The sequence below is a fragment of the Onychomys torridus genome, chromosome 7 (assembly GCF_903995425.1).
Source record: "Onychomys torridus chromosome 7, mOncTor1.1, whole genome shotgun sequence".
Taxonomy (NCBI): Eukaryota; Metazoa; Chordata; class Mammalia; order Rodentia; family Cricetidae; genus Onychomys; species Onychomys torridus.
The window spans coordinates 67,441,926-67,514,014 of record NC_050449.1 but is presented as its reverse complement, the minus strand read 5'-3'; positions in this window follow the sequence as shown (position 1 = coordinate 67,514,014).

Below are 72,089 nucleotides of genomic sequence, written 5' to 3'. Positions count from 1 at the left end.
GAAGCAGGGAGAGATGAAGGCTGGTTCTCAGTTTTCTCCTTCTCATCCAGTTCAGAGACTTGGGCCATGAGTTGGTGCCATCAACATTTATGGTGAGTGGTACCACCTCAGTGATTCCAGGCTAGAGACCCCTTACAGGTAAGCCCTGAAGTTTGTCTCCTAGATCCAGTCAAGACTATAGTCACAATTAAACCATCAAGGGGTAGAAAGATGGCTTGGTGAATAAAGACTGTCAGTCCTGGTGATCTGAGTTCCATCCTTGGGACCACATGGTAGAAAGAGAGAATGGCCTCTCAACAAGTTGTCCTCTGACCTCCCCACACACACCTTTGCATGTGGGTGCAAGTACCCCCACAACCTGCACACAACATGACTACAGGTGTTAATATCATGTAAGGATAACTTCTCTAATTACTGATATTTTTATGATAAATTGAGTCTATACAGTGCAGGCTGGCCTTGGACTCAATATGTAACATAGGCTGTGAATTAGTTCTTTACAGTGTTTTCTGTTTTATTTTCCTAAATTTATCTTGACTATCTTGCAGAAGAAAATTATACTCATGGTTGGATATTGTTTCCAGACTTTCAAACTTCACAGACTAGTGATATTAAAAAGAAAATGAATAATTGGGGTTGTTTGGGGGTGTTTAGCATTTCCTGTTGCCAGTGAGACTATTAAACCAAACAAACAAATTTGCAACTATTATTTCATAAACAAAAGGGAAGAGAGCCATAAACACACTGGAGAAGTCTATAGACAAATAGTCCATAACACAGAGGCTCACATTCATACAGCTTGTTTGATTTCATTTTCCATGTGATGAACTTCCAAGTAGGCCAACTCAAGTAGGCACCCAGGAAACACAGTTCTCAGTCCTTATCCATGCCTCGCCCTTATCTCGCTGGCCAGATTCTTGGCTCTGACACCGGCTTTTGCTGTCTTTCTATTATTTAATCCTTCTCAGTCCATGCCTGGCTCTGGTGACCAAGGTTTGCTGTAAAGGTTGAAGGCTGCATCTGTCCATCTTTGCTGTTCCATAGTAATTGGCCCATGAACCTTACCTACAAATCCTCACTGTGGCTGTGATGGATCCAATATTGATAGAGGACATATACACATTTTTCTCCACCTGATTTCAGAGCTGTTGGTTCTAGTGACATCCTGTACCTTTTGCTTTCTGGATGTCAATGTGCCCTTGTTGCTGCCAGCATTTAAATAAGAATGCACTATTCAGCAGTATAATACAGTCATCTAAATCTCTGAAGTGGTGTATGAAGGAATAGCTCATGCTTTTATTTATTTTTAAGTATGTGAATGTTTGGACTCCATATATGTCAATGCACCACACTTGCCTATTGTCCATAAAGGCCAGAAGTGGGTGTTGAATGCTCAGGAACTGGATCTACAAACAGTTGTGAGCTGTCACGTAGGTGCTAGAAATCAAACCTGGGTCCTCTGGAAAAGCGTTCTTAATGACTTAGCCATCTCTACAGTCCCTAGATGAAAATTTTAACATAAATAATTGGTGGGCTGGTAAAGTGAGATCCCACAAAAGACTATTTAATAATTTGTTAAGGGGTGCAGTGGAAATACAGACTCACGAATACAGAACAGGGCTCTACTGCTAATCTCGCTGTAGTTGTCCTGTTGTTCTACCCAGGGGCAATGAAGACCAAATACATGCCAAGCTCTCCACCACTTGCTTTTCCTGGACCACCCAGGAGAGAGCAGGACCCCTCTCCCTCAGTCAAGTGTGCAAACAAGACCACACCCTAGGGCTTGTTAGCTTGAAGCCATCAACTGAACAGAGCAAATTCCCACAACAGGTTGGGGGAGCAGCTTAAGATCTCCATTTCCAGTAATGGCCCTTCCAGTATGCAGAGCTAACTAACTGTAAGGCTTCCAAGAGTATCTGCTTCCTTGGCCACTTCCTTGGTCACTTTTATCATATTTTTTTTTATGTGTGTGTATGTATGTGTGTGTATAGGTTGGAGAACAACTTTTTGGAAATAGATTTCCTTCCATCATGTGGGTTTCGGGGAGTCACACTCAGGTTATCAGGCTTGGCAGCAAATGCCATTACCTGTTGAGTCATCCCACCAGACCTGAGGGTCATTTATTATTTTTTAATTATTTTTATATGTATGGGTATTTTGCCTACATGTATGTCAGTGCACCATGTATGCACCTGGTGCTCATGGAGGCCAGAAGATGGTGCTGGGGTCCCCGGAGCTGGATTTACAGATGATTGTGAGCCAACATGTGAGTGATAGGAACCAAACCTGGATCCTCTGCAGGAACAGCCAGGGCTCTTAACCACGGGGCCATCTTTCCAGGCCTGAGGTTGATTATGTTCTTCTTGCTACAGCGCCTCATATACCATGTTCTTAAAGTGTTTAAAAAACTGAGCCCAGGCAGCTGATTCTCATGAATCATGTAGGGAACCCACTCCTGTTAAGACATGGATTCTATGCTCAAATAATAGCCCATGATTTGTTGCAGAAGTCAGTTCTTTCTACGTAATTATCACACACTTGAATTTCTGAAGCCACATGTGGGTCTTCAGGTTGATGAGAGCAACAGTCATAACTATCAGTATGCATGTGGAGACACTGAAAATTAGGAGGAAAGGGGACAATTTAGAGCTCCTCCTTCAATCTGTATATTTCTGTTAACATTTGCATAGTACATTTAACTTGGTAATTTTTGATCCTCCATCTTTGCATGAGTGTGTTTATGCATGATGCATGTGGATGTGTGGTCTTGGTGCAGAGATCTGGGGACAATCCTGTGGAGTCAGTTGTCCTTCCACAGCTCCAGTGGGTTCTTTGGATTGAAGCTGTGTGTCACCAGGCTCTGGAGCAAGTCCCTTTAGCTGCTGAGTCATCTTTCTGTGCCCCTGTACATTTAGTTTTTAAGTGATTATGTGTCAGTGTTACACCTTAAAATAAATGCATGGAAGGACTGCCTGTTGGAGACCTGCTGTCAGGGCAAACTGCCATTAAATCTTATTATTTTGTTACAGCTGTCAAAAGACATAAACCCACTCAAGCATGTTTCATTATTCAACGTATGATTTTCTACAAGGATATGATTGGAAAATCTGTTGCTTTAAAATATGTAACAGTAGCTGAAGGACACATCAAACATAAAAGGACTCAACTTAAAAAAATTCCCTTGTTATTTTGCTTTCCACATGTTTATTGGATTTTTTTCCCATCATAGTAAAAAAATAACAACCCGGAGTTGAAATGTAGTTCAGTGGTAGAGTACTTGCTTGGCATGCAAAGGGCTTTATGTTACATCCCCATGACACACACACACACACACACACACACACACACACACACACACACACGTGATGTGATGTGAGTGTTGTCTGTATTGGTGGAAGTATTAAGGCAACTCCACATAGTTAAAAGGGAGGTTTATTTTGTGAGATAACTTATAAGTAAAGGGATAGGTTACAGGGTCTGGGAAAGGTATAGTTCAGTCCTGTGGTGTTCTCTGAAGAACCCTGCTCAGTCTACATCCAGCGTCCAGGTTCCAGGAACCAAGAGAGCTGGCACATCTGGATCTCGGGTCTTAAGGGCTCCTGTCTTGGCCCTGCCTTGTAGGCCTGACAGTTCCTGGAAGCCTCAATGGGAGTAATACTTCCCAGGCAATGCTGGAACAGCTACCCACTACACTTGCTTGGCATGCAAAGGGCTTTGTGTTCCATCCCCATTTTACACACACACACACACACACACACACACACACACACACACTCACATGCACACGCACGCACTCACACACGTACATACACATGATGTGAGTGTTGTCTGTTTTTAATAAAGAGTGTTTCTTGGCATGGATCTCTAAGAAGCAGAGTCTTGGGTGAAGAGTAGAATGTCACTACTTGGAGAGGTGTAGACATATGCTGTCACTATGCTTGAAAAAGTAGAAGAAGAACACAGACAAGAGACACGGGGAGCAGACAGGCCCAGCAGGCTGCTTGCAGGCATGTGGCTTGACATCTGGAGGATCTTCAGGGGTTGTGAGAGGAGTCATACCTCCAAGTCATCCACAGAGAAGTGCTAAAATGGAGAAAGATTCCTGCCATTCTCCCTTGTTTCTTATTAGTCACAGTTCACCTAGGCTGACTTCCCATGTTTCCATCATCCCCGATGTCCTCTCTCTTAGCTTAGACCTTGCCTGGCATATTGGTATTGGCTTTGTACAGAGTTACACATGTTCAAAACTCAAACATGCAGTTGAACCAGGCATAGTCAAATGCTTTAATGGCAAAACTTCTTCCTTACAGTTGTGGTGGCTAGCACCCACCAGTCCAAGGCAGAGCCCGCCTAGCTTTGGCTAAGAGCTCTATTTTCACCTTGCAGGGGAACCACTTTATTTCTTCTTAATATAAAATCATTAATTCCTTCCTGATGACTTTGTCCTTATGACCTCATCTTAGGCCTAATTATTAAAGATCCGAATTTCAAATACCACTACATTGGGGATTAGAGTATGAAATTTGAAACAACCTTGTTCCTTCCCTAGATTCACATCCTTCTTGCATGTGAAATATATCAATTCCTTTCCAATAGTCTCCCATATTATAATTCAATCTAATATCAAGTCTAAAGCCTAAAGTATTGCCAGTGGCAGTGATGCATGGCTATAGTCTTAGTACCCAAGAGGCTGAGGCAGGAGAAGCATGAGTTTGACTAGCTTAGGCCACACAGCAAGACTGTATCTTACAGGGGAAAAAATCCAAAGTAGGCTCATATAAAACCAAGTCAGACATGGATAAAAGCGGAGGTACAAATCCCACAGAAGCAAAAGTGCAGTCTTGCTGAGAACCTGTGAAACCAGACAAGTGCCCCAAATACAGTCATCAGATCTGAGAGAGAGATTCCCAAGCCACGCTGGGGAATCAGAGACAACTCAGCCTAAGAAGGTCCAAAACCTGGATAGGCAAATTCCAGTAGACTTAAGGCTCCAGAACCTCCCTGCTGGCTCCATGCTCTGCCACCTGGCAGCCCTCAGGTAGTTGTCTCCCTTCAAAGTCACTGCACAGTGTTCTGTCCTTTTACTCACTATTATAAAGGATGAAATAGAAATGACACATGCTGCCAGTTGTATAGATTAATACAATCTGGAGAGCAGCTTGGCAATGCAAATTAAAAGCCATAAAATACCGCATGTCCTTTGGGTATTTTGAGGGCTGACTGTTCGTCAAAATGCTGTAGCCACAGGTGCACAGGTAATTCAGCAGAAGGGTGTGAATTCTGATTTGGATATTATAATGAAGGAGCTGAGATGCTGAAGGTCAGAAATCAGAGATTTATGTTATCAGTCAATAAATTGGAATGCAGCCAAAAGGAGTGGGAATACCAGCTTGGACACCTCAATAGCCCATGAAAAGTTCAAGGTATATTAAGGGAACAGAGCAAGTTACCAAACCATGGATGCCAATAAGCTTCAACTACCCAGACCAGAGCATCATCTTCTCTGGGTCTAAAGTTTCTTTGGAGGCCAGAAGGGCTGGACAACTCTGCCCATCGATAAGACCTTGCTCAGTGATCGACAGAGTGCATGTACAAGCACCCAAGGGCATTCACTCCTCCATTGAGATAATTTTGAGGTCCAATTTTGGTACTGGCTCTCACTGGGAGTACCTCCAGCTACCTATTGTGAACATTTCCCCAGGACTTTCCATTTTTAGCTGCCTTCCTGTTTATGTACATCTTCTCTATCCCCAAGCTGTGACTTCTGACATCATCACCTAATTAAATTTGAATCTTAATGCATTTGAATCTTCTCAAGTCTCATACTCTTTCTAGAAAATTCAACTTAGCACACTGATTCAAACAGAATCTCATTTAATCGTAATGTTTCTATTCATGGGAAATTGATGAAAATGGACATACTGAATTAACTATGTCTATTTCTACTGGGAATGGTTGTTACAGTTGATTATTTTCTTCCTCTTTGCTTACATTATATTAATTACCTTTAATGAGAAGTCAACTCAAGTGTTTTCCCCATCGTTCCCTTTCAAGCCCATCCTTCTCTCGGTTTCTTTGAAGGAAAGGCACTTGACATGACTTCCATGATTCATGTTCCAAAACCATATTGCATAATTATGTAATGACTCTCAGCGAAAGGAATATTAAAGGAAATACAAGCCCAGGGCAGTTCCTATCTCATGTTATTTTCAGTTTAAACTCCAATATTCTTTCTGCCTTGGCTGCATTCTTAAATATTTCAGACCTAAGAAATTTAGTTTTTTTTTTTAAGCCAGTAAAATATTGGCCTGAAGAAACCAATAGTGTCCCTAGACTCCCACATAGATTTCTTTGAAGAAATTCCTTTAAAATAATTAAGGGTATAGAAAGATGGCTCAGTGGTTAAGAGCACTGACTGCTTTTGCAGAGGACCCAGGTCTCATTTCCAGTGCTCACATGGTGTCTCTGCACTGTCTGTTAATCCAGTTCCAGGTAATCCTACACACTCTTCCCACCTCTGTTGGCACTGCATGAGAACAGACATGTTTGGGGACAAATGGGTGGCATGGATGTGCAGAGTGATCTAGTCGGATCACCTTTTGTCATCATTCTTTGATGGAGACTTGGAGGCTGAGTTCTTGTCAGCCTTATGTTGGGTGACAGCAAAGCTGTGCTAGGTCCCTCCACTCATGGCTGCCTGTGCAGGTCTGAAAGAAAGGCTGCTGTAACAAAATGCCACAGCCTGGCTGCCTTAGGAGAATGCACCTGTTTTCTCATGGCTCTGGAAGTTGAAAACTTCCTAAGTTGAGGGCTGTGCAGGGTAGATTTCCCCAAGCACCATCCTGTGTCTTTCTGATGGCCACCTTCTCACAGTATCTGCCAGGCCCTTGTTCTGTGTAAACCCTGTTCTCCCGTGATGTCTCCTGTTCTTGTTGCGCACCAACCAATGTTTCATTAGAACTTTACCCTAAAGACCTCAATTGAACCCAATCACCTTCTTAAATATTTAAAAAATTGTGCCTTCCCCCCTGCCACCCGTGTGTGTGTGTGTGTGTGTGTGTGTGTGTGTGTGTGTGTGTGTGTATGAATGAAATGCCTGAAGAGGCCAGAGGAAGGTGTTGGATCCCCTGGAGCTGGAATTACAGGCAGTCGAGAGCTGTCATACATGGATGCTGGGAACTGGTTCCTCTGCAAGAGAGTATTTGCTTTTAAGCACTGAACCATCTCTTCCATCCCTCAATCGCTTTCTAAAGACCATCTCCTTAAAGAGTTATGTGCACAAATACTGGGACTTCACATGAATTTGGAGGAGGGTAGTTCATCCCCTGAATACCATAAATTAGAAAGTGGAAATGTCCTGCAGGCTGAAGTGATGAGAGCCACTGGACACCATAACTTAACGATCAAGAAGATCTATTTGAATCTCGGGGCTTCTTTTTCTTCATAGATCTTTGACAATATTGACCTAAAGTTAGGTTCTAGTTGTGCTTATTTTCTTTTGAATTATAAATACTGAAGCTTACTAAAATATCCCATCTCAAAAAAAAGTCCCATCTATTGGGGAAATTATTAAGGCCACTCCACGTAGTTAAAAGGGAGGTTTATTTTGTGGGGTAACTTACAAATGAAGGGATAGGTTGTAGGGTCTGGCAAAGGTATGGCGCAGTCTGGCGGTGTTCTCTGGAGAACTCTGCTCGGTCTACTTCCTGTGTCCAGCATCCCAGAACCAAGAGAGACCTCTCCTCTCGATCCTGGGTCTTCTGCTTCCTCCCTCAGCCCTGCCTTGTGGGTGTGACCATTACCGAAGCCTCAATGGGGGTTGGAACTTCCAGCCCAATGCTGGGATGGCTATCCACTACACCCATCTGAAAGTAAGTTGACTTTGAAACAATCACATACAACATTGGCTGCTGAGTATTAGGCCAGAATAAAATTGTCAGTAAACATCCATAGGAGAAATTATGATCCTAGGATTCAAAAATTAGAAATCAGTACATAAAAAGGTAATTTTTAAAAAGAAGAAGATGAGAAAGCATTTTTTGTTTGTTTGCTTGTTTGTTCATTTATTCATTTGCAAGGTCTTTGTAGCCCAGGCTGGCCTTATTCACCGTGTGGTTGAAAATGATCTTGGAAGCCTGATCCTTCTGTGTCCACCTCCCACATGGGGATTATTGACCTGGGTCACCATGCCTAGAGGAAAAGAAATTAAAAGATACTTCTAATAACTCAAGTTAAAGAAACATGTAAATCTGTGTATAGACTGGAGTAGTAAAGGAAAAATGTCAATTCCATTAGTACAGAAATTAATTTTTAAAGATTCATTTATTTATTTAAAATATTGATTTACTTTATATGCATGCCTTAGTTACGATTTCTATGGTTGTGGTGAAGCATCAGGACCAATGTCAAGTTGAGGAGGAAAGGGTTCATTTCATTTTTCTCTTGCAGTCTGTCATCCAAGGAAGTTAGGGCAGGATCTCAAGGCAGGAACCTGGAGGCAGGAACTGGTGTAGGCCATGGAGGGGTGCTGCTTACTCTCTTGGCTCCCTCAAGCTGCTTTCTTATACCATCCAGGGCCACCACACACAGTTAGCTGAGCCCTCCCCCATCAGTCATCAATCCAGAAAATGCTCCACAGGGTTGCCCTCGGGCCAATCTGGTGGGAGCATTTTCTCATTTGAGGTTCCCTCTTTCCAAATGACTAGCCTGTGTCAACTAGACGTAAAACTGGCCAGTACAGTGTATGAAAGTTTACCTGAGTATATGTCTATGCACTATATGCATGTAGTGCACATGGTGGCCAGGAGAGGGCATCCGATCCCCTGAAGTTATGGACTGTTGTGAGTTGCCATCAGGGTGCTGGGAATTGAATGTGGTTCCTCTAAAAGAGCAGTCAGTGCTCTAAACTCCTGAAGAAACTGTAGAAGCCACCAAATTACTTTGATAAATCATCATAAATGCAGGCAATAGACACAATCTATAGAAGTTAGTATAAAACTAATGTTTATTAGTTCTAATTCTATCAAGGATTTTTTGGTTTGGATTGTGTGTAAAACACGTTCAATAGTAGAAAGTTGGACATGAAGTTCCACAGCTTTCATCCCCCATGGCAATGCTAACTCTGGAAAAGTTCACTGAATTGTGTAGACAGGGAGTCTTCATTTTGGTGTGTGTGTGTGTGTTTTTTTTTTTTTTTTAATCAGTTTGCAAGGCTTTATAAATAAAGTTTATACAATTAAAAAAGTAAAGAATATTTAAATTGCGTGACATTAAATACTCATTTTTTTTCAAAAGAAGATGACTGAAAGTACATGCTATCCATCTCACTTTAGAAGTCTGATAAATTGCAAAACTAAAGAGATAAAAACATAAATGAAAGTAGGAATTAGTAAAACAGGATAAGGATAGTGTCTCCAAAGCTGTTACTCTGAAAAGTATTCCACAGATGACAATGAAATTGCACACTGTCACTGACAGTCCACTAATTGTATGATTATATCTGTAAGTTTTAAAAGGTAGGTAAAATAGCTTTCCTGAAAAGGTGATTTGCATTGATGAATAGTCAAAGCATTCTGTTCCCTGCTTCACTTATGACCCACAAGCAGTAAACACAAATATCTGGGCCATAAATTCAAAGCAAACAAAGATATACACAAAAATATAAGCTATTGGTATGAACTGGTTTTAGCAATTTAGCCAATTCACACAAATTGTCAGTTCAGTCATTAATAAAGTGGCATGGTACTAGTTCTGAGTACTTCAGAAGAAATGCAAAGCAATAAACAACACAAGGAAATTTCATATCTGTCTTGATATATACAGTAGGAAGCTGAAGCCACAATAAAATACAATGTTTCCCGTGATGTAAAAAATTTACAACATTTTGTTTTGATGAAAATTCTTCTTTGCAAAAGACCATCTTATCTCCATATTCTGACTTTCCTCTTGCTCCTTACCTTCTCTATGGATCACTGAAAGCCACCTTATTTCCAATTCTTCATTGATTTTGCTGCCTGGAGCCATTCGCTAAAAAAAATCAATGGCTTTCTCTTTCAGGTGTGAAATGCTGAGTAATTGAAAGGATGCGTCAGGCTTGGGAGAGAATGCTGGTCTTGTGGACGGGCTATTTTTCTTAACTATCTCAGATGTCAACCTGACTTGCCACTGTGAGGGTCAATCTTCCTGTCTGGCTGGATCCTTCAGATCCTATTTCCTGCAGAGCACCCTTCTAAGGCAGCGGCTCTCAACCTTCCTAATGTTGTGACCCTTTGATACAGTTCCTCATGGTGTAGTGACTCCCAGCCATACAATTATTTTTGTTGCTACTTCATAACTGAAATTTTGCTACTGTTAAGAATCATAATGTAAGTATGTGATAGGCAGCACATTGAAATGAGACCTCTGTGAGAAGGTCATTTGACCTCCCCAAAGGGGTTGTGACCCACATGTTGAGAACCACTATTCCAAGGTATACTCTTGATCTTCATGATTATATTTCAAAGCTTTATTACATCCCTTTGCCAAAGAGTAGAAAAATATCCATGGTGCTACTCTCTCTTCTAGAGAAGTGTCTTCTGACCCCTGCACCTATTTCCAGATAGACAGAGGACATTGTCATATGCTATGGGCTCATGGAATGAGAAGGAAATAGATTCAGTCCTTGGGCAAGTCAATAGAAAATACTGCCAAGGGTCATTTGGAATGTTGTCTGTGCAGCTTTATAAGAAACACAAGATCTAATTTAAAGCAAGGAAATGTATGGACTGATCTAGCTGAATACCTGCTCTGGGTTGTCTTTCTTAGACCAGAGGGTGAATGCTGGACTGTGGTTCCTGTCACAAGGGTAAAAAGAGGGGCACCATGGGACCTGACATCTTTGCAGCTTGTCCAAAACAGAATCTTTCCTTTTGTGTACCCCTTAATGTGCACGGCTTTCCTACATGGGAAAATGTTACATATGCAGAAAACCACATGCCTATTCTTGTTTAAACATAGGGAGTTTAAATTTTGCTTTAGGCCAATCCTTGAAGAGATGTAAAAAACTGACATGATGTGAATGACAGAAACCCCATCATTGGGAGCGTAGGGATGCCATTGACAGCTTTATAGAGAGTTCCTACTAGGAAAAACCTGTTTTAAAAACAAGAGTTATATGGATGAGGGCTGGAGAGACAACTAAATAGTTACAGAACTTATTGTTCTTACAAAGGACCCAGGTTCGATTCCCAGCACTCACAACCTGCCCTGTGACCATAGTTCAGAAAATCTAATGTCCTTTCTGACCTCCATGGGCACCAGGCAGGCAGGTAGTACACAAGCATACAGGCAGACAAAACACCCATACACATAAAATAAAATTAATAGATCAATAAAAATTTAAAACAATAGTTATAAAAATGAAAAGCAAGCTAATAATCTACTATTTGGGGAAAGAAAGAGACAGAAATTCAGGATTAGGGTCTATCAAGGCTGGCTAATTAATGGCCTGCAGTTAAGAAGATGACCACATGGGGGCAGCACTCAGCTGTGGTCAGTGCCACTTGCTTCAAAAGTAACTAATTCATGCTACATAAGGCAAGTGTTTGTACACCACCAGTACATGGGTTTCCATTTTTTTTTCCAGGAAGTTTCATGACTGAAAGAAAATCATTAATATTTCTCTCTGTAGTGTCATGTCGATAAGAAAAGGAATACATCGAAATTCCCCTTGAGCTTAATCATTTCCCATCAATATTAGAAGATAAATATTCTCTCCCCTTCATAATATTTAGGGGTTTGTGTAGTTTTTTTCTGAATGTCTTATTCATACAATATCTCTAGTTTTATGAAGATAAAACTGTTTGGATATTTTTTATTACCTTTGTATGTATTATCCTTGTATTTTTTCCCCCTAAATACTTTTACTTTACAAAAATTGGGACAGTTTTAAGCTTAGAACTTCATGAGTTGTGGGCTGGAGAAATGGTTCAGGGGTTAAGAGCTAGCACTGCTCTTTTAGAGGGCCCTAGTTCAGTTCCCAGCATAGACCTCAGGCACCTTACAACCACCTGTAACTGCAGCCCATGGGATCAGACGCCCTCGTCTGGCCTCACATGCACAAATCTGCACATACCTGTAAATAAAAATAAATCTTAAACACTTCATGAATGGGTTGTGAGTTACCAAGTCTCACCCACCAAAAATACATTTTGTTTTCTTTTCTCCCTCCAGCAATGTCTACCTTTATACAATAGTAACATATGGGTGATTCTTCACAATGCATTTTCAGTTTTGTATTTTTCTACTTTCCGTTGGTTCAGGTAGAGAGGTACTGGGCATGTGGCTCGGGGTCAAGTGCCACTCAGAAGTTGAAAGCAAGAAGCAGAGAGCCCTTAGACAGCCAGGCCTGCCTTCCAGGGACTGCTCATCCCTGGCTATAAAAGCAACACATTTCTATTATTCCATGCCTACAATTTGAGCTTTCTGGGACAGCAGGAACTTGTCCTGGCGGAAGCTCCTGCTATATTCTGGGCAGGAATCCAACACTTTCTGTACTTTATCACATGGGATCTGCACAAACCCTCTATGAAAGGCAGATCTGATACTTATTTCCATTAGATAATGACTTACAACAAAAGAGGGTTAATATGCAGCCAAGGTCACACAAGAGAGGCCTGCTGTGGAGATATATTGCGTACCCTAAGAAAATTTGCCTGAAAGATCAAAGAAGCAGAGCAAGCCACAACCACCACTTCTTCCCTCACCAGCTCCTCTTGCGCAAGGGCTTCAGCTGAAAACGCCTTTAGCTCCTGTCTCCTTAGGCCTTACATACCTTTCTCCACCCTGCCGTCACTTCCTGGGATTAAAGGCGTGTGTGCTTCCCAGTACTGGGATTAAAGGTGTGTGCCACCACTGCCTGGCTCTGTTTTCTTCCTTAATGTTTGTTTCTGTTGTTCTCTACAGACACATAATGCAAATGGTCTTTATGTAGTCCCAGTTCAATTGAAAATTAAAGCTGGCTTTGGAGTTGGAGTGTGGCTGTCTCCTTCAATAAACCCAAGCATGCTTCTTAAAAGAAAATGCAAAATCTCTGTATCATGTCAGAAGAGCCACCTGATATGGGACAGAAGAAAAGCCAAAATTAAGGGACTATTCTATTGCTATTAATCTCATGATCCTTTGATTTTATTTTGACTCTTTAAACCTTTTTTTCCCCTTGAGACAGGGTTTCTCTGTGTAGCTTTGCACCTTTCCTGAAACTCACTCTGTAGCCCAGGCTGGCCTAGAACTCACAAAGATCCGTCTGCCTCTGCCTCCCTAGTACTGGGATTAAAGGCATGCGCCACCACCACCCAGCTTAAAACTTTTCTTAAGGTATAAATTTTATATCACAATTTATAAGATTAACATATAGATATTAAACTCTTATCATGATATTAATGGTTATAGAGAGTACAAACAAATTCTAGAAAAAAGACTTCATCTAGCTTCCTGTACATGATTTCGGGTTTGAGTCTCCATCAGTTTTCTGCAGTGAACCATGACCACACCTAATAGTGACTTGACGTCTCCAAAAAGATGATGGGACCCCACAATGATAATGCCACCAAACTGACAAACACCACCCAAAGACTGGCTTTGGACTACAAACTGCTCAGGACAATATCAAGATGGCTAGCTGAGATGCTATAGCCCCACAGACTACTCCAATCAGAACTTGGCCATAATCCTACATTTTCTTTGTGTTCTTGTAAGACTACCAGGGCACCCAATCAGCAGGAAGTATCCTAGAAAATTATGCCACATTCCCAGAAAATGGATTATGGATGTTTGTCTTTGTTTAGGGGTTGGTTGATGGTTACAGTCAATTTCTTTCTAAAAGAGAATATAGATAAAAGGTAGATTGTTGAATTCACTCTGAAAAGAAAAAAGGGAAAATATGGATATGATAAGATAAAAAGGTAGATTATTGAATCTAATTTTAAAAAACAACCACTAGTTTAAATACTTTACATTGGGTTGGATTTTTATATATTTTATACAAATTTTGTATATTGATACAAAGTTGAGATTACTTTCGTTGGAACATACTGTACATATACTTCTAATCTTGTTCAAGGTATTGAACCTATATAGTTCATTTAACAATGTAATGCAAATTACTAGTCCTTGAAAGTTATTATTATCAACTATTTAGGATATAAAGAAATGCAGGTTAGTGGTTAGTCATTACAATCAAACTTTTAGTCATGTTAGGTATGTTAGGTATGTTAGAGATATATTTTATTTTATTTATTTATTTTTGGTTTTTCAAGACAGGGTTTCTCTGTGTAGCTTTGAGCTTTTCCTGGAACTCACTTTGTAGACCAGGCTGGCCTCAAACTCACAGAGATCTGCCTGTCTCTGCCTCCCAAGTGCTGGGATTAAAGGCGTGCGCCACCAACGTCCAGCCCAAGATATATTTTAGAAAGACAGGTCATCTTCAAACATTTCAGAGATCTACAGAATATGACATTTAAGATATTTTAATGACCTAGATTCTTTTTATGACTATGAGACATGTCTGCTCCTGGCAGCACCAATCTACTTCAGAGAAGATGATGGGCATCAAAGAAACTCCATATGGAGTTTACTTTCTTTGTGGCAAAGTTAGCCATTGGGTAAGAAAGAGCCCTTGCCTTGACTGCTGACAGTATGGTGTCCAATAGATAAGCAGGACACAAAAGAAAGGACTGCTGAATTTTTCCAAGACAAAGTAGGACAGGACAGCCCTTCAGAAAATCCCACTTCACAGAAAAGTCTATCAGATATGCTAAACCTGTAGGCTGAATATGGATGTCCCAACATTGCAGAGGAACCTTGAGTGACTGTCCAGGCAACCAGCTGTTTCTGTCATTTCTCACATTTTTTGGAAGTTGCTTGCCTGCACTTCCTGTTTACTTAGGTAATATTATTTCCTTCTCAGGCCTCTGAGGGAGTTGAAGACTAGATAGTTATCGTTTTCCTTGTTAACAAATTCAGAAAAGAAACTCACTAAAGTTGTATAAGGTATATAAATTTGAAAGACATCAAAAGATAGTTTTTGGTTGGTAATACAAGTTAGGATAGAAAATGAATTAGGTACAACACTTTGAACTCACCAAAATATGATAAATAATATAGTATTTTCTCTGACTCTGTCAAATGTTGATGGACTAGACATTGTTAATGTAATTCTTGACTGTATATATTGTATATAGTTATAGTACTTTTTTTCTAGCTGGGGATCGAACCCAGGGCCTTGTGCTTGCTAGGCAAGTGCTCTACCACTGAGCTAAATCCCCAACCCTATTGTACTTATTATATATAGTTTTTCTTATATTAGTTATTACCTTCTTTTTTTATTTTAGACAAAAAGGGAAATGTGGTAATATATTGTGTACCCTAATAAAACTTGCCTGAAGATCAGTAGACAGAACAAGTCACTATATTAAACATACATGATAGGCAGTGGTGGCACATACCCTTAATCCCAGTGCTCAGGAGGCAAAGATCTGTCTGGATCTCTGTGAGTTCAAAGCTACCCTGGACTACATGAGATTGGCTCAGTCTAGGAGAGAGAATAGAGCCAGGCAATGGTGGCACACACTTTTAATCCCAAGAAGTGATGGCTGGGCAGAGACAGGTATATAAGGCATGAGGAGACAGGAACTAAAGGCTTTTTCAGCTGAAGCCCTGTCAGCAAGAGCTCTTTCATGCGGAGGAGCTGGTGAGGTAAGAGGTGGTTGCTGTGGCTTGCTCTGCTTCTCTGATCTTTCATCCCATTACCAGGCTCTGGGTATTTTATGATAAGACCTTTAGAAATTTGTGTCACACCCCACATTACTTTTGACCATAGTATTGAAGACTGTTTTCCCTGACACTGATGCTCCAAGCTGTCCACTATGTTCTATTCTAATTCTCATTTGTATTTAGCACTAAAATTATCTCCCCCACAAATACAATTGCTCTGTTTTTCCTTTGACTTCCTTTTTCAAATCCTTTTACACAAACATTTATTTATTTATGATGAGCCCTATTGTCTTTTCTTTCTCTTCATTTTTCTCCCTCCTCCTCTGTCAATCTGTTTCATGACCTCCAGGCTCCTGCGGCACTAACTGAGCTTCCATTCTCTCCCTATATTCTTATTGTTCTTTGCTTTGGATGTTGGTGGGAAGTTTTCTCATTTCCCAGTTACACCTGGCTAACCTACCCTCCTCCTCCAGATTCTGCTTACCTCCAGCTTCTGGACTGTGTTCTCTGACCCTCTAAATCTAGGCTGGCTGATCACCCCTCTGTTCATTTATGGATCATTCTCCATTCTTATCTTTGGCATGTTCCTTACAACAGCGAGCGACTTGACCTACTAAAATAACAATGGGTCTCTTGAGCAGAGATGGTCTGCTTCATGTGTTTCAGCTGTAGTGGTGATGGACTTCAGAGTATGTCTTCAAGAGATGTTTTGTCAATGAGAAAATAAATGAATGAGATGGAGAGGAGGGCTCCTTAGGCCAGAGCCTGGCCTTGGTTCACCTCTAAAATTATGGATTCCTGAAAATGAAAGAATTGATTTATCCCGACTTCTTTAAGCTTCCCTAGCATGCCTGTTCACCAAGGACAGAGTGGTTCATGCCAACACAGCATGGCGGCAACAGACTATTATGGAGGGAGTTGCTTGTGTCTGCACTCTTGAGCTTTCAAGTACGCAATATGCTCCTTCCCCTAGGATATCAGTTTCCATAAGAAACAGGTCCTTTTGCAGCTGGTTGCTATAAGTAGGGACTTGGGGGGGGGGGTGGGGTGCTTACAGTGAATAGATACACGGAGTAGGTGAGCTCATAGACTTCTAATGTAGGCAAATTTACAGAGTGTGTGTTAGAATGAGTTGGGGCAACTTCTAAGAGATTGGGGGAACCTGGCTCATTGCTCATGTCTTCATACTGAAAGCCAAGTTCCCAAGACCTCCTTGCATCTCCTTGCCTCTGAGCTCAGTGTGGATGGGCAGGCATCGTAGCAGTAACAGTGTTTGGGAAGAAGACCTTGGCCAGGGAGCAGGGAGTCTTCAATAAGTTATAAGGGGGAAACAAGGGGAATCATGCCAATCTCTCTGAACCTGTTTTTAAAGTGACTTTGCTTCACAGATATTTTAAAATTCTTTGTTAAACCAACATAGAAAGTAATGGATTCCATTATGGAAATTTCATGCATATATGCCATCATGCCTTTAAATATATCTTTCCCTTCTGTGGAATGGGCCGGAGGAGCATTTGCCCATGGCAAGGAGGATGTGGGCTTAAGAACTTCAAAGTGGGTTAGTGTTCTCCTTCATTCTTGCTTCCTAGATACAGATGGCTGTCAAGATCTTTAAATCCTTCATGTAAAGCTCTCTTCTGTCTGTCCCTATATTCTATTTCAATAGTCATCACTCTGGTGTGAGCCTCTGTGAGCATGAGTCATCAAACTTACAGTGACAACTTCCTCTCCAATCTCCATGGCTTTAGGCTCAGCATCATCTAACCTCCCCTGCACAGTACAACATTGCAACCATCTCTGTTGAGGTGGCCCCAAATTCCTCATCCTTCCCTGTCCTTCAGGTTATCCATTGGGTTATAATAGGTAGAGATTCTCAGTATAGACTCAGTTTTCCTTCCTCACATTGTCTCGTGCTGTTTCTCTAAGTCAACTGTTCCTGTGTTCCTGTGGCTGTGTCAGGGGGCACATGGAAAATCTTTTTTCTCTGATCATTTTCTTCATCAGGTCAGAATCTTAAATGACAGCCTTGTCAGCCTTTTGGCCTTTGGCTTTCTTGAGATTCTTCAAGCATCTCATCTAGTTTTAATCTCTACTCTCCTCCCTTCCTCTCTGCAGGTCTCAAAAACTTTCTGGCTTCTTGTAGGCATGGTGGTCGATGTTGCCTGGTGTCTCCTCCTCTGGCTCTGGATGCTTTGGTGTGTTGAGGAGGAGGAGGAACAGAGTCTGGTTTCTCTTCCCCTGGTGGCCTCTATTGTTATCTTCTCTTGGAGGTGGTGGTCTGTGTCTCTCTGTGTATCATCAGCTGATCAATTGTTAATAATTGTCTCTGAAGTACAAGCTCCCAAGTGGTGGTTCTGAAGAAGGTGTATGAGGCATGTGGTGCACAAGGGAGAGATGTGAGGTCCTGGAGTGTTCTATGGAGGGATACAGGATCCCTGGGTGCCCTCTGGAGGTTCTTACATGGACCCATTCTGGACTTCTTTCTTAGCTGGTTAATCTTCCAATAAATCCCACTCATTGCTGCTATAATGTCACTTCCTGTCACCTTCAAGATGGATCAGGCTATCTCTTCCAGAATGTCCACCTGACTGGAGGAACCTCAGGGACATGAGACTCACTGTGGCAGTCTTGGGAACTGACCCAGACTGCTTAGGCCCGTCCTCCCTTTGTCCTTTGACCCTGCTTTAAGACATTCCCAAGGCAACAACACTCAGTTTGCATCTGCACCCCTCTAACCATGGTTTGGAGCATCTTTTATCTTGGTGTCTTTGCGTTGAAGTTGAGACCTTTGTGCCCTGAGTTACTTTGTTGAAGGAGCCCTCATTTGCCATGAGTTGGCGCGGACACACACTCCTCCATGGAATGAAAAGTGAACAGAATTCCCACAATGGCGTGTGTTTCTGACGTGTCCCATGTTTCTCTGGGACAGAGTGATGGTTGCAGGGCAGATGGGAGGCTAACTCACAGCTTTCCAATGACTGCCTGACCTTCCAAGTCTGTGCTGTCATCAGATGTTGTCTTTTAGCTTTAAATTTTAGTTTTCACATCGGTGAAATGGGAAAAATCCAACCTGGCATTCTTAAACATTCTAGAACAGCATATTTTTATAATTAAAAACAGCAGTCAGATTTTAGTATGCACTTAGAAGTGAGGTACCATACAGAGCACCTGACTATGTTTTGATCTGACCTTCTCATTAGCCACTGAGTTGTACCTTGTTGATGTCGGCCTCATTTTATAAGTGAAGGTGACTAAGGCTAGATAAGCTACAAGCTGTCCCAAGGCCATGACACACATGACTTCTACATGTGCACTCTCAACCACCGTGGAAGATAGTTTTCTCCCTCAAATAAACCACATAGTATATTTGTATCCACCATGTTAAAAATTGGTCTTCAGAGTTTGTCTAATTAGATATGTCTATCCCATACACGAGAGAACTTTTGCCTACAAAACAACTGGTAAATTCCAAAGTGTTATTCTCAGAACTTTCCAGAAATGTGCCTCCTACAATTGTATATATCCAAAGCCTACACAATCTACTTCCAGTCTCCTTCCGTCCAAACCTTGGTCTCATGTCTGCCTGAAGCTTATACCAATTGCTGCTAATACAGCTGCTCAGCACCTCCAAGTTCCCTATCTTGGTGTTTCTTTTATTACCTTGTGACTAATGAAAAAGGCAACATCACATGCATTGATACCCCTCATCTATCCTAAGTGCCCAGAGTTACACTTGCAGGTATTTTTTCATGTGGCATGTCAACTCTGTTTAGGAGATGAGCAACTGTTCTTGCTATCCTTTCATTTGCAAGAAGGTGTCCCGTGGAATGGATGGAAAGAGAGGAGGTCAGAATAGAATATAGACTCTGGAGAGGTTTTACAGTGCTCTCCCCACCCAATAGGGAATCTGTGTGTGGCGAAGTGAGCACTTTGGATGAAGGAGAATTTTGGTCGGGTCTGAGAACTGGAATAGCCTGAGACAGCTGTGTTATAGAGACAGAGGAAACTAGAAGGCAAATCAATACTGTCACAGAACAAGAAGGCCACTTCATTTCCAAAGAAGTTCATTTGGATTGCAGCAATTTTGCAGTTGTTTCCTCAAAGGGCTGAAGAAATGGCCCAGCACTCTCTAAACTGCATGCTTGGTGGCCAGAAGTGATTCTGTATGTGCTTCCAAGCACAACCTCCTGCTGCCATTCTGGTGACCGAGTGAAAAGTTCAGCTCAAGAACCTTCCTGGGAGGCCCACTTGGAGCTCTCATGCAACACAACTCCAGTCTATGGTCAGGACAACCCACACTGCTCCCGAAGGGAGAGGATTGCTAACAGGAACTAACCATGGTGTTTTCCTGCTCTCATTGAAAGCAAGCTGCCACCTCCACCTCCTCTTGCCCCCCTTTCTCCTGACCCCCTCCTCCTCCTGACCCCCATCCTCTTACTCCTGTCCCCCCTTCTCCTTCTCCCCCTCTTTCTTTTTCAAAGACATCATCACAAAGAGAGTCTGAGATAATGGTTCTGCTGAGATGTGGCAGCAGATCCAGGACTTTGCTTGGTGCCCTCTCCAATGCCGCACTTACACATCACCTGCAGGATACCCAAGTGAGCTTTAGGACAACAGTGGTTCCTGTAGCTTGTGATAATCTCAGCAAGGAAATAGAAAACCACATAGGAAGGGCCAGTGAGACGGGTCAGAAGGTAAAGGTGATTGTGGCCAGCCTAGTGATTTAACTTTGACCCCTGAGATCCATGTGGTGGATGGAGAGAACTGACTCCCACAAGTCATCCTCTGAGCTACTGTGCACTAATGCAGTATATGTACACCCATACACATACACATACTCGTGCAAAACAACTAGAGAAAATGTTCTCATAAAGCAACAGGTCAAGAATGAAAAGGTACTTGTGACCAAGCTGGATAGGGAATAGAAAATTTGCATTTCTTTTCTTTCTATGTGACCCCAAAGAATACCAGCCTACCAAATGCATCCCAGTATTGGCTGTGTGTTGCAGGGTCTGAATATAGTGAGATTGCATCCCCAAAAGATGATGGCAAAGTCTCCAAGACCACAAAGAAGTTGGGTCATGCATTTGAGTGTGTATGATTGTGTATGGTTTGTGTGTGAAAGAGACTGTGTGTGTGCTTATTATATCTATTTTGTTATGATTGGTGAAAAAGTACAATGTAAATGCTGAAGTTTTGTGCTGAGATCCTTTTATCAACCACACCATTTGGTGAGATCAGTGTCAACTCAAGTTGCTTCGAGTTACCTCTCCACCATAGAATCAACAGTTTCCTAGACCTGAGCAGAAAGGCAACACAACACAGTGGTAAGGAAAATAAATGTTAGAAATGAGAGTCATGGGAGGTAGGGTAAGACCCTTGGATTTAAGGATATTAAGAACATAAATGATGAGACATTAAGCTTTGCATAATGTGTATAAATATGCAGCTATGTGGCCTGTGTGAAGATGAGCTAGGAGACTCTTTGGCATATTGAGTGTAATGTCTAGATCTTATGTTTGGCTCCTGTTATTATGGTACCAGTATTAAAAATTTAACATAATTGAATCTTGATTTGTGAACAGTGTCTGGAATCTTCCATTAGCTCAGAGCTCTTCTATTCTTTCTTTTTCATGTGTGTGTGTGTGTGTGTGTGTGTGTGTGTGTGTGTGTGCGTGTGTGCGCGTGCGCGCGTGCACACACGCGCATATGTATGCAAGTTACTTCAATTTTTACTGTACATTTCAATATAAAATAAGTGATTATCTTTTGTCTTTGTGATTTATGCATCTAGAGGTCATTTTTCCATGTTACTTTTGCTTAGAGTCATATTTGACTGTCCATAATGTAGGGTTATTATATTATAATCAATTTGAGATACTTCCTGTGACCCAATCTTCTTTCTGTTTGAGTGTGTATGAATATTCATGTCTGTGCTTAATTCTATAATGTCAGAATCCTGACAGAGCATGGGAATTATTCATACTAGCAGTACTTAATCACTTGTGTGATCCTTCAGGGGGGATGTTTAAACAGTTCTCTGCTGCCACCTGAGAGGATAAATATTGCAAGACTCTCACTTGTTGAAGACGTTTTTTGTAATGCCCTCCTGTCTTCATGAACCTGTTCCTATCATTAAATCAAGGAAACCATTTTGGTTTCTTTCCAAAAAATCTTCCCGAGGCCTGACTGACAGTTTCTACAGAGAACTGTACCTGGGAATTAAATAGCTGACAACTGGAGGAAAACACTGTTCTGCTGTGGATGATACCATCATTTGTAATACCAGGTGTCTAGCCATTTGCTTTTTATTGCCAATTGAATTTTAGAACAGCTACACAGCTAAGACACTCATGAAAACAACCTGTAAGAAAAGAAAAATGAGAGCCAGCAATTTATTGGTTTTTTTTTAAGGTAAAAATTACCCAATTTAATATATTGCTATGATGCTGCAACATCGCCTTAGATAAAGGCAGGACAGGTAGAGGGAGATAATCACAGGTCCTCACTCTGGAGCCTCAAACATGAGGGATCAGCTTTAGCTTATAGCTGTGGCTGCTGACTTTGAAAGTTCCTCTTGGTGCTGGTCACCTGGCTCTAGGTTTTTCAGTGTAGTCGCAAGACCCTTTCTGATAACTGTCTTTTCACATCATGCTCAAGAGTTACTTTAATTTTCTAATCCCCAAAGGAGCGAGCCAAATGACAGTTCTGGTCTATCACTTCCCCTCCCGTAGAACTGTTGGTAAAGCAATTAAATGCCTAAGTGGCACACATGATCGATGTTGGCTCCACTGTTGCTGTTTAATGCAGGCAGATCAAGTGATTCTCCAGGATTAGACTTTTGTGACGAGCCCCACCCCCCTTATATCACACAGAACTGTTATTTGTCAAAGAAGCCATGTTTGATTTTGACTGTTACAGAAGTGTGAGAGGGAAAATCCGCAGGTTGTATTTCACATTTAAGAAGCACATAAGCCTGAGTTCTAGAAAGTTTACTCTAGCTGCTCTGTTGCAAAAGTCTGACCTCCTCCAAGTATGCTAGTTTTTGGATTGAGTACATAAAACTGTTGAAGACATCCATACTTGTCTCCCCACAGAATTCTGGGAAATAGCTCTAGGTAAAGTCTTTCTACAGTTTTGCTTTGTTTTGTTTGTTTTTTTCAGTTTTATAATTCTCTGTAATGTTGAGATTCAGAAGAGTAAATACCTAACCACCTAACTTTGAAAATAACCCTGAATGTAAATGGTCTTAACCCTCTAATTGAAACACTCAGATTAGCTGAGTGACTTAAATACAACACCCAAGAATTTGTACTTGGAAGAACTACTCCTCAACAACAAAGATGCGTATAAGTAAAAGTGGAATATGGAAGATGAAATTCTAAGAAAATTAAAATAGAAAGTAAGCAGGACTGTTCTACTAGGTAGACTTCAAGTCAAGATTGGTCAGAATTGATAGAGTTAGAACATGCTGAAAAAGGAAACCATCCCACCAATGAGTATACAATGATTGTTTGTGTGTAGATGCATTTGTGTACATGTGTGTGTATGTGTATACATGTATATGTGTACGTGTGCATATGTTTACATACAGATATATATGCATGTATGGTTATATATGTATATGTGCATGACTATATGTGTACATGCATGTATGTTTATATATGTGTTTATATGTATTTAATGAGTGTATGCATGTACATACTGTATGTGTGTCTACATGTGTATATGTGTGTGGGGGGACATGTATGTTTATATATGTGAGTATGTGTGTGTGTATGCACGTGTGTATAAATATGAGGGCAGAGCCCCTAATATATAAATAAACTATTCAATAAATTAATACATGGGAATAAAATACAAACCTCCTGCCTAGAGGAGCCACTAGTCATTTGCAGACTCTACAGCAGACGTCTGCTCCTCACTATGGCTGCTCCTCACTATGGCCTGCTCCTCACTATGGCTGCTCCTCACTATGGCTGCACAGCAACTTTCTTTCAAATAGTGAAATATTGAAAGAGGAGGGGAGAGACAATTTTTCCAGGGGAGAAAGTAGATAAATAATAATCCAGCCAGATGATAAAGGTGAATGTCACCAGTCATAAATCAAGCTGAGACTCGGGGCCTTTGATGACACCTGATGAAATTGACAGCCAGCCTTGGTGACTTTTCTTCCTCCAGATTGTAATGTCAATGTACGAAACCCAGATAAGTCACAAAAATAATAAAGTCATCCGCAGGACACCTCAGCACTGCTTCTCCAAAATCTCAAGGTCAATAAAAAACATGAAAAGTGAGATAAATTGCCACAGCTGAAAAGAGACTGCTGAGTTATATCAATGAAATACCTCTGTATCCTGCATGGAATCCTGGGGCAGAAGACAGGCATCGTGTGGGTCACACAGCTTGTCAGCTTGACAGGATCCAGAATCACCTGGAAGACAAGCCTCAGGATGTGTCTCTGAGGATTTTCCTGACTGGATTCATGGCAGTGAGACATGCCACACTAATTGCAGGTGGCGTTGGTCGCCCATGTCTTGAGATCCTGGGTGGAAGGGAGATGAGAATACTGGCTGAGCATTCAGCTTTCTCTACTTCCTGAATCCCTGACGATGCCTCCAGCTGCCTCAAGTTCTGCTGAGGCACCTCCCTCCTTATGATGGACCATACCCTCAAACCGTGAGCCGAAATAAACCCTCCCTTCTTTAAGTTGCGTTTGTCAAAATTTCATCACAGCAACAACAGAACTAATAAACTGGTGTCCAACACTGAGAAATCTGAGCAATGTATGGACTTTAGTTACTAACTCTGTATCCCATTTGCTCACTAATCTCAACACAGGTACCCTACTAATGTAAGATATAATAGTGGACAGTGATGGAGGAATGGCCACTTCTAGAAGACCAGAATTCAGTTGTCATCATTCACATCTGTCAGTTAACAGCTGTCTGTAAACTGCACTCCAGGGAATCCACTATTCTCTTCTGGCCTCTATAGGCACTCACACAAATGTGGCACACATTCACACAGATAGACACACATACACATAAAAAAGTTTTAAAGCCGGGCAGTGGTAGTGCATGCCTGTAATCCCAGCACTTGGGAGGCAGAGCCAGGCAGATCTCTGTGAGTTCGAGGCCAGGCTGGTCTACAAAATGAGTTCCAGGAAAGGCGCAAAGCTACACAGAGAAACCCTGTCTCAAAAAAAAAAAGTTTTAAAAATACAAATCAATGAGAGAAGCTGTAGAAAGAAAAAGTTACAGGATTTTTGTACTGTCTTCCAAACTTTGTAAATCTAAAACTTGTCTAATGGTACAGTTTATTTAAATAATCCTTAAAATATCAATTATCATCTATAGCCGTATAGTACCTTATCATGGAATATGATTCTTTTCATAATTAGAAATGTGAGGAAAGAATATATTTATGATGCTTTTTTCATGTGAGACTTCTTTCTTGCCTTTACTCTTTAACTAGTTGCAATAATACCAGGCATAAGGTTAACATTAAGTTATTGGCCTTTTTCTCATTTTGTATAATATTTATTTTAAAAAATTTAAAGTTGAATGAAGGTACCAAATGTTTTATCAAATATTACTTTAATATTAGTCTTTATTGTATGTATATAAGCCAACATCTATGTGCACCATATGTATGCAATACTTGAAGAGACCAGAAGAGGGCATTGAATTTCCCCAAAATTAGAATTGCAGGTAATTATGAGCTGCCATGTGGATGCTGGGAACCAAACCCAGGTCCTCTGAAAGAGCTGCAAGTGAGCATAACCACTAAGTCACCTCTTCAGCCCCCTATCTAAATATTTTTTGGGCAGACATCATAGATTGGCTCACCTAAAATCCAAACCCAAGTTCTTTCTGCTTTTCCTTACTACACTAGAGAGTACAAAGACTTCATTCCACAGCTTTCCTTATAGCAAGGGTGTGGCTATGTGCTTGGCCTGGAGCTGTGAGCACAGTGTATGCATTGTTTTCTTATGCTTGCAGAAACAACAGTCAACTCTCCTAGATAGTTAGGAAGAGAGCCAGGCCCTGAGTATCTTAAGATGGACTCCAGTTATAAAAACAGACTTCCCTTTGTTTAAGTCATTGGGCTGTGCTTTGTTTTGCCACTAAAACACTCTTTTCTAAAAGCATTTGAGTTCCTATGAGCTTGGTTCAGTTGTCTCTGTAGATTTCCCCATCATGATCTTGACCCCTCTTGTTCATATAATCCCTCTTCCCTCTTTTCAACTGGACTCCAAGAACTCTGCCTGGTGCTTGGTTGTGGATCTCTGCATCTGCTTCCATCAGTTGCTGCATGAAGGCTCTGTGGGTCTGTTTGAGGGGACCCTGGCAGTGTGATCAGGATCTATCCCTGGTACGTGATCTGGCTTTCTGGATCCCATTACCTGTGGTCAGACACTGCTTACCCTTGATACAACGGGGAGGGGCTTGGTCTTGCCTCAACTGAATGTACCGGGCTTAGCTATCCCCCATGGGAGAACTTACCCTTTTGGAGGAGGGTATGAGGGGTGGATTGGCATGGTGAAGGGAAGTGGGAGGGAGTGGGAAGAAGGATGAGAGGGAGATCTGTGGTTGGTATATAAAATGAATTTTAAAAAATTACAAAAAGAAAAGAAAAAAGCATTTGATATTTATTCATTCATTTGATTACAATTGTTTTGTAAACTCTTTATGTTAGAAAACTAATATTTGCCTAAGAGATTAGTACAAATTAACCCACAAACTCATCACCAGGTTCGGTGGTAATCAACTCGAAGCTGATCTGATCTCATTTAAATGCATTCTTCTACCAATGCATTTTTGTATTCGGCTCCACCAAGCATCCTACTGATGTAATAGTACTTCCGAGTATAACTGTTACACATATATATTTAGCATCAGAGATACACAGGTATCTGATGAATAATACTATTCCTTGTTAATATTATTCCTTATCTAGGAAATTATTGAATCAATAAGTAATGGTGAGTGCCTTTTGGAAAATAGAATATAAAAAACTCAGGCCTAATCTTATACTGTTGAACCATCAGGTTAGAGATAATTGAATGTTCATAAATTGCCAAAACCAAAACAGACTTTATATAATATATGAGGTTCAGAAGTCTTTTATAAACATAATTAAATTGTATGCTGTGTGTGCAAGCTGTAAATCTAACTCACAATCCACCTAATCTTGTATAAATGAGTTTGGCCTTTTGCAGCTGTTGGTGAGATTGAATGTATGCAGATAGCTCAGAAGCCAATAATGCCTTCATTTTTCTCGGGAGCTAAGACAAGAAGGATTCATCCATCTCTGAACTAGTGGCAATCTTCCATTTTTTCTACCAGTTTTATGATACCAATTTCAAATTCTTCAAAGTTTTGAGAAATCCCAGTGTCATAACAGCCGCCTTAACCCTGAACAGAAGGTGAGAGTCTCATGTGGTCCTTCAGCATGTTGACCCCATTAGAATTCTGTGCCATTCTACCCTTCTTAGGGTGTCTGCTGCCACATAGCTCTTTTTTTTTTTTTTTGGTTTTTCGAGACAGGGTTTCTCTGTGTAGCTTTGTGCCTTTCCTGGAACTCTCTTTGTAGACCAGGCTGGCCTCGAACTCACAGAGATCTGCCTGCCTCTGCCTCCTAAGTGCTGCGATTAAATGCGTGCACCACCACTGCCTGGATTTTTTTTTTTTTTAAGATTTATTTATTTATTATACATACAGTGTTCTGTCTGCACATATCCCTGCAGGCCAGAAGAGGGTACCAGATTTCATTACAAATGGTTGATAAGCCACCAAGTGGTTGCTGGGAATTGAACTCAGGACCTTTGGAAGAACAAGCAGTGCTCTTAATCTCTGAGCCATCTCTCCAGCCCTGCCACATAGATCTTTTGAAGTCAAGGAATTTGCTTTTCCTGGTCCCCAGTGCCATGTGGTCAGCCTTTCTTAATGAGTGCTCTGTAAGCATGGGTTGAGGCCTGGATTTGAGCCATTACACACACATGGTTGTCCTCTGTCTTCAGTTCTCTCTCCTTCCACACCAACTCCTGAAGCATACACTCCTTACATCGCAGAAGCTACAGCATCTCCCCAAGACTCAAGGTTCAAGCTCCTCTACTGAGTTTTGAGGTAGCAACTTCATTTCACACATGCTCCTCACATCAACGTGCTGGCTACTGTTTTCTAATGTAAGCCTGTGAGGACTGTTTTTTTCCACTGTGGCTTTCCCAGCTGTTACACTCTTTTCCAGTTGTGTTTTACTAGGGTGTTTCATATGTTTGTTTAGGCAGCACACAGAAGCATGGGTATTGTTATGGACATAATCCATATTCCATTTCACATTGGTCCTCACCCCTTCCTTCCCCTGTCCCCCATCCTACCCTTCAGCCTCTGTCCTTCCTGAAGCAGCAGCCCCCACTTTGATGTTGCATGTGCTCTTTTTGTCCCTTATATAGCCCTCAGGCTTTTCTTTTCCTCCTCATGGCCGCCTTTCTAGCCTTCTAGTTTCATGACATGTACCCTCATACACACACACACACACACACACACACACACACACACACACACACACACAAACATACACACTAAAATCCTCAATTCACACCTGAAAGAAAATATGTGGCGCTTGCTTTTCTAAGTCTGGGCTACTTCCCCTAATATAGTAATTTCCGGTCGCATCCATTTTCCTGCAATGGCAGGGCATTGTTTCTCTATGCAGCCAAGCAGAATTCCATGGTACCATGTTTCTTCTATTCATGTGTTGGTGGACGTGGAAGACCGAAGCCCTTCCCCCTAACAAAATCTCTTTATCAGCTCTGATCTTGCCTGATGATCTTCCTGTTAGGGAATCTCACCAAGTCTCACCAGCTCCAACTTCCTTCATAAACACAGCTTCTGCGTGGGGATGGTGCGCTTCTTAAATTGTATATAGAGATGTAATATGCAGCATAGATATGCATACCCTACTTCATCTGAGGACAGGGAAGCCTGAAAATAAAGATGAAAACTAATATTAAAATACCCCTAAGTCTAGCACAGTGTCCCCGCATGTTGCATGTCAGTATGACTGTCAATGAGGAGCTGCTGCACAGATAACTATGGAGCCGATCGTAATTTGTTATTTTATGTTGTATCAGCCACACTTATTTATGCTATTGGTAAAAATATCCCATATGGTATATTTGTATGCATAGATGATGTATGTGAGTTTTGTAATTTAGAGGACTGGGCTTGGTTTGTAAATATCAAACAAAGAGAAATGTTCTAAAAATAAATATTGTCTCTGCTTCTTGAAAACACTGTCTTTTGGGTAATGTATTTAAGTGTAGTAAACTTAGTGACCAACGTGTGTTTTCTGTGAACAAAAGAAAGCAAGGGTGCTGATGGAGAGAGCTGACCTTTGTCTCATTGCTAAGTGATGGGAACTGATGATCTCATTATCAGGAGAAAGTAGATTGTCACACAGCCTCTCTCAGGGGTCATTCAAGCCAACACTGGGGTTGTTACTGTATGAAAAAGGAGGCCATGGGTCACTGAGCTTATATTTGTCTTCCAGGTGGGCCAGGGAAGTGTATGTTCTGTCTTGTCAGCTGGTTTTGAATGCTCAGCATATCCAGGAAAATCTTCAGCTTTGACTTTGGGCCTTTGCAAAGCACACTTGGAATACCTCCTTCATCATCAGCTGCAGGGGTGGCAGGTGTGGACACCTCCTTCTACCGCCTTATCTCTGTTTTCCACAAATGCCCACCAAGGACTTCCCTTTGGCTCCTCTCCAACATTAGCCTAGACAAACCGCTCAAGAAATGCTTGAGAAGATTGGCACGTATTTTCTGATGACAAAAGTTACATATACCCTCTGGGGGACTGAGAAGCTGCCGAAAACCAAACATTAGAACAGCGGTGCCTTGCTACAGTTTGCAGGGATTTTCCCTGAATGTAAGCAATGGCATATTTAGTAAGCATAATGAAATAGTTATTTTACTTTTACACAAAGACCACCATGAAATTATACATTCTTGGCAAGTCTCATCGGAATGCCACATAGCTTGCTATTGGGTAGCTATGCTGTACTTCCGGTTTCCGTTGGGGGGGTGGGTTCTCATAAAGAATACTGTCACATTTTTGTATGTTCATTTCTGCCTGAATTTTGAATGATTGTCTTAGAAAGAGAGCCATATATTTAAATGCATGTGTATTTGTACTGGCAAAGTGGTTTCCCAAAACATTTTACTAGTTTACGATACTGATAGAAATTTGAGTGTGTGTTTACTGTGTGCGGGGTGTCTCAAATGCTGATGCAAGAAAATTGGATGTAACTGACAATGCCATGTCTTCTACTGTCTCATCTCCTTTTCCTACATCTCAGCAGATAAAGCTTATTCCTGTGTAAAGAGAAAAATCCAAATCCAATCTGCTCTCGACAAAATTATTCAGAGCTATTGTCATTTTGGTTCCTTTTCATTCTCTTTGTGGTTGATCCCACCTCACGAGGCTAGCCCTCATGCATCCAATCTCCAAGTGCAGGCTTCTCCTTCAGGCTTGTAAATGTTTCCCATTCTTTGTTTTTTCCTCTTTGTTTTTAATGACGCTGTATTATATAGAATTGTGTCACTAAAAATTCTAATCTAGAGCCAATGGGGTGTCTCAGTAGTAAAGGCACTTGTAGCCAAGCTTGGTGACTTCAGTTTGATCTCCAGAACCCACATGGAGGAAGGAGAGAAATGGATCTCACAAATTGTCCTGTGACAACTCTCCTGCCACCCACATAATGAAGGTAATTGCTTTTTTTCTTTTGTTTTGTTTTGTTTTGTTTTGGTTTGGTTTGGTTTGGTTTTTCGAGACAGGGTTTCCCTGTGTAGCTTTGCACCTCTCCTGGAACTCACTTGGTAGCCCAGGCTGGCCTTGAACTCACAGAGATTCACCTGGCTCTGCCTCCCAAGTGCTGGGATTAAAGGTGTGACCCTCCACCACCCGGCTTTTCTCTCTCTCTCTCTCTCTCTCTCTCTCTCTCTCTCTCTCTCTCTCTTTCTCTCTCTCTCTCTTTGGTAATTGCTTTTTTAAAATGCTCATTTTGCTCATTATCATCTAGCCTTGTTCTCATACTCTTCTTGCAAGTTCCGCTCCCTAGTACCAGGAATTGTATCCAGGGACTTGTGCCTGGGAGCAAGGACTCTATTAGCCAACTGTATTCCTGGCTTCCTTTTTACTTTGTAATTTGAGAAAGGATCTCACCAAGTTACTTTGGGTAGCACTGGACTCCCTTTGTAGCCAAGAGTGGTATTATACTTTCCACACCCCTGTGTTGGTCTCCCAAATAGCTGTGTCTCTGAGTCCAGTCTGTTTATCTTCCTAGGTCTCTCCATTTCTTTATGCCATCTTTTTAGAAGAGTAGTTTCCATTCACTACCTTTCCTTTTCCATTCCCAACAGCCTCCAGAACACTAAAATCCTTATTCCTCTAAAAGGGTTTTCCTCAGCTCACCAATGAGGAATGACTTATAAATAAGTGACTCTTCCTGGGACTCGTCTCTTTTTGTACTGTATGACCCCTTAATGTCCCTAAATCTGATTCTCCTAAGTTTACTTTCCTAGTAGTCAGGGTCACTGAGATCGATGAAAGTTTCACCCAACGTCCACCTCAATGGTGTTGACAGTGGTGGCCGAAAATAGAGGGAGGAGACGAAGGCTCAATACGGTCTGAAAGTACAGGAAAGATAGCAATAGCCTGCCAGTCTGTGACCATAGTCATGAGGACCTCACATCTATCGGGGAAAATAACACGCTATAGGGAAGGACGGGGAGAGCAGCTGACTGCGATGACAATTGGTCACCAGCAAATAGTAGATCTCCCTTTTAATTAATTAACTTGGTTCACTCCCACCAAACACCCCTGTGTGTTGAAGTCGACATGGTTGATGAGATGGATGATCCATTGTTTGAGCAGAAGACAAAGACAAACGACAGAAGAAGCCAGCGTCTAAGCAGATAGGCAGAGGGTCTTCCGGAGGTTGAGGGGCAGCATTGCATTGTGAGTATGGCATCCAATGGCATCAAAAGCAGCAGAAACTTCAAAGAGTTGTTTCCTAACATAGGGAGGCAGCACAGCTGGGGCGGGGTCTTGGCAAGACATGAATGATGGCCCCGGCATTAGTAGGAGTTCTGATTGCTTTAGAGGATGAGAAACAAGGCTATTGATACCATAGTTTGTCCAAACAGCATTTGCCAACATAGGATAAGCTATTCCTCCAAACACTGTAATGTGTTGGTTTATACATGCTAGTCTCGGTTTGGGAGCCATGTAGCCAATGCAAACTGAATGACATCAAATCAATTCGAGTTTCAAATGACCTTGACTCCAATAGATGCAACCATCACAATTTTCTGGAATAATAAAATGACTCACACACTGTTCTCCATCCTTTGTGGACCCCATGGGAAGAAATCAGAAGTACACCTATCAAGCACCAGCTAAACATCATAGAGGATAATTTCCACAGAGAAAAGTACTTCCATTCTAATTAAGTTGCCTGAATCTGAGATCCAGACAGAGCAAGACAAACCCAAAGAGAGTCTTCTTCATTAGTGTAAGATTATCATGACATTCCCCATGGAACTGGCAGCCACAAGGCTGACCGCAGTATTCTGTTCTTTTTGTAGCAGCACACTTAACCAAATCAATACAGCAGTGAATCCTGTCTGTCTGCAAGCTGTCCTTAATGATCAGACCAGCACTCCTTGTCTGGAAATGTCATGTGGCTAGAGAGCAGGTATAAAGAAAGCAGGTAGCAGACAGGATCAAACGTCTAAAAACTAGAAGTTTCAGTGGGCCTGAGTTTGGGCAGGAAGTCACATGTGTGGCCTATTTTGGTATGAATGATGGGCACCTCTAAGTGAGGCCTTGACATGTGTATTTGTGAAAGAGACACTGAAGCTTCCAACCAGGATAGCTTAGTGCTGAGCTCCTGAAGGCACATCAAGGGAAGAAAATATGATGTGCAGTAGAGATGGCATGATCTAAGAAAAAGAGAAAGATGAAAACAAACCTTGAACTCAGTGGGTCTTTATCATGAATATTGCACATTCCTAATAATCTTGTCTTGGATGATTGGTTAATTTAGTTGGTCAAATGCAGTCTTTGGAGTTATGGGTTCACTAGAGATGTCTTTTATTTAGAAGGAAATTGAACTTTCCCACTGAGATGAGGGACCATCTTGTTTCAGCTTCCATTTCATAGCTGTTTAATGCTCGACAAATAACTCCTTCAGCTGGCGTTGTAGGAACTGATGGGCTTATACCCTTCTCATTTGGTTCTCAATAATTAAGAATATTTATTTATTTTTATGTATGTAAGTGCTTTGTTGGTATGTATGGTTTATCTATGCCACTGGGACTAGATGAGGATGTCAGCACCCCTAGAACTGGAGTTAGAGAGGGTTATGAGTCATGTGGGTGCTGGGAATCGAACCTGGGTCCTCTGCAAGAGTGGCAAGCACTCTTAATCACTGAGCTGTCTCTCCAGCCCTTGCTTTTCTCATTTATACATGATGGAATATTTGACATAGATAAAATAATTTCTGTAAGTGTTTACTATAAAATTTTAGAAATCTAGTATAATAGAATAACTCCATTCTTAGTTTCATCAATATATAATATACTGTTGAAATACTATGGCTAAAAATGAGCAAAACCACCACTGGACTTGGTGCCTTAAGTCTGGAGTCCCTCCTGCTTGGCCTCAGCTATGAAGTTTGTCACCCCATTACATTCAAAAGGTAATATTCTAATTTTGTGGGTCTCTACATATATTTGCAAAGTAGGTTATTCTGAACTTGGCAGTAAAGCAGATAATTCTGAAATTCTGGGTCTTACATACAATTGTCCTTTTCACAAACCTCAAGTAATTTCGTAGTCACGACCATAAATTCTGAAGTGAACTTCTGGGTTTATGCCCACTCTGATCTTTATTGGTTACACTTAGGGAATGTACATAACTCTTTTTTTTTTTAATGAACATTTTTTTTCCAGAGCTGAGGATCGAACCCAGGGCCTTGCGCTTGCTAGGCAAGCACTCTACCACTGAGCTAAATCCCCAACCCTGGTACGTAACTCTTTTGATGCCTCATTCAGGTTCATTTGAAAAAGGAGTAATAATAATAATGGTTCTATGGCAATCAGATAAATAAATTAAACTGTAACTTTACATATTGTTAAATTTATTTTTTAAATTATGTTTTAATGATTTTCTTTTGTTTTTCTATATGTGTGTCTGTGTTTGAGTATGCTCATGTGCATGCCAATGCCTATCAAGGCCAGAATTGCTTCTCAGATCCCCTGGATCTGGGTTTACAAATCAAATGGTTGTAAACTGTCTGTTGTGGGAGCTGGGAACATAACAGGTCCTCTGCAAGAGCAATAAGCACTCAATCTCTGAGTTATCTTTCCAGCACCAATTTAAAAAGTGTGTGTGTGTGTGTGTGTGTGTGTGTGTGTGTGTGTGTGTGTAAGTGTGCATGCATCCTCACATGCACATGTGTGCATATGGAGGCCAGAGTTTAAGGCTGGATATCTTACCCAACTGTTCTTCACCTTATTTTTAGGCCTGAGTCTCTCAATGGCCTAGGGCTGAGCTGACTGAACTAGGCTGGCTGGCCAGCAAACCACAGCGACCCTCCAGTCTCTGCCTTTCATGCACTAAGATTACAGACAGGTTAGTGCTGCTTTGCCCAGATTTTTAATGGGGGTTCTAGGAACTGAACATGGATTCTTGTGCTTGCATGATAAATAACTACCTCACAGCCTGAGCCATCTCCCCAATCCCCAAAAGTCTCTTTCAAGGTAATAGATATTTTTACAAAGTCCTTTGGATTGGTGCATTTTCAGAAAAGAAATTGTTAACAAACATGGTTTATGTGTTTTGGATAATGAATGCATTGAATATGGAGCTCCTTGCTTCAGGGTAGCTGTTAAAAATTAGTACACACAGCACAGACACTACAGACTCGGGATGGAATTTCCTTAAAGTAGAGCCATCCTACAAACCAGCGGTCCCACAACAGCTGAACATCTATTGAGATACTACTTTGTCAAATACATGGAGAAGATATCATTTCCTATTGTTTTAGGCTAAAAAAACACACCCATGCTTTCTAAGCTCTGCCTGGAAACTCATAACTGTTTCCCACAAAGCAGCCAAACTTCTCATCAATGGGCAGTTGTCTTATCCATTGTTAACAGATGTAGTATGAATCTTAAAAGTTCTTATTAATAAAAACAAACCCAGAGCCAGATATTGAGGTGAATGCTGGAAGATCAGAGAAGCAGAACAAGCCACAGCTTCCTCACCTCGCCAATTCCTCAGGTGACCCTGTTTCCCCAGACTGGAAGCCTCTGTGTCCTTATCTGAATGGGTCTCAGCCGAACTGCTGCTCAAAAGCCTGAAAGCTTAACCAGACCTCTGGTTTTCGTGCCTTATATACCTTTCTGCTTTCTGCCATCACTTCTTAGGATTAAAGACATGAGTCACCATGCCTGGCTGTTTCCAGTGTGGCTGGATCTGGATGGATCTCTGCCTTCGGAATGCTAGGATTAAAGGTGTGAGTGCCACCATTTTCTGGTCTATGTATCTAGTGGTTGTTCTGTTCTTTGACCCCAGATAAGTTTATTAGGGTGCACAATATTTTAGGGAACACAATATCACCACAGGGTACCACTTAGATCCTCACATTCCTGTGATCACAGACATACAGCACTCTTACAAGAGAAAGTTATACTTACTGAAATTATTAATTAGTACATTTGGAGCAGATAATAAAACTAATAGATTTTTTTTTTGGTGTCTCTCTGTGTAGTTTTGGTGCCTGTCCTGGATCTCTCTCTCTATAGACCAGGCTGGCCTCGAACTCACAGAGATCCACCTGACTCTGCCTCCCAAGTACTGGGATTAAAGGGATGTGCCACCACTACATGACAAACTAGTAAATCTTAGGTTCCATTCTGTAGATATATTTTTGAGCTCATGTTCAGTATATTTAAGTTTTTACATATTGGGTATTTTCTAGACCCTTGTATTACTATTTTCTGAACTATCCAGTTCAGTCCAATGTGTTGCTCCTTGACACCACAATCAATTCTGCCCAGTCTATGAAGTTTAGCAGTGCGATTGGGCAGAACAAGTGGTAAGCATAATGTAGCCCCACTCATTCACTAATAGCTGTAGCACAGTGTAGATGTACCTTATTACTATTTATGCCTTGTGAATTTGAGAAGGAATGTGATGACCAGAAGAGAAAGATGCCCCAGATATAAGCTGGAGACAAGCAACTATGATTCTAATTTACACTTTATTTAGTATCTGAGGAGATAGTTGAATGGGTAAGAGTGAGGACTTGAGCTGTATGCCCAGTACCCATGAAAAAAGTTGGGCGTGGTGATGCGTATCTGTAATCCCAACACTGAAAGGCAGAAGCAAGAGGACTCTAGGGGCCCACTGGCCAGCTGGTCTATCCAGCCAGTGAACACCAAGTTCAAGAAAAACCGTATCTCAAAAAATACTGTGGAGAGTAACAGAAGAGGATACTGAGCATCCTTCCATGGCGCCACACTCACTGGTGCAGGCACACATACACACATGGAAAAACAACAAAAGAGAACAAAGTCCAGTAACTTAAATAGCTAATTAATTAACTATAGCAATTGTAGCCAATAAAAGATGAATGTATTTAACAAATAAACATTTCATATTAATAACTCAAAAGACAGGTTGACAGCAGGTGACAACAGATGACAGCAGATCTGAGGAGACATTTCACAAGTCAATGAATATAACAGATATTTGAAAACTATGTTCCACTTACTGGCAAAATGTTAGACAAATGAAACAGGCTGGGATCCTATTTGCTTCCTATATCATTAAATGAATTTGCAGAAATGTATTGAAAAATAATACCTCATAAGGGTAAATAATTATTGTGTATCTACTTAAAATAAAGCAAAGATAAAGATAAAAATAAAAACCAATTATTGCCTAATATATTATACTAATAAATACTTTTTGTATAAATAAGTAGATATGACTTTATGACTATTAGAAAAATACACAAATTATTTTATACCATAACTAGAACCCAGGCTATGCCAATTTCTCTTTATTTTGGCCTTCTTCACTGTCCAATGGAAAGGGAACACTTTACTTGAGATCCTTTTTAAAATTGTTATTTCTGAAATTAGTTTTTCACCAAATATTCATTACAGGATTATGTTTCTTGTAATTCCAACACAAACATCTGTTAAATATTGATTTAGGAAAACAGAGAGATCTTGGTGGTGGGGAAATTAGCTTTCAATCAGAAAAGCTTTTAGTAACATAGGTAGACACTGCTAAGGGGGAGGCAGGAGGATCAAGTTCAAGGCCAATGTAGACTCCACAGGGAGACCCTGTTGCAAACAGACAGAACAGTTGGGGTTCTCCAAGCAGGGGCCCATGGCATGGCTCATCATTTTCTGTGTATCATGTTTAGAGGACAGACTGCAAGGACTTGCCCAAAGACAGAAGGCCAGGTATGGAGTCTGGAACCAAGGCTCTGGGTCAGTCCAGTGCAGTTCCTCATTGTCTACTTGAATTTCCTTAATTTTCTCCCTGCACTTCTTGAGTATCATTGGAGAACATGTTCCTCCAAGCAGATCATTTGCTACCTCTTCACGTTGGCTGTGACTGCTTTCTGGGGTCAGTTACATTCTTGGGGTACACCCTGGAGCATCTGCTGCTCTTCAGTTGCTGGGCAAAGACTCTGTGCTTTTAAATAGTATTTCGGTTTTATATGTGTGCGTGCGTGCATGCATGTGTGCGCGTGTGTGTATGTACATGTGTGTATGTGTGTTGCATGTGTTTGCCCACAGAGGTGAGACAAGGGTGTTAGACACCCTGGAACTGGAGTGACAGGTGGTTGTGAGTTTCCCTGATATGGGTGCTGAGAACTGAACTGGGTTCTTCTGCAAGAGCATCAAGCATTTATCATTGCTGAGTCCTCCCTCCAGCTCCCAGAATCTTTGTGTTGCACAAGCTCCTTATGTCTTCAAGACAAAGAGTTCAAAGTCCACAAATGAAGTTAAAAATAATAATGTGACTTTGAATGATGTTAAGTGTTTGAGGGAAAACAAAGACTCTAGTGGCTACTCTATAGTTAGATTAAGGACAATGAGGATAGGGATGTAGAGGTTCCTCATGCACTCATTTGTTTTTATAATGTCCCAGTCAACAAAAATGGGAATTCTATGGAAGAATCTTGGCTCTTTCTATTCCCCACACGATCGCTACCTATTATAAAGCAGCCATAAATTGGGAATGGAAAACTTCCCTGTGTTCATCTTGTGTAATTAGAGTGACTTTGCCTATTGAACCTCCCAGAATTCCTTAGCAGTTGGTTGCAGTTGAAGTCTGTGTGGTCAAAGCTCTCCTAGGCAGCAGGTTCAGGCTTGCAGGCTGGAAATCAGCAGGCAGACATAGGTTCCTAAGAGAAGGCAGCTGGGTTGTATTGCTGGCTCTGGAAGGAACATGTAAGAGTGAGTATGCATGTCAGTTCTTGGGGGATCATGATGTTAGCAACGGCTGCTTGATAAAGCCTTGAGATTGTTGGCAAAACAGAGCAGGTACCCCAGAACTCATAACAGAAAGTGTTAGATTAAAAAACATATGTCCGAGGGATAAACAGGCCACAGAAGGGAATGAGAGGTACAATGAAAGACTTGTCCCCTTCTTCTTCCACCTGATACCACCCCTATTTTAATCGTGTTTCTATATTTCCCTGGAAGGTAAGACAGTAGATCGGCAGAGCATATTCAAAATGAAACTAGTGTTTGGTGGACTTGGCTACTTTCGCTGACTTTGAGAAATAGTACTTTTTAAAAATTACTTCTGGCTAGTTAAAGGAAGTTGTCACCCATGCTGCACTGAGATCATGTACAGAAGGAGAGGCTCTTGTCCAAGGTTTTTCAGCTTGGTGGTTTTTTTTTTTTGTTTGTTTGTTTGTTTTTGTTTTTTGGAGACAGGGTTTCCCTGTGTAGCTTTGCGCCTTTCCTGGAACTCGCTTGGTAGCCCAGGCTGGCCTCAGCTTGGCATGTTTTAAGTAAGATGTGGCTGCACCTGGACAGTAGGACCAGTGGGGCCAGGAGACTTCCTGACACAAATGGAGGCTCTGGAAGAAAAGGTTAGGATGGCTGACATAATACTGTAGTATGTCCCTGGAATCTCCAGTAGGAATTTATTGGCTCCAAATGTAGATGGTTTTTAAATTATTTTTATAAGAACCACGGGTGGCTTGCTTTCAACTCTGACTTTTGTTTATTTGCTTGTTTTCTTTTGTTTCTCAAAGGCAAACCTGGTGCCGAGGCAACTGGGATTTCAGTAGCTGAGCTGAGGCCGTGCATGCTGCTCTCACTGGCTAAGCAGCGGCTCCAGGGGGACCTGCAGGTATTTGGCTGTGAGCCCAGTTGTCTCCCTTGCTGTCAACAAACTCAACAAACTGCTTATTTCTCTACCCAGCTTTTTTTTTTTTTTCTTAATCACCCTCTTGTCACAAGTCACACATAGCCACAGTTTTAACAGTGGTTTTGGTTAAATCAGAGCTAAGGGATTATGCCCACCTACACCCTCTTGCTGGTTTGAAATTCTCCCCCTCTCTCTGCAGAGCATCGGTCCATGACCTTGATATTTTTGTCCCTGCCTGGGTGAGTCATTGAATATCTGTCCTCTGAGATGACAGCCAAGTCAATGCTGAGCTCAGGGAAGGTCTCTGTCCTTGTAACTGATGTTATACATTGACTGGAGCTCCAGGAAACTGCACTCCTGTGGCCTGGTGACTGCTGGGTCTCTTGGGAACTCCAGAACTAGCTGTTTTCCCAGGCAAAACTGGTGAAGTATGGATGGAGACACCGGAGGCTCTCCCTGTCTATGCCTGCAGTAGGAGTGCTCTACCCCACATCACGGACTCTGTCTGGTACTGTCCATCATGGGCTTGGGAATGGTGGTTGGTGCATAGCATAGAGCTGCAGCGTGTGTTATAAAGATGAGATGTGAGCAGTTTCTCTAGTCACAGAACAAGCATCTCCCCTGCTCCTCAGAAGGGGCATGCAGACAATGGCTGTCTTTCTGCTGCTTGTTTGTTCTGATATACAGAAGCAGAGGAAGAGCTTAATTATGCAAACTCTACAATACCGACTGGGTGTTAGTGTTTGCTAACTCATCAACTTCCCTCTGAGATTTTGCAAACCCCACATTCTCAAAGCAGCATAGTATGATGATTAAATGTTTGGGTCCCAGGTTGATTTCCATGCTTTGGACATAGGCTATGTACTTTGCCTCAATTTCTTTCACTAAAAATTGGGGTTACTATCACAGCTTCATCTGTGGGGTAATGTGAGGATGAACTGGAGTAGGCTGTCAGTGAGTACTAGGTGTACGTCACATCATCAGTGAGTATGTCAGGCATGGGTATGGAGAGAAGAAACCGATGAGGACTCCTAGGGGACCACGTGGGTCTCAGTGAAACTCAGCTCTGTGGGCGGGTAAAGAATTAACTCCCTGATTGGATCCAAAGCAGAGCCTTCACAAGGCAGGTTTTTCGTCCTAGGACAGTATTAATTTCCAAACATAATAAATCTGAGTTCCCTTAATTCTAAGTCCACATGTGTCATGGTGATTAGAGGCATGGTGAACTATCTCAAGAACCTACTTCATTGCTAATCACAGTTCCAAGTCTAAAATCAGGACTCTGTAACTAGCCTTTATTACAAAGCCCAACCCAGTAGGTCTTTATACTAGAAAGCATGCTACTTGTAGAAGGACACTGTGTTCTCAGGATAGAAACCTCAAGTTTAGCATCAGAAGATTCTGCATGTGGAAATGGCTCAGTGGGTAAGAACACTTGAGATGCAGGCATGAGGACCTGAATTTGAATCACCAGAACCCAGCTAAAAAACTAGGCAGACTTGTAACCCCAGCACTGGGGGTCAAATACTCCTGGGTTTTGAAGGCTTGCTGGCAGCTAGCCTTGCCCAAATAGCACGTTTCCAGTGAGCAAACCTCTCCTGAGGAAATAGGTAGAGCTATAGAAGACATTGATCCTTCTCTGGCCTCTGCAGATGTGTGCATGGACGTGCACACTGCATATTCTAATGTAGCACACATAAATTACACACAAAAAATTCAGCATTAGAGTCCTACCTTATACTTTTTTTATTTTATAATTTAATTTAATTTTACATATCATCCATGGATTCCCCTGTCCTCTCCCCTCCCACCTTCCCCCAAGCTCACCCCCCATTCCCATCTCCTCTAGGACAAAGACTCCCCTGGGGATTCAGCTTAACCTGGTAGATTCAGTCCAGGCAGGTCCAGTCCCCTCCTCCCAGGCTGAATGAAGTGTCCCTGCATGAGCCCCAGGTTCCAAACAGCCAGCTCATGCACTAAAGACAGGTCCTGGTCCCACTGCCTGGGTGCCTCCCATACAGTTCAAGCTAATCAACTATCTCACTTATCCAGAGGGCCTGATCCAGTTGTGGGGGGGGCGCTCCTTAGCTATTGGTTCATAGTTCATGTGTTTCCATTTTTCGGCTATTTGTCTCTGTGCTTTTTCCAATCTTGGTCTCGACAATTCTCACTCATACAATAGAATGACAAAATAAGGTTGAAAATGCTTAGTGTCTTCTTGCACACTACCTTGTCAACCAAATTTTCTGCATCTTTGCAATCCATGTTCCTGTGGCCCCAGGTGTCTGATTGTTAGAAGGCCAGAATCTTTTTGTTCTTACTCATTTAGTCTTAATTTGGGACATTTTCTCTTTGTAACAAAACTACCATTTATTCATCTTGATGCATATCTAGAACTCTATCTTAGATAGACAGTAGGAACACCTGGAAACTTCCATCCCTTGTTGCTTGTCTCAGTCACTGTATTTTCTCACTTATATATATTACTAATTAGATAACACTCTATGAAAAAGATTCACCTTGTCTTTTTCATTTATTTCTTGGCTTCTGAGTTGTCTCCATATTATGGTCCCACTAAAGCCTGAAACTGGGCATGGAATTCCTTTATATTTTCTTGGATTCTTTCCTTAGGCAATATTTTTATTCTTTTTGCATTTTTCTTTTGTTTCTTTTATGCTTTCCTTGTTTTTTCTTTTTATTTATTCTTTTGTAATATTTCTTTTATTGTCTTTATTTTCAATGTCTGAGAATAATTCTAGAGCTTAATTGTAGAGCACATCAGCAGCCAGTAGCTTTTTAAAAATAGTGTTTTATAACTGTTGGGCTTATCTTATTATTATTTTTTTATTAGACCATTAGCTTGTTGGTATGTATGGCACTTTGAATATCATGGCCTCAGCAACCAGCTCAAAGGAGGTCACGTGTGACACATGATAACCAGAGTGGGTGGAGTTTTCACCAGAGAGGCTCTCTGACGCATTGACTACGTGTTTGACTTAAAATGCTTTAGGTACTCCAGGCCTCAGGAATGGGAAAATGGGCAAAAGGGCATGGCTGCTGGGCTCTTAGAGCTTGATTCTTGAGGGGGAGTATTTTAAGTGGACATATAAAGAAATAAATCATACTTCTAATAGTAATTGCAATGCAAAATCTGCATTTGGCAGAAGTAGGTAAGGGGGGTGAGTAGGAAGCCCAAAGAGAGTTTCGGGGGGCATGGATGCTGGAGGTGAACTTGAAGGATAAATGGAATTACATCCCAGTACTGAGTGTCTTCTTGGCATTGGGGACAAAAAGCTCCTTATGGCAGGAGAGGGAAGCCTCCTTAGGAATAAGAAGGAAATTGGTATATCTGTGACAGGAAAGGAGATTGCTCTAGCCCAGTAGTGTCCAACCTTCCTAACACTATGGCCCTTTAATATAGTTCCTCATGTGGTGATCTCAACCATAAAGTTATTTTTGTTGTTACATCATAACTGTAATTTAGCTACTGTTATGAATCATGTAAATATTTTTTGGTTTGTCAAAGGGGCTACAACCCACAGGTAGAGAACCATTGTTCTGTAGTGTTTAGTCTAGATTTGAGTGGGAAATGACCTCCATGTTTGCAGTTTTACTCTGGAAATTTCCTGGTCCTACTGTAAAAACTGTTTTTAATATTGAAAAAAAATCCTCTAAAGTTACAGGACAGTTTTTATTCATATTAGAAACAATAATCCATCTATTGAAAATGTGGAATTGCTGTGCTATTTACAGAGCTCCTGTCAGGGGATAAAACTCATACCTGCAACCATCAATAAAAGACATTCCATGTTCAAGTTAGCTTCGCAACCAAGCAGGGCAAATATAAACATTGCGATTGACCCTAAAGTTGGCTAATTCCCCATGGAGTCTACATATCACATATCAAGGAAGTCAGATTACTTAAGTATTGGTTATTCTCAGATCTCTGTGTTCTAATAGTTTCTTTAATGAGATACCAACTTTCCAAATGTCAGGGCAGATTACAGCTGTTTACGGCAGAAAGAACTCTGTGCCTGACTCTCCAGCATGTAGCTGCTGTTGGGTGCTTTTGAACAGATCTAGTCAATACCAACATACACAGTTCATGGGTGCGTTATGCCCACCCACAGTTCAACGACAGTTTAAGTTTTCTAGAGAACTTTCATGTTTCTTATGTGGTATTGAAAGTCTAGTTTTCGGACCAAAAGGGCTTGAAATGTCATTTGATGTGGAAGTAATTTGAATGGAGGGGCATGTGTGACACAGAGCGTAAGAGAGTTGGAGACCAGTCATGAAGTTAGCTCAGCACTGAAAACACTTGTTCGCTTGTGACTAGCATTAAGAAGAATAGACGAATAAAATAGAGTGGTACAGAACACAGTAAGAATAATTGTTTATGTGTGTGCACCTGCATGTAAACAATGTGCAAGCTACGCCTGCAGAGGCCAGAAAAGGGCACTGGGTTCCCTGAAACTAGAGTTCCAGGTAGTTGTAAGCCACTGTATGTAGATGCTGGGAATTGAACCCAGGTCCCCTGCTAGAACAGCAGGTCCTTTTTTAACCATTGGGCCATCTTTCCAGCCCCTAGAATGATGCAGCTGTAGCAAACACTTGTTTCAAGAGCATTTAGGGTTACAGAAGTAAAGCACCGTGGTAGATTATGTAGGCAATGTTGTTTTTCCAGAAGGCTCAATCAGCTGTGCTAAAGCTACAGTTCAGCCACCTTTAACCAAGCTTTGAGCAAGTCTCCTACAGTCCCAGAACGACAGCCTTCCTCATGTCTAACATGAGGCTGATCCAAATAAGGGACTCCTCCTTAAACATTCATTAACAGCAAGCAGGAGGAAGGCTCCCAGGACACTTCAGTATGTACACATAGTTTTAGAAATGAACACGGGTTCACACACAAACAGAAGGGGAGTACCATGAACAAGTAGAAGGCAGGCTTGGTGGCCTTAATTCTATACATGATGAAGTGGAAAGCTGGTGGGAGCCAGTGGCCATTTTATCACCTTCATGCGACTATGAGGCTCAACTTAGGGGAAAAGCCATTGATGTTTGTACACTGGGAGGTAGTTGTAGCCCCCTTCTCCCGTTGACACACGGGTTTTCACCAATAGAGGGATATCATCAACATTATATATCTAGCATATGGGTAAAGAGAAATGTTATTTTCTGATTGTGATTTATGTAGTTTCAATAATTATTTTACTGTAGGTTGTTTTTTTTTTTTTGGTGGTGGTGGGGGGTTGGTTTTTATTTTGCTCCTTGTGGGCACATCCTTGCTTTTTAGGCAGAAAAATCAAAATTCAACAGGCCTTCCTAGTCTTCCTAATCAGGATGCAGTCACCTGGCTATTGTTGAAATCAAAATTTGCTTGTTTATGGAAAACAAAATGAAAGAAATAGACAAAATCCTTCACTGATTGTGAAAGGCAATGAAACTGGACCATGCCTCCTAAACTGTGTTCAGAGAGTTGGGCTTTCTGTCCGTTCAACCTGCCTACAGCAAAGATCCTCAAGGTGAGATAAGAACTGGGCTGTCCATGGAAATGGTGTTTTCACAGCTGTCCTGAGCCAGCCATTGAATCAGAATATTGCTTCAGTTAATAGTTTTTACAAAGAAAGAATAGCATTTAGTTTCAAGGGAGAATGTTCCAGAATAAAGGGAATTTGTTGGCACTCGGCTAAATGTCGCCAGGTGACTGGGAGCATCCACAACTCTTCAGGTGCCTTGAGCCCTTTCATTCTGATCTCTATATGTGCAGCTTTCGACTCAAAATATGTACCTGGCCGTATCAGTTCTTTTTATGGTGCAAAGGATGAGACGCCATTATCTACTCTGAGGAAAAGTACTCTAGACACTCCCGTTTGGGCTCTGTCAAGATTTCAAACCCCAAATGGGTCTGTGTTTGGCACATAGCCTCTTTCCCCAGAGAGAGGCCTGTTTTCCAGGCAGTTGTTAGAGCAGCTGAACACCCGACTTTGGGAGGAGTCTGGAGGTGAGAGGAATCGCCTTTGAGAGGTTTGGCATAATGCTCCTTGCTTGCGTCATACAGAAACGCGTCTGCATTCTGTCTACCGGTTATCCTTTAAGTTCCTGCTAGGGCAGGTAAGGCCTTTTGTTTGGATTTTAAAACATACACCCTTACCAACTTGTGCTGTTGCAGACTCTGGGAGTCTGGCTGCCTCATTTAATTTGTGGTGTCAGGAGAAACAGTCCCTTGTGCACATGTGGATGGCAGACTATTATTTACCAGTGACTCTGGCTCAGCGCCTAATCTTCAGGTGTCTCTAAAAACTATTTTGTAAGGGAGGATTTTCCTTGTTCAGTCTCATGGAAAAAAAAATCCTCAGACCTGGACAGAAACATTTTTTTCGTGGTTGTTCCTGATTGTGCCTCTAAATAAAAAATGATGTCTCAGGTGAGGCCTTGCAATGCAGCTCCAAGGATTTGGCGCCCTTGAATAGTGTGTGTGTTGGTCCCACTCCACTGGGAAGCGGTCTGAGAGTTTTCGAGACAGTCGTAAGTAATGGCAGTGTTGGACCAGGGGCAATGCTGGGCTGTTCTTGTTGGTTTAAACAGGACAATGTAGGTGTCTTTTTCCCCACCCCTTGAATGAGAGAAGCATGCGTTTTTCTAACATATTAAAGTAAAGATGCTTATTCAAGGAGGAATAAAGTGAAGGGGTTGCAAGGTCACCCATTTTCTTGTTTCATATAAAACGATCAGTTTGGAAGAGAGGGTCTGTGAGGGTGAAAAATATATTGCATGGCATTTGAATGTGCAAGCTGTGGGTTTTAATAACATCTGTGTTATCCTAGCAAAGGGTCTAGTCAAGAAGTTACATTTTTTTCCTTTTATTCTATGAATCAAACCAAAAGTGTGTGTATTTCATAATGCTTCCTATTCAGCCATGCGATATGGTCACTACCAAACCTCATTAGGAGGAGACAGAAAGGATGGTATAATTACATATACATAATTATATATAATTATCTGTTGTAGGGTCAGAGTATAGCTCAGTGGTAAACACTTGCCTCAAATAATCCCCAGCATGGAAAACAAGAGAGAGAAGAAAAAATCCACCGTGTTTTCCCTTCTCTGGTAGGTAATATACTAAACATCTAAGATATAGGAATACAGAAACAGCCCCGCCCTCCAAAAGCATGCCTGGTGGAGAGAACAAAGCTTGTCAAACACAGACACAGGGGAATATGATGGCTGGAACAACACAAACCTCGAAACACCACAAACGGGAGGCGGGGGTGGGGTGGGGGTCGTGCAGCCTGGCTGAGTGACTCCAGAAGGGCTTTAGAGGAAAGAGGCTCCTCACTACTCTGTTGCTTGAAGGAGTGAAGAGAGTCCAGCCTGCACTCTAGAGAAAAGGGCAGTAGACACGGGATGGCAGGGCAGGGAGGGTATGCCAGTAGCCTCTGGGTACTGCTCTGCTGTGGGGAGTAAGCAATCCCCAAAGCTTGGAGAAGAGGCTTCCGTGATATGGAGGGTTGGCTGGGTGAGCAGTTTTCCCCAGAGAAATGACACTAAGCAGACATCACAACCCTTCACCATGCACCTATGCTTCACTTTCTATGTTCCAGACACAGATCTCAGAGCTGTATCAACACTAGTGCTGACTCATCTTATCTCTATAACAGCCAGGTCAGGTCAATGAAGGCTTTATTCCTACTTATCTTGAGAGGAAGGTGAGGCACAGAGAGATGAACCAGTGCTTACAAGGATGCACAGCTGCTGGGGAGGGAACCAGGATTCAACCTAGACTCTGGATTCCATGGTCTGAACCACATAGAGGTTCTGCATTCAAGGTCAGGTCCTTACTTGCAAAGATCATGCTGGCTGACAGGCAGAGAAGGAATCTGAGAGGGTATAAAGCTCCCCATAGTCAGGGGAAAACTGAGAGGTGAGGGTAAGAGTCAGAAAAGAAATGTTGAATCAGAGAAGAGGAAGGAAAAGGAGACATTTAAAGACAGTTTGATGGACATTAATGTGCTGACTGGATCCAGGAAGAGGGAGAGCTAAGGGTTTTGGATCAAATGGGGCTCAGGCAAAAGGGGGCTGAGGGCCTCAGGTTTCAGGGTCGCTAATGATTCCATTAGAGAGGCAAGAAGAGTGGAGTAAAAAGAGAGGAGAGGCAGGGGACTTTTGATGTGGCTATGGAATCCGCAGTTGCCTACATACAGGAGGGGAAAGGTTATACAGATTTGTAGTTCGAAGGCAGAGCCTGAGCCTAGCACTTAGTTCTGAGAGTCATGACTAGAAACTGTGGTCCTGTGTGTGATCCATCAGGGAAACAAACGCTTACTAGTTTAGTCCATTTTACAAACAAAGGCATTGGATTCACATCATTTAGCATAGAGTGAGAACTAGAGAGAGGCTGGAAGAGAACTCCGGAGAGACCAACCACCCATGGTGTCTTTAAGAGTAGAACAAAAAGAAACACAATAAAGGAGAAAATGAGTGGAACCTCGTTTGCCTGTTGGCAACCAATGAGCTAAAACAACCAAGGCAACTGGCCAAAGACGGAGAAACTCAGTGAAGAATGTTTTATAAAACGTCAGAATAAAAGTTGCCCATGAGCTTAGAACTTGCGCAGTCTAGAGATCAAGGGCACTTTAAAGGTGGGGTGAGGGTGAGCAGGGAGCGGGTGCATTACATAAGTACACAAGAGTTACCTCCTGTAACCCTGTGTTATAAGTTTTAAAATTGCTTAGGAAAGTGTGTAAACGCCAGAGAGCCGTGAAAGGAGAAGCCAAGAGATGATTTCAGAGGCTTGGATGTGTGCTCTTGTTCAGGATTTATCCTTCCTGGAGGAAAGGCCATTGACTAAAGACTTTTCCCATTCATTCCTATCTATTTCTTGTGCTAGCTGCTACTCTAGATAGCAGAGATGTGGCGATTGGTAACACAGTGCTTTCCCTCCAGGGCCATATACTGTAGTGTGTGTGGAGGAGCCCCAGGCTATTGCAATGAAATAAACCCTTCACCACTGACTACAATGCAGAGGCTTGGTGTCTTGCTAAAGAGTTCCCAATGCTTTAGCTCAGTAACTTTTGGTTCAGTTTGGAGGATGGCCACAGGCTATCTGAATAGGAGATCCTTTATTTGGGTCATAAGCTAAGGTTTGTATAGCTTTCCAAATTCTGGGCTACTTCCTATTCATTGGAGGGAGAGATAGACAGATGCTTTAAAAATCTTAACACCCATTTGGTTAATATAAAAGTGATTGAGAAGTCTTTAGAAGTTTCCTTTAGATTTCTGATTTGTTTACTATTTTAAGAAAGAAATGGAAATCAAGGTATAAATCAATGTATTTTTTGTAGAATAATTTCTCATATTTTGCTAATTATGATCAAGGAAACCTTTTTCCATATTCTCCACTACACACTCCATGCATACCATTAGTGTTTATCACTGTGTAGTAGTAACCATCAGCTCATACAGCCCAGTTTTGCATGCCAGTGAGGATACCCCATCCTGAACTAAAAATCCTGAGCAGAAGGCTTGGAACATTGGGACATTTATATGTTTTCTATATTAGCATATATTACACAAAATAAAGGGTTTTATGACATTTTCATGCATGTATTTTGATTGTACTCCCATAAATTTTTCTCAAAGCACCTTCTCATGTCACATCAGCTTGTAAAAATGCAGAGTCCCAAGCTGTGCTCCAGATATATCCAATCAGATTGTATTTAGAGGGCTTGAGAACTGCCATTTGAATCCACTTCTCAAAAGATTCTTATGTACTACAAAGTATAACATGTATGTAATGAAGATTGGAGAGAAGATCCTTTTCTGACCTCACATCAAGAACTTAATTATTTTTTGGTGGAGAAGGTATCACAACAAAGTTGAGTTTAACAAACATTGTACTTGACTTTAAAAAAATCTCCACCATCTATTTTTGTTCTTTTTGTATTTTTGGAAACATTCTCCTCACTGTCAGAAGCATAAGCAGGAAGAAGATTGAAATGTCAACACACAGGAAATATGTCTAAGGAAACACTCACTGTGCTCTAACCCTGGTACATCATCTCAATACTCCAGGGAAAAAAAGCCATGCCAACTGAGGAAGGTGACTCAAAGCAAGTATGATTGCTTCTTGTCAGCTAAACTTAGACTGTTCCCACAGTAAGGCACACATTATGTCCTATGCCAATGGTTCTCAACCTATGGGTCACAACCCCTTCAGAGGTTGAATGATGCTTTTTCACAGGGTCATCTAAGACCATCAGAACACACAGATATTTACATTATAATTCATAACAGTAGCACAATTACAGTTATGAAATAGCAAGAAAAATAATTTTATGATTGGGGGCCACCACAACATGAATAACTGTACTAAAGGGTTGCAATATTAAAAGAAGGTTTAGAACCACTGCCCTAAGTGATCTCAAGGCATATTAGCTTGGCTATGAGGTCCAGCAAAAGTTCAGTATCTAAATATAAGAGATATTTTCATAAAACTGTATTACTAAAACCTCTAGCCTTTGTACATATGAATGCACATGTGCACATGCATGTACCCATCCCCCACACAAAATATCCAAAAGTATCAGCAACAACAAAACCAAAGCTAACAAAGTTTTCTGCATCTGTGGATAGTTTTGATGTGTACAAGATGATTAATAGCTAGTTTAATGCTAGTTTTTTGAAGTATAATTTCTTCACTACTCTAATTTTGTAGTAATTTCTTACCTCTAACAAACAAATGCAATAGTTCAGAAACCAAAGATGCCACTGACATGCCACAGATGTTTTGAAGACTTAAAAAATATGTTTATGTATGTGAGGGTGTTTGTATGAGTATATACCACATGCATTCAGGTGCCTTTGGAGGCCAGAAGAGGGCTTCTGATTCCCTGGGGCTGGAGTTGCAGATGATTGTGAGGTACAATGTAGGCAGTGGAAATAGAACTCTGGTCCTCTGCAAGAGTCAGAAGTGCTCCTAATCACTGAGCTGTCCCTTCAGGCTATAACTTCATGCATTTGTTATGTTTAATTTGTGATGACATCTACTAAGATACAGTTCTTGAATCCCTGCTGCTACATAGTGAAACAGTCAATGCCTTTGTGAGACAGGAGAGCAGCTGGAAGAAGACACATCGATTCTGGATTCAGTTGTTAAAGACACAGAAACAGAGATGCAGCGGTACCCAGGCATTTTCCTCCCTGCTGGGGAAACGGCTCTCTCTGGCTTCACAGGAGGTTTTGGTACCATGTTGTGCTTTGGGAAGATGCATGTGTGTTGAGAGAGGCTCTGGGGAAGTGAGCTAAGGAAAGAAAAGTGCATTCCTCCATATTTGATTTCCTAATGTCTTGGGGTCTGAATGTAAGAACCTCACAAAATAGATTGTACGAGGAGGTTAATCATCTGCTGGAAGAGTCCTGAAGGAATACTGTCTCCTGATTCTGGGAGGGGAAAGTTGGAAAGATGTTGCCTTTTCTCTAAAGATACTGCCCGAACTATTGCATGGAGGCAGTAAGACTGCATGGTTTCTGAGGTCCCCTTTGCTGAATTTTCTTTGAATTAAAAAAAAATTATTTAATTATGTGTCTATGGAGGTATCCCTGTATGTGTCTGTGTGTATTGTATGAATATATGTAGATGCTGGAAACTGAACCCCAGAGCTCTGCAAGAACAGTATCGCCAGACAGTGGTGGCGCACGCCTTTAATCCCAGCACTCGGGAGGAAAAGCCAGGCGGATCTCTGTGAGTTCGAGGCCAGCCTGGGCTACCAAGTGAGTTCCAGGAGAGGTGCAAAGATACACAGGGAAACCCTGACTCAAAATACCAAATGAACAGTATGAACTCTTAATGACTGAGCTCTCTCTCTAGCTATTTAACATTTTCTTTAGTGATCACTTATATATACCTGTAATAATAAGCACAAAAATATAAAATATGTCTTAGTCCTGAATCAACTCCATAACCCCACTCAGATACCAGTTTAGCATGAGAAATGCAAGGGATACACCAGGCTTCTGAAATCTAATGATTCATTTCTATGTTTTACCCTGACTTAACATATGTCAACATATAAGAGCTTTTTATGATACTGTCTTAGTTTGGGGTTTTATTGCTGTGACAGGACACCGTGACCACAGCAACTCTTATAAAGGAAGCATTTGATTAGGGCTTGCTTACAGTTTCAGAGGTTTAGTCCATTATCATCATGGCAGAAAGCATGGTGTCATACAGCCAGACATCGTGCTGGAGAGATAACTGAGAGTTCTACATCAGGATCCTCAGGCACCAGAAAGAGAGAGTAACGCTGAGCCTAGCTTCAACATTTGAAACGTCAAAGCCCACGTCCAGTGACATACTTCCTCCAACAAGGTCATACCTACTCCAACAAGACCACAGTTCCCGATAGTGCCACTCCTTATGGACCTATGAGGCCATTTTCATTCAAACCACCACAGATACTTAATGCAGTTAGTAAATAATCCAGCCATTCCTTGGATGTTCCGCATGTGAGCTACCTTGGGTTTGCCTGATAGACGTAGTAATTTTCCATTTAGAATTATTCAAAAAGTGTTCATTGTGATACTGTTGCAATCATCTTCACTCTCAGAAGTGGTCTGGTTAGAAGGACAAATTATACGTTCACCTCATTCCCCCCACAAAACCATTTTAAAATATGTATCCATCTCCCCATCCTGCAGATAAGTCACTGACTCTTACAGGTTAATCACCTGCTTCAAGTAGCACATGGCAGAGCCAGGATGCAAGCTCTCAGTTCTGTTTGATGCCAAACTCATGTACTTTGATTTTGTTTTTATTTTTACATGGTTTTCTTTATTTGTATGGAGGAAGGGCTCATGCATAGCATGGCATTTGAGTGGCGGATGGATAACAACTTGGAGAAGTTGCTTCTCTCCTGCCACGTGCATCCCAGGGATCAAACTCAGATCCTCAGACTTGGTTGCAAAGACCTTGTCTTAGTGAGCTATCTCACCAACCACAAACTTGGGTTCTTTTTCTTTCATGTAGTTTTCAATTTATTGTGTATGAATGTTTTGCCTGCATGTATGTATGTGCACCACATGCTTACAGTGCCTTTGGAGACCAGAAGAGGACATCAAATCCCCTGCAACTGAAGTTTACAGATAGTTGTGAGATGCCATGTGGTTTCTGGGGATTTAACCTGGGTCCTCTGGAATAGCAGCCTGTGCTCTTAACCACCGAACCATCTCTCCAGTCTCTTACAAATTCATGTTCCCTATGAATACTCTTCAATTTCTCCTTTTCTTAGCAACTAAGGGAAAATGACTTTGGAAATGTCTATGACATCCTTACTCTTAAACGCAGATAACCTTCAATCCTAGGACACTGTCCTTATGCTAACTCAAACCTATCATGTTACAAGTCAAAGTGATTCCTTTGGCTCTGTCCCAGCCAAGCAAAGGACCAGCTGGTCACAAGATTTTATTTTTGTTCAAGGCATACTCATCCTCTAAGACTCTGCAAATGGAAAACCTTGACCACAAAGGGCAAAATTCTGGAAGCTGCACGGGACAGTGTATGTCTTTGGCTTCACTGTGTCCTGTTATAGAGTGTGAGCGTTTACCAATACTGAGCATTTAGTGGTGGAGTAAGTTGATGCTCTTAGGTAAATGACACAGAGGATCAGTCATTGAGCATCAACTATCCTGGGAAGACAGCAGGACTCTTTTCTAGAGAATAGGGCCTCTGGAGCTTGAAAAATGGTCCATTGGTTAAGAGTATGTACTGCTCTTCCAGAGGACTTCAGTTACCATAACACATGTTGGGAGGATCATGACAGCCTGTAACTCCAGCTCCAGAGGACCTGACACCCTCTTCTGGCTTCTATAGGCACTTGTATTCACATGTGTGCATCTCTCTTCCGTGTGTGTGTGTGTGTATAATTAAAAATTAAAATAAATAAATCTTAGCTGCGTATGATGGCACATACCTATAATCCCAGTACTCAGGCAGTAGAGGCGGGCAGATCTTTGTGAGTTCAAGGCCAGCTTAATATTATAATAAGTTCTAGGACAGCCAGATCTACATAGAAAGACCCTGCAACAAAAAAGCAAATTTTTAAAAGGGAAGATTCTGAAGAGTCTGGATGCATGGTCTGGAGCTATATAACCAGTGAAGTGGTTAAGAAATAAAGGTACCCCTGCTGGTTAGGATGGTGATGCTGTTTGGTATGGCAGTAACATCTTTATTACACAGCAAAGAGAACAGATGTCTGCGGAGTTGGCCTTTGTTGTCCATTGTCACCTAGAAGTAAGCTAGACCTTGAACTCAGAGTTTCTAAGTGCACCTAATTCACTCACCTCTCACCTATATTATCAAACATTTGAGTACTAATGTGACTAGGCCAGTAGTTTCCAAATATGGACTCCTATTTGGAAGACCTTGACATCTTAAAACACCAGCCTAGATATTGTGATTTAACTGACCTAGCCTGTCACCTGGGCTTCAGGAAGATTCAGATCATTTCAGAGTGTAACCATGTTAGAAATATAGGGTGCTATCTCTTGCTGGGAGCTAGAAGATCAAAGCAAAATGATGGCCTTTAAAATTGGCAGTGAAGGGCTAGAGAGATGGCTCAGCAGTTAGGAACTCTTATTTAACCACAGAGCTGGAATTTGGATTCCAGCACCCACATCTAGGGGCTCCCAAAGGCCTGTAACTCCAGTTACAAGGGATCCAATGCACCCTTCTGGCATCTGTGGGTACCCACACATGTATGCTTACCATGCAGACAATACACACACACACACACACACACACACACACACACACACACACACACACACACACAAGAATAAATGGTTGAAAATTGGCAATGAAATCAAGGATCCAAAAGTCCATTCAAAATATGCAGAGTAAACACCCAGACCCACAATATTCAGGGTATCCAGGGAATATGCAACTAAAAATTGGTAAGAGTTGCTAAATTTTACAGTTTGTCTGATTTTTTTGAGAGGATTAGGAAAGACCATGGCAAAATGGAATAATATTTTTCTGGGGCACCTTACATTTCTCTGAATGGTAAAATTTAGAATTCAGGCCTCTTTACATTCAAACATTAAGCACAAAGTGGATCTGAGCAGCCAGGTTGTCACTGAATTAGTTCTTCTCAGCAGGCTTCCTTTCATATCATGCTTCAGACTCAGATGTATGAGAGAACTTGAAGAACTTTGAGAATTTTTTTTCTCCTTGATGTCTGTGGCTAAATGACCACAGACTGTAATTTACATCTACAGGGAAAGGTGGAGAAGTATCTGTTAGCTTGATACAAAGCAGGGTTCCTGACTCCCAGGGGACTGAAGAACCAGTGTTTTCCTCTAAGCCTGTGATAGGTGAGCATGGAGTTGGGCTTTTCTGAAAGGTAACTGCTGCCTGAAACTCTGTATGTCTCCCCTCAGGAGTGCCCCAAGAGTCAAGGTACATTAACATTGGGTCTCTGACTTCTGTCCTCAACCTTAAGGAATATTTAGACCTGGATATATTTATGGAACAGCAAAATGAAGGTATCACCCAAGAGTATCACAAGACAAAATAAAGATCTCTTCCAAGGGCTCACTTAAAGCCTAAATAAATTTGCTCTAAAAATGGATGCATTATAAATTGAGGACAGTTGCCCTGTGGCAGCAACCAGAGGCAATGACTCAGAGGCAGCACTGATATTTGGATGGAGTTTGCATGTCCAGTGACATTTGTCATTATGCATGCCACCACATTGTATATTAATGTTGCATAGGAAAGCATCATTGAATGGAATCTGAAGAGACCCCAGGGCTTCCCACCAAACTGCCTGTAAATCATGTAGGATTGACAGGGCTGGTCATCACATGTCTGTTTTTGTTCTTACAGTGCCTGGGAATAGTGTCAGTGCAGAGACCAAAGACCCTGCCTTAGCAGTCCACAGATGCTGGGACACAAGCAGACATGCACAGTGGACACACTGGAGCTAGATAAGAGAGTGTGGCCTGGATTAGAACTGACTGGGCCACTGGGCCACACAGCCCTCCTGTGTCCGTGTCCATCTTTCCTCTTTCAGGCTTTTCTGCCAATATCTGGAAGGGGTTAGATTGCTCATAATCATGGGCTTTGGGAGAAGTGACTGTGGTGTGGCTTATACACATACATCCTACTTAACTAAGCCATCATCACTCTGTAGCCAAAGTTTGCCCTGTGTGTGTGCCTGCCTCATACTGTATGCCGTGCCTGAATTTACGAGTCTACATGTTGTCTCTCTTAATTAGACTGCGGACTTCTTGGGTCAGAGTGTTTTCTTTGAATTGTAACTTCTTAGTGTGAATCTTAGTATGAAATATTTTCACACACCAATGACTATTATTAAAAATTTGTTTAGACATGTAATGCCTCATGTTTGCCAAGGGAGTTAATGCTGAAAGTTAATTCATATAAGACACATCCAGTTATAAGTTGGCCAGCCTGGTAATCTACACCCAAGGCTCTAACTTCGGATCCAGGGCTATTCCAATCATTATACTCTTTTGATGATAAAACTGGGATGCCACATTAGATGCCAGCATACTTCTTCACAGCTTGCTACTGATAACCAAAATCTATTTTTTTGCTGTAGGGTTCAAATGGAAGTTATAGGTTTTATTTTTCTGTGGCAGAGCTAATAATTTGTATAGTTCCCCAAACAAGTTTAGGTTAGATTAGGTGATTTCCCCTCAGGTTGGTTTATTTGAGAGAGAAAATTCTCAATATGAAACTCAGAGGAATGTTATATGAATAATTATAAAAATGTTATGGATATGTTCATGATTCACAGCTGTAATAAAATGCATACTTGCAGTCATATACTGAAGGACTGTAATCATATTAATAGTCACATTCACAATCCATGCTGATACTAAAGTTAAGATTAAAGGCCAACATTGAAGGTTAATATTACTGAGAAACTAGTCCAGTTATAATGTTAAGAGCCAATCAGGCTGAAGCATTTGACATTTAAGTCAAGGTTTTGTTTACAATAATTGGGTGAGCATGTGATTAGATCTGGGACATACATATGTTTATGTATGAATGCATATCTAGTCACAAATGAACCAAAATTTTAGTATACTTAATTAAAAATAATTTTTAAATAGTTGTATAAATGTGAGTTATTTAAATAATATCCTTGAACTATCTGTATAGCACAGACAAATGGTACTGAACTGCATCTGAGGATTTCTGCCTTCCTGTCTGCATCTCAAAGGAATGAATTTTCTAAGAAATGTATCCATATGCATATATATTCCTCCTAGTTAGTAGAAAACTCATAATGAGAAAACAGAAATCTATAAATAATTTTAAATATTGTGCATCTTCTGGATCAAGGTAGTGCACAATTTTTGGAGAAAAGTTTTTTAAGAGGTCTGACTTTGGGTTTGGTGTGGGAAAAAAAAGAGGTATGACTTTCCAGATAATGTATTCCTATTATTTTATTACAATCAAAGGAAACAGGAAATGGTGGAAATTGCTGTGGTAATGGGGGCAAAGACATTTGGCCAAAGCACAGAGTAACTTGCCGTTGGAATCCCAGCCTTCAGATACCTAGATACACCTAGAGAATCTTCTGCAAAAATTTGGAGAAGGCATGATGTAATGTTGGCAACAGATGCATACAATTACAGGGTTGTAGAGTCCCAGACAGAGGGGATGCTTTGGGCCTTAAAGATCCAGAGGCTGTGATGCCTAATCAATAGTGCTGGCTCCATTTCCCACCCTGATATGCTGCATGCTGGTCTCTGTGATTGGCTTTCACCCACTGCAGAATATAGCAGAGAACTGGAGAGATAAGTCAGGTGTAGTGGCTTGTAATCCCAGTTCTGGGGAGACAGAGACAGATTACAAGGGTTCATTGGTAGTCAGCTTAGAAAAATAAGCATGTTCCAGGCCAGTGAGAGGCTATCTCAAAAACAAGATAGATAATACCTGAGGAATGACACACACAATGTTGTCCTCTGGCCTACACATGCTTGTGCAACCCTACCTTGTATGGCCACCCCCAACACACACACAAAAGAATGTAGAGAAGTGGGTTATAGAGCAAGCACTGATTTGATGCTTACAATGCTAGGTGCTCAGGATGCTCAGTGATCAAAAATAGATGTGTACCATCATGATCAAACTCATTAACTATGGTGTGATGATGCCTTAGGAGGGCTTGAGAGATGAAGAATGCGGTGTTGTCGATGCTGCTGCTAGGATAAATGATCTTGTGTCCTCTGCTGTGTGTGTTGACAAGTTGAGAACAAGATAAGTGTATGGACTGGGATAAAGTAGGGGGCTCAAAGGGTGAGAAGCTTGTTGAATCTGTAGATTTACCACACAGGATGCTCCTGCATGCTCAGAGCTGTAGGTCTAGTAAGAAAGAGGCATCAATAAACACTTTTTTATGAAGCAAACCATAGTGATAATTACACCTTGGCTCAAAAAAATTGTTTTAGTGAAGGAGGTAAACTAAGGAAGATTTTGTTACTCATTCTCACAGAGCTTAAAGAGGCAGATGGTTCAATGGGGCTAAGGCACATGCTTCATCTAAATTAGGGCCATGAAACCATGGAGACACTTTTGGACAATAGCTAATAAACTGGAGAGTTTTAGGCAATTCTCACTAGCCAATGCTCTTTCTTCATCCTCACTCTAAAAAAGTTTGAAGAATTGTGATCAAGTGAACAGAGTCAGAGTGACCTCATCTGAGAGCATTCTACAGATATATTGCAATATCTTTCTTCTCCAAATATTGCATCCTGACTCGGTTTGCTTCCTATTGCTGTGATAAAGATCATGACCCAAAGCAATTTGGAAAAGAAAGGGTTTATTTCAGCTTATAGTTATAATCCATCGTGAAGGGAGGTCAGGACAGGAATTCAAGGCAGGTATCCAGAGGCAGGAACTGAAGCAGAGGCCATGGAGGAATGCTGCTTACTTGCTTGCTCTCCACAGCTTGCTAAGCCTACTTTTAAGGTATCAAACAGGCTCAATCTCTGGGTTCCACTTGACTGCTATACTTAGGTGTATATACTTACTCTCTTTGTTCTTGTTTCTTCCATTGCCAATATGAGAGTCCAGTGACACAAACTCCTTGTTTATCCTCAGCCAGTCTTGCTTTCACCAAAGTAGAGTATGTACTCCAAGGGAAGATGGAAAGCACTGAATCTTGATGGTCCAGTTTAGTGACAAAGAGGTAGAGGTCTTGAGGCACTCAGGACTATCTCACCTCGCCATGGCAAGGTAATGACATGGTTCAGGCTCTCCAGTCTCACTCCAGATTTTTCTAGCTGCCTGTGCCTCTTGCCCTACTTTTGCTGCTGGTACCCATGTTAGTGGCCAACTTAGCTCAGCTGCCTGCTGCTGGTATTCCACCCAGACACTCTAGCTTGCTCAGTTTTGTAAGTCTCTGTCTCTTTCATTTGGTTGGGGGGGACTCAGATGTAGACTGTCTAGGTTTAATCATTTACTGTTTGCAGTGTTACTTGACAGATTGAATGGAAATGTTTGTGAATTAAGTTTCATGATGAAAAACAGATACATATTGCAATAGTAGAGTGAGAGACTCAATAGTATAAAGGAGATCATGTTAAATAGAATACACTTTGTGGTCCTTTTCCATCAAGTGAATTTCTATTTACATTTTTCCCATGGACTTTATTGCAATATCTGAGCTTGATATCATTGTAATAAAATAAAACCAAAGAAGCAAATCTTTATAAATCACATTTTAGAAGAAAAAAGCTCATGACATTTTAATAAACGGAGTAGAGTTGCTGGAAGGCAGCATTTGGGACTCTCTGGATACGTTTTTTTTTTTTTCTATTTTAAAAACTTTACAGTTTATACTTAAAGAGAACAATAAAATCACTCTGTTACCCTGGTTTCCTGTGGGCACCTAGAAAGGGTACAGCCTCTGAGGACTTTGCCATTTTGTCCCATTTCATGCAGGGACTAGAGTCTCACTTTCATCTTAGTGTGTTCTTAGGCAGTTTAATGGTTAAGATGCCAGTTTTAATTGCCAACTTGACCCAATGTAGAATCACCTGGGAAGAGAGTGTTAATGAAGCATTGTCTAGACTAGGTTGGCCTGTGAGGAATTTCCTGTCAGGTTAATTGACACAAGAGGATCACCCACTTTGGGCAGCACCATTTCCTAGGCTTGAACTGTGTAAGGGTAGAGTAAGGGGCAGAGACTAACCCCATGTGCATTCTTGTCCCTCTGCTCTTAACTATGGGTGCAATGTATATAGCTGCTTCAAATTCCTTCTACCTTGACTACCCCATGATGATAGACTACAACCTGGAATTGTGAGCCAAATAAACTCTCCTTTCTTCTCTTAAGTTGCTTTAGTTCAGGTATTTTATCAGTGGGAAATAAAACTAGGATTGGCAGAGAAGCAAGGTTTCTAAGTCTTGGTTTCTTTATTTGTGGAATGTCTTCCTCTGTCTTTAAGCATTGTGTGAGAGCCTTATGTAACTCTCCAGCTAACCCAGGACAGAGTACAATACACTATTTCTTTCCTCTAAATGGCACGTTGGGTTCTACAGGATCTCAGGAATTGAACCAAACATCATTATTCTCTGAAGGATTGTAATTTTTGTCTTGTTTAAAGTTTAGCTAATCTTTTAAGGATATTAGTTCACCATTTAATGAAAGGCTTTTGAAATCATAGGCCCAAAGCTTGGTCTTGAACTGTTCCTATAAACCAACACCAGTATGGTTCCTCATTTAGAATTATCAAGAGCATGTGCGGTGCCAATGTGAAATAAGAATGTGGTCTAGAAATAATAGATTAGTTATTCAATAGCAGCTAATCTCTCTGACAGGCTCACTGCTATGTAGACAATCTTTGGAGGGTAGAGTATAAGTTGGTCAATATAAACATCTGAGTAGTCAACTCTCTGACATGGCCTTATTCAACCCTAATATTTCCCATCAAATCATAGTTGAAACTTTTGTCTTCTTAATGGCCAGCTTGGTGCCCTTTATTTTCTTTGCACATATTGAATGTCCTTTTCCATATATCCCTCTAGTTGCACATGTTACATAGTTAGCCAAAATAATCACTAAAATACTAAAAATAATTTCAGGTGATAAATTACAAAATGACAATTTTAAAAATGTGTTTATAGTGTGTGCTCAAGTGTTTATATGTTTTCTTACATAATGAATAGATTGTAAAAATCTATCTTCTGAATAAGTGCTTTTTTGTGGTGTCTGGGTCTCTTCTCCATGACCGAAGATTCCTTGCAGCTGAAAAATTGCCTAGAACTCTCAAGGGTCACCTCAGGCAATGAGCCATCAAGGGCTGAGAGATGCAGTCAGCCTAAACCTTGAACTTCCCAGTTCCCAGCCATCCTCAGTGCTGTCCTGCCTTCTCCAGGAAATTCCTCCTTCGCTGCATGGGGAAGGACCCTGTTTTCAGAGGCACAAGACCTTAGCTTCATGATGAAGGATAGACTATCCCAGCACTTCAGAAGGCTGTGGGCACTGTGCACAGTTGTTAAGAGCAGGTTCCGATGAAAATGAGCAGCAGGCAGAGGTTCACAGTTTAGAAGCTCTGTCTGCCATCTCAGAGCCTTCATTTTCCTAACAGTAAAAGCAGAAAAAAGTGAGGTTGTGGAGAAAATATTAAGGCAATTGGTGTGTGCGAGTATCTAGGGTGAAGAGTCATTTTTATCTTGGGTAATATTACTGCTGTAACAAAATAGATATCCCTGAAAAAAATAACTTGTCTCTACTTCCTGTCTTCCATATACATGAGGTAATCCACCTGCTGAAATGCCTACCCAAGTACTTGCTATTTGTGGAGCCTTCCTGTGGATCAGTGGCACCAGAAAAAAATTACATTCCAACCCAATACCAAGAGTGGAGGGTGTCAGATTTCTTTCATACCACTTACCTGTTTTCTTAAAAAATGTCTTTTTAAACTTCTGCTTAAGTTTTCAAAGTTTAGAAGTCACTGATGTATCAAGCTATATGTTTCTCTAGGGGACAGCCCTTTATTTTTTTCTCCCTTGAGAAACTTAGGAACTTGGACGTAGAAGGCTTAAATTATTTTAATCTCTGACATTGATAATCAGTAAATTAGATTTCTGCTTATATTTTCATTAAATTCTTTGCTAATACTGGACAAAGTACAGCAATTTTCTGGCTTAATGAATTTTATTTTTCCACACTGACAACTTTAATGAAAACATCAGACTAACAGATGTACCTCTCTTTGAAAAATAGAAGGCAAAACATGGATTTAATGATACTATTTTAGTAATAATTCTCAGCTATTGCAATTTTAATATCCTGACTATACTGTGTTAATTGATATTTTATAAAGTTATTCTTTCTCATTATAAAGATATTGTTTCAAGTCAATTTGGAATTATTATTATATTATATTATATATGGCAAAAGTATGTATATATGTGGGTGTGTCAAATCTATCTATCTGCACACACACACACACACACACACGCTCGTGCGCGCGCACACTCTCTCCTCTTAGCTCCAGTGGGAGCTCTACCTGACAGTGACAGTCCTCTGTGTCAGGAAGCAGGTGAACCAATGTGCTGGAACTCTTCTCTTTGCTGTACAGGCAGCTGGCAGCAGAGGAGAGTCCCACATCATCAGAGAGGAGAGAACCACAGACTGCAGTAAATGTCAAGGTTTTAGTGTCTTCCTTCCCTTCAGACATAAAATGCAATCACAGGGGTAAACCTGTTCTAATTATTTCTTTCCTCTGGGAGAATGGCATTCTTATCCCCTGCCTGCTTCAGAACCTCCTGGCCACAACCAACCAGCACTCACCTGCCTACTCTTGTATGTGACACAACTCCATGTTCTTAGGAATCACACCCAGCTGGAAGGAAAGCATGGCAGGTATAGTTGTATCTTTCTCATTATTACATTTTCCAACATTGTCTTATGGATATCAAAAAGTTTATTTTCTGAAGAACAGTCTTACTTTTCTATTGCTGTAAAGAGACATTATGGCCAAGGAAACTTATAAAAGAAAGCATTTGACTTGGGGCTTGTTTATAGTTCCAGAGGGTCAGTCCAAGACCATCACGGCTGGAAGCATGACAGGAGGCAGGCAGGCGAGGCTGGAGCAATATCTGAGTGCTCACCTCCTTCAACAAGTCCACACCTCCTAATCCTACATAAACAGTTCCACAAGGGGGGAGGACCAAGCATTCAAATATATAAGCCTGTGGGAGTCATCCTCATTCAAATCACAAGAACAAAAGTGAGTTATGTTTTGGTGACTTTCAATAGGGTTCTGGTCTTGGAGAGAATGTATCCCTATGTGTTTATTGACTTGACACACAAAATTGTTTATACATAGCAAGTACAGCAATATAGACAACAGTACAATCCACAGATTCCATTCCACTGAATTCACTCTACCACCAACTGTAAATACTTAGGAGAAAATATATACAACAATTGCAAATGTCTGAGAGGAAAAATAAGAAACTGTGTCTATATGAACGTCTTCACAGCCCTTTCTCCTCATTATCCCCTAAGCAATACCATGTAAGTCCTATTTCTATGTCGTTTGTATTGTGTGAGGTGTGGTAAGTTAGCCAGAGATGTTTTCAAATAAAGCATATGAACATCAGGTAAGCATAGATCCTGTGGAACACTGAGCCATACTATCTCTAAGAAACTGGAGCAAATGAAGATTTTGGTGTCTGTGTGATCCTGATATGACCCCTGTACCGGGTCATGTGCTCAGGATGTGACTATATACATACAGTGCAGAGTGATTGGATATAGCAGGTAAAAAATACACTTTGCCTGGCATAGATGTAAATAACATTTAGCATACGCTATTTTTCAGTAATAAAACATATTATTCGCTGCAATCAAGCTATGAAACAAATTTCTTGAGCTTATTTCTTCTGACGATCATTTTGTATTCTTTGGCTACAAATGTCCTGACCTTTTCTATCAGTCTTCCCAGTCCTTGATAATCACATTTAACTCTCTAGTTCTGGGTTCAGATTTCTTAGATTCTGTATCTGAACGACACTGTGCAGCCCTTGTCTCTCTATGCCAGGCTTATTTAATTTCACACCTGGATCTATTTCACACCTATGTCGCGGCAGAGGACATTATTTTATTCAGGAGCACCAATTAGATTTGCCAGCAGGGGGCAGGCTTTAGCCACAAGAAATACATAGTCTTACAGTATCCTACATAGAGGCAAGCCCACATCCACCCATGGGAGTATATTTTAAGTTTTCAAAATGAACATGTGTATTGATCTTCTGTTACATAGAGACCCTCAAATGCTATCTTCATAACTCACTGATACTAAACCAGACTTCTTTTTTTGAAAAAGAAATATATATATATATATAACTTTCAGCTCAGGAAAGGCGACCTGCCACAATTCAATGAATTAACTTTTGCATGAAGTCCAGCCTTCTTAGGAGATGTATGACATGGTGCATGATGCATGAAGTGAACATCTTGAGGTCTATGAACTTCAGTTTCATTAGTGAACTGGGTAGGTGAAGAGTGGTCCCTACCTCACAGTGCTGTAGAGGTGGCTTTAGGGAATAACATGCTATCCACAGGCAGCAGGCAGAGAGAGAGATTGAGCCTCAGCTACTGCTCTAGGGCCATGCCTACCTGTCTGTTACTATGTTCCCCATAATGATGGTTATGGACTCACTCTCTAAACCTGTAAGAACCCCTCAATTAAATTCTTTCTTTTATTAAAAAAAATAATAAGATGACATAGACTGATCTGGTTCACTGACAGCCATATGGTATATGCGATTATATCATGATTATAACTCTTACTACAAATCCTAGGGAAGAACATGCATTCAGAGAGCAGCGACATCTACTGCAGGAACTCTGCTGAGGGTGGATTCATGGCCCCTTATCACAGGAAGACCCTGAAGAGCTCAAGGGAATGAGGCTCAGGAGGGGTGCTGCTTGTTTGGACAGCAGAGGTGAGTCTTAGAAAGAAGGAGCCACTGGCTGAAGCTCATGGTCCACACCCCTAAAGTGGCTAAGAGATCATTGGGGGAACTGACTGCTTCACTTGGAAATAAAATAGGGTGGATAATTTTATATCCAGAAACGTAACTTAGAGTCAAGCAGTGGGGAAAGGCTTCTCTGCATCTGTCTGGCACATCTGTGCCAGTGGCACGATTTGAGAAAGACCCTGCCTACAGACCTGAAACAGGCTCATGTGTGGAGAGAAGTAGTCTTGAGCCAGTGTGTATAGATTGGAGGCTTAGAGATTTGAGCTTGGTTGAGTAAAACACGGGTTACAATTTGAGGAAAGAATTGGGATGTCATGGGTTAGAATAAGTACTGAGAAATCTTTGGGGGAGGCTGTCTGTTTCCACCTACAGAGCTGTCTATCAAGGGACTTTTAAGTCAGCCTAGCAAAAAGGCTTTCACAACATACCAACAGCACAAGGGAACCCCTCTGGTTACTAAGAAGAGTCAATGTGACTACTCTGTCTCCTTAAATCCCAAGACTCTGTGGAGACAGTATTTTAAAGATTTATTTATTTTCATTGTATATATATTTAGGCTGTTTATATAAAAGTGTAATAAGTGCATGCCTGGTACCAACAGAGCCCAGAAGAGGGCATCAGATCCTCTGGAACTAGAGCTGCCCACAGCGGTGAACCACCATGTACTGCTGGGAATTGAGGCAGGGTCCTCTGGAAGAGCAGCCAGGGCTCTTAGCAGTGGTGCCATCTCTCCAGCCCTGAAGAAAGAGCTTTAAATTTAAAACTGTCACCTAGCAAAACACTGTGGATTTTAGAGAGCTTTTCTTGTGAGTATCTATGAAAAGGAAGTGAGAACGGCCCCCTTTTCAAAGCGCATAATTCTCATTCTCCAAGGACACGTACTACATCTGAGTAGGGTAGATTCTGCAGTGATGCTCATGTGTAACACTGAGGTGTTCAAATCCACACAAAAGATGACCAGCCTCACTGTCATCTAACCCAGAACTCCATCAACCCTCGCCAAGACTGTAGCTTCATTGTTAAAGATGGTCTATGAGATGCCACATAGGAAAAAGAAATTCTGAAGAACACAATAAGAATGGCATCTCAGCAAACCATCTTAGCCCTTTGGCACCTTAAGGGGATGATGGCAGCTGCTGTCAGTGGAGGGAACCTTTCTGCCAGCCTCAGTCAGCTATGCATAGGGCACGAAGAGATGCTTTCTGGGTGCCATGATTTCTGTGAAGGGATCCTCTTCCAAAAGATGTTCTCCTCAATCAATGGTAGAAACACACAGGCCCTTAACAATGTGGCTGTCATAGCAGAGATTTGTGTTTGGGGAACTTGTTAAACCACATCAGCCCTCACTTGTATCTTGGCAGTATTTAGAAATAGTCTCTGATAATTTTTCTTCTGTGTGTGTGTGTGTGTGTGTGTGTGTGTGTGTGTGTGTGTGTGTGTACCTATGCAAATGGTTAGGTTGTGCATGTGTATGTGTGTCTGCATGTTCATGTGTATGGTGACTAGAGGTCAATGTTGTGTATATTTCTTTATCATGATCTACCTTATTTTTTCTAGATAGAGTCTCTCACTGAACCTGGAATTCACGTATTTTGTTAGACTGGGTTAGCCAATACGCCCCAGGGGTCCTCCTGTTTCTGCTTCCCCAGTGCTGAGGGATCAAACTCGGGTCCTCATGTCTGTGCAGCAAGCATCTCCCCAGCCAGTTTCTGGTCTTGTAAAGACTGAGATGGCTTTGGCTCTGCTGTGTCCCCTAGATGTACAGTCTTTGAGATAAGAAAGCAGGGCTGTACAGGAAAATGATGCTAATGAGATAAGCTTTCTTCTTGGAGTCTGCTACTGAACCCCAGGTGATTTATATTTATAATGCCTTAGAAATAGCTGTGCATTACAATCACAGGTATCACAACACAAGATAAACTGATTTATTATATACAGTGTGACACATATAGGAAGTAGACAGATTATTATAAGGAAGTTGTAGATACCTACCAAAGATTCATGAGATTTTCAAGATTATCAACCATTCTTCCCTTCTCTGTAGCCTGTGCTAATTTGAAAGCAAACTACAATTATTATTTCACTAGTAAATACCTCAGTGTATATTTTAAATATTTCATTATTTAATGGAATCTTCCACATAATTACTTCATAATCAGCAATGATTCTATAATCCTTAAATAGCTATTTGAAAGGTTGCATTTCCAGGATCTCATCACAATACCCCCACCCCTCTTAGTGAGATTGCAGATCATTGCTGTGATATGTTCTCTAAGTGTACTTTTACTTTACGGTTTCCACTCATTTCCTATTCATATCATCCTCAGTGTCTCTCTGTCTCTGTCTCTGGTCTTTGTCTTTCCTGAAATGTTTTTGAAGGACATGAAAGGGTCACCTGCTATATAAAATCCTCATAGTCTGGACTTTGCTAAGCAGACTCCTACAGAGTTATCACATTCCATTAACTAACGTTTGTGACTCAGGTAGTGGACGTCCCCACTGGGTTAGACTGGACTTCTATATTCTTTGACTACGTCACAGGTAGCTCTATGTTCTAATCAAGGCCACTTCTCTTACTTGTGGTGTTGACAGCCATCAGCTCTCAGAGTGACCAGCTTTTATGCCAGTGTGTCCTCATAGCATTGACATCTGAATTTTTAAAGTATAATCCCCAGGAAAAGATTGTAGGAAGCATCTGCCTTGGTGTCTGTATATTTAAAGCTGGTTCTATTTGTAATTCTTTGAAGTCAAGTCATGTGAGGTCAAATAATGGGCCACGTTTTCTTCAAGTAACTATATTGATGCTGTAATTTTCTTACCTTCAGGCATAAACTTTGTGAAAAATCTGAAAACGCTGATTTTTTTCCTTTATCAACAACTTCATCTTTTTCTCTAGCTATCCAGGGGACTGGAGTGACCCTGGTGCTGCTTTGATATTCCCAGGCATGCAATGTGTCCTCTCAGAGTCTTTCCAATACTTTGAATTTTTATTTTGTTTTGTTTTAATTTCAGTAAACATCCTTGAATTAAAATTTTGCTATTTCACCAGGCGGTGGTGGCACACACCTGTAATCCCAGCACTCAGGAGGCAGAGGCAGGTGGATCTCTGTGTGTTCGAGGCCAGCCTGGTCTACAGAGCTATTCTAGGACAGGCTCCAAAGCTACAGAGAAACCCTGTCTGGAAAAACAACAACAACAACAACAAAAATGATATTTCTTTCTTCTTTGAGAGTTTCCATTTGTTATGTTTTCTTTGCCTGGCTTCCAGAGCTGTCATTTTATTATAAAATATTTTAACTACTTTTTGTATTTTCTATTTAAGTATTTTACTTAATTTCTTCTAAACTACTGTTATTTTCATAAACTCTATCTTTTTTATTTTTGAATCAGAGTTCCTTTTATTTATAATTCCTTTCTGAATTCTCTCACTTTCTAGTCTTTTGATTTGAGTCATTGCAATGCTTAATTTTGTTTATTTTTATTTTATTGATTATTTTGTTACAGTATTTATCTTTAATTAATTATTATAACACTTATTATATTTTATTTTGTCTTTCCTTTTTAAAAACTTTTAATCTGTATTTGAAAGAGTAGGTACAGTGTCTTAGAACTCTCAGCTTGTCTTTATGTTGTTGTTCTTTGATGATGTTACAGGTACACCTTGTTGTTTCTGTCAATAACTTTGCATGTAATTTCGATCACATTCTTCTGTGTGTGTGTATTTCAACAAAATATATTAATCTTTACAATATATAATTATTTTATGTAATACATATATATATATATCCTGAAAGTGCTCCCAGACTGAAGTATCACTTGGCATGATTCCTCATGAGAGCAAGGGGCTAACCTGATTTAAGTCTTTCCCTTGCTGTTTCCTCCTTCCAATCTCCTTAAATTCAGATCCTGTGGTCCTGTAGCCACCCTTTGTATGGTGCTCTCGTCAGGAATCCTGTCAAGTACTTCCATGTGTTGTCTGTGGGTGACTGGCTTTGCTCTCCCACTTTATCTGCCCAGCTCTATAGATGTTTCCTCAAACTGCTCAAGACAGTTTTTCCACACAGATCAGCATGTGAGGAGAAGTGCCTTTCCCTGTTTTCAGAGAAACAATTACACAAACATGTCCTGGTCCAGATTATGGATAATCTTTTGAATTTCTCCATATCGATGTGTTCCTTAACGTGACTTAGATGAGCACCCTGAAAGCGATGGCCATCTCCGATTACAGTGTTGAATCACTGATTGTTTGGAAGCTAGAACTGACCTGGGAGAATAAATCTATAATTGTCTCTTGACGTTATATGTGGAATATAACTTCAAAAAATGTATTAGAGATTTCCAAGCAAGTACATTTGTTGAATACCTCATAGACCATGGGTTTGATATCTTTCAAAGGATGGGAGAAGGTAATCCAAGCTTGGTTGATGTCATTTGTATTGACAGTGCTGGTGAAAACCTGAGGCAGGAAATTAGGCAATTTAGTTCTGTGTGTTGTGGGTAAGTTAGCAAAATGACTGGGATTATTTTTAGTTTATTATAGCTTCTTCTTTCCTAAATTGGTCATGGGAGATAGAGCCTGTCTTGAAATCTTACACCCAAGCTTCAATTCATGAATAACAGGGCGTATTATATTTCCATAAGCTTAGTCTCTTGGGAGGACACTTGGGAATCTTCTCCTTTTTGGTACATGGAAGTTTTGCTTCAAATTCATTCTTATTCATCAAGCAATCATAATCATCAGGACATGATGCAACTGAGGTCATTACAAACATGTAGTTGCTCAAGCCAAATTTGCAGGGATGTTAAGTGTCTAATGTTCCTTGATTATATCTTTTGTTGGATAGAAAAGGGAGTAGAGGTTCATCCTTTGGTAAGAAGTCAGAGTCTTGGGACAGGTGGATGGAGAGATGACTCAATGATTTAGAGTCCTATTGCCCTTGCAGGAGACCAAAGTTAGTTTGTTTGCTTAGTGCATGTGTGTTTAAGAGAATATCTCACTGTGTAGACATGGCCAGCCTGGAACTTGTTCTGTAGACCAGGCTGGCCTCAAATTCACAGAGCTCTGCCTGCCTCTGTGTCCTGAGTGCTGGATTAAAGGCGTGCACCACTACATCTGACCCACTCTTCTGATTTCCACTTCTCTACTAACTGATCACATGCAGAGTTTTCATATTACTGTTGGCTATTTGTGACTCTTTGCAGAAGAATCCATTTGAGTCCTTTGTCCACTTGACACAATTAGTATCGTGGCTTTGTTGCAATTGCAGTAGTTCTTCTGTCCTCTAGACACTGATTCCCATCCTAAAGAGTGCTATGGAAGAGCAAAGAGTACAAGAAAGCAAAGCCTAGTGCTCCACACCATTCACAGTTGCACGCCTGACTTCAGAGAAAAAAGAAGTCACTGTTCATTTTGGAAGGAAGGAAAACCCGGGGGCCATTTATCTTTCATTGTGTCAAAATTTTACCTGGGACATTTATTCTTTTCCTTCCTGAACAAAATAGCTCAGTTTATAGATGAGCCTTATTTTCAAGTATGTTAAATGTCCACCACAGGGACATCTCAAGAGCAAATCTAAAACCATTAAGATTATAGATTTTTTTTTTCTCCAGAAGTAGTGCTGAAAATGACACAAAACAAAAAGTAAACCATAAAGCTCCCGATAGGTAAGGCAACAGTGAGGTCTTAGATGAAGTCCCCAGTTCTTTGAGCACATCAAGATCTAGCATATCAGCCTCGAGCGATCTCCTTGACTCCTGAGGCCTTTGAATCCTTAGGTTATCACATCAGTAACACTAAAATAGCTGGGATGATTGGCTTACCCTTAGCTTAAAAAGAAACCAGATCTAACTTCCCAGGTTGCTTTGTTTCACCGCCACTTGTTAGAGTTGGAAGCTTTGATCTCTTCCAGAATTAAGGGTTTTCTGAGGAGTCAGTCTTAGGGACGTAAGCCCATGGCTAGTGGAGCCATCACAGGCATTTTCAAGATATCCGATGAAGAAAAACACCCCCCCCCCAAAGATTCACAGGCTCACAGTCAGAAATGCTAGAAAAGGACCCTTAAAACTTGACCTTCCGTCCAGGTCCCAATCTTTCTTCCCCATATCACACTTTTGGCTCCAGGCCCAGGACAGAAGTATAACTATCTTGTGGGAGATGAGTGATCACAGTTCCCTGGATCAACAAGAGGCTAAGTGATCAGAGAATGGAGTTTTATTTCTGTTTTTTTTTGTTGTTGTTGTTGTTGTTGTTTGTTTGTTTTTTGTTTGTTTGTTTGTTTTTAACCTGGTAGTGTCCAAATGTGCTTTTTAAAAACTCAGAAATTTTTGCTGGACACTTGGCAATTTTCTATACTATAGTGCTGACACTAATTTTATAAAGGGAAATGCAAGAGGATAAAGAGTCTAGATGCTATCAACCAAAGAGGACTAACTATTTAATGGCCAATACTCAATGTCTAATGAGCTTTTCCCAAGTAGAAATATTCTAGAAGAGTATATCCTTTAATAAGTTCTCTACTTTTAATCATTACTTTTAAAAACATTTAAATTCTGTCATCTATAATGACATCAGCCTCATAGTGGAACAAGTTTCGAAGTGGAGGTGAAAGTCCTGATTTTTCATCCAAGTCTCCAGTGTCTCGAGTTTTGTAGAATCTGGTTCTCCAAGCAGACTTCCTGTGTTTATATGTTTAATAAGGGGAATCACGGTATTTCAGGGATTGAAAGGTAAATATCAGATAAAATCTCCATAATAACACTTGGATGAAAGTTTGACATTGGACACTGTGATACAGACACAGCTGTTGGAATACTTAGCTAGGGGGTTTGTTCACACAGACATTAGTGGAACTGTTTTTGAGGATTAAGTGGTACCATTTGAACCAAGAAATAGAACTTGTTGGCCACAAGGAGACTCAACTTGGGTCTAAGCCTCATTTAGCTATGTGCTTTGCTAAACACAACACACTGCTAATTATTCAAATATCCTTTGATGAGCCTGGCCCTCATCTAGACACTAGTAACATAGAGATAATGTGTTCTCTGCTCTCAAGAGGATCACTGTTTAGCAAAAGCATGTAGGCTGATAGGCAAATAGATAGCTACACTGATTGATAAACCAATGCTACAACAAAGACTTCTCAAAACCGCTGAGAATGCAGATGGTATTATTGCCATCATTGGCAGACTTACTTGTGGCTGGATTCATTGAGCCTAAAATTTTCCTACTTAAAACAAATTGATCCACTGAAATTACAAAGTTCAATAATAGACAATATAATTCCCATTATTAAATTTTGAAAGATTTATTTATCTAATTTATCTTCTGATGGTCAGAAATTCAGGCATAGCACAGTGGAGTGTTCAGCTCAGGGTTCAGGCAGTTCATAGAGCCTGTCAGTCATGGTGGCAGTCACCTGGACCATGGTCAAGTTTCAACATGGCTACTTTGGCAGAGAGGTTCCCATTTCTGCCCAGATGTTGGCAGAGACCTTATTTTCTACCCAGTCACTTCCTTCTGGGCTGATTGAGAGTCCCCAGGACATGGCAGACTGCTTGGCTCAGAGTAAGAAAGGCAAGAACGAAAGTGGAAAGGGAGTTGTACCCTGCTTGACTCCAGCTCTGCAGGTAAACTCCCAATTCTGCTCCAAGTTCACTGGTGAAATGACCCAGACTCTTTTGGAAAGTGTCAAGAACAGAATTTCATATATGTGTTAATTGCCAGCATGAAACTTCTACAAAGCAAATCTTTTTAAATTATGCCTTTTCAGGCAGTTCTTTCAAACATTTATTTTCCTCTACATTATTCACTTACTTACAGCTAGAAA